This window comes from Ailuropoda melanoleuca, chromosome 10, assembly GCF_002007445.2.
Source record: "Ailuropoda melanoleuca isolate Jingjing chromosome 10, ASM200744v2, whole genome shotgun sequence".
NCBI lineage: Eukaryota > Metazoa > Chordata > Mammalia > Carnivora > Ursidae > Ailuropoda > Ailuropoda melanoleuca.
The window spans coordinates 102,492,742-102,564,322 of record NC_048227.1 but is presented as its reverse complement, the minus strand read 5'-3'; the positions used below and the strand labels follow the sequence as shown (position 1 = coordinate 102,564,322).

Sequence of the window (71,581 nt, the reverse complement as noted above, 5' to 3'; positions counted from 1 at the left end):
TAAAATGTACTGGCTTTGCCTTGCTCTCCATTCCTGCAGAGAAGAGACTATTTCTGTGTTGGTATGGGCTGTCCTGCTCCTATTTCTGCTTTCAAGATCTCTGTGCCCACGTACCCCTTGGAGACATAGGAACACCTTGCATGGGAATCCCACCATTTAAATATGAACTATTTACTTACTGAATATCTATGTAAAATATCTAGACATTTCCATGCCTGAGGATTTTATCACACTATGTATATTTTGAGAAGTTGTATTACTTTAAGCTTAGATTTTTAAAACTAGAAATGTGCTCTGGCCACTTTAGGAGAAGTCAATTCATAAAATTCTCAAGAGAACAAAAATTGAAATTTTAAAGAGTGAACTTAACTAAATTTCAAGTGGGTAGTTAATAGGAACAAATTTCATTTCTCAATTTCATTGAGAAGAGAATAATTCTCTTCATGGGAAAAGAGGTTTCTGAATGCAAATCAGAGACAGGCAGATACACAAGGGCAGGAAGTCTCTAAGGTATTCAGTACCTGGCAGGTGTGATTTACCTAGTGGACAAACCCCATGAATCATTCATCTGCTCGGTTCCAGTAAAAAACTAGGATCAATCTTGCTTAAGAAAATATCTAATAAAATCTTTAAAGAAAAAAAAAAGAAAAAGAAAATATCTAATAAATACAGGTACAATGTAAAAATCATAGCCCCCACACGCGTACATGTTTGTTAGGAGGAAACAAAAACTGGTTCATTAGCATCTCCTGCTTCTGACAAAGACGAAGTAACAGAGACCAGATTGCCTCCTGAAACAATCAAATGAAATATATCAAGCAGCAGTTTTCAAGGCACTGGACATCAGACAATGAAGGAGAGTGATCCTGAGAGATGGGAAATAGAAAAGGCGAGTCCTGTGATCACCCCAGCTCACTGCCATGAGAATCTGCAGGCCACAGTGCAGGGATGGTGAGTCCAGGTGGTGCCTGGTGGACTCCCTGGGTAAACACAGCTCTACTGACTAAACAGAGCTGAAAGTGTAAGAGACCAAGGTGTCTTGAGTTTGCAGAATAAAGTGCCAGAGAGGAGAGGAGAGAGCTGCACGGAGAGAGAATTCCTGAGATCTGTGGGAAGAACCCCTCAAGAATGCAGCAGAGTATTGATAGACTCATGCACACGGGGAAACTCTGAGATGGGAAAAAGTACTGCCTGAGAGAGTTCGAGGGAAGATTGCCAAGTACTCACCCAGGGCCAGAAAAAGTGCCTGTCCCCAAGCAAGCCTGGAAGCCTCATAATTAATGGTTATTAGATGGGCTACTCAGAGTAGTTTTTTATTGGTAGCGTGGAATAATTAGCCTAAGACTGAATGCTGCTCTGTTCCAACTAAATTCTTAAAAGCAAGATTGAAAAAGATCAAACTTTTTCCAAGTGATTTAACTGCATCCCAAAACAAAGCTTAAGAATGTTTATAGATAGACAAAGATACTCAGCACCAAAGTAAAATTCACCAAGCAGGCAAAGAAACAGGAAGCTATCTATAATGAGGAGAAAAGCCAACCAGTCCAAACCAACCAAGAACAGGTTAAATGTTAGAATTGACAGACAAGGACAAGAAACAGTTATTATAACTACATAACTGCATTCTAGATGTTCAAGACGTAAAGTAGACCTAAATCAAAATTCTAGAGATGAAAACTACAAATTATTAAATGAAAAAATACTGGATGTGATTAACAGCTGATTAGATGTTGCAAAAGAAAAAGATAAGCAACTTTGAAAACATAGCAATAGACACTATCTAAAATAAAATACAAAGAAAAAAAGAGCTTTAAAAAATTATAAAATCAGTGAACTATGGACAATTTCAAATAACCTAATATACACATATTTAGAGTTCCTAAAGAAAAGGAGAGAGGAGGACAACAGAAAAACTATTTCAAAGAGTAACAGATGAAAATTTTCCTAATTTGGTGACAAGTATAAATTCACAGATTCAAGATGCTTATCAATCCTAAGAAGGAGAAAAATTTAAAGATCATACAAAGTCACTTCATATTCAAATTGCAAAAACCACTGATACAATCGGAAGAGCAGCCAAAGGAAAAAAACACAATGGATATGCAGAAGCAAAGATGAGGATGACAGCAGATTTCTTTTTGGAAACAACGTAAACAAGAAGATAGTGGAACAATATCTTCAGAGTACTAAAAGAAAAAAAACAAAACAAAACAAGAACAAAAAACTTAATCTAAAACTCTACACCCAGTACTTTTCAAAAATGAAGGCAAAATAAAAACCAAATTCTAAACGAGTTGAAAGAATTTCTCACCAGCAGCTCCACATTATAAGAAATGTTAAAGGAAGCCCTTCAGGCTAAAGGAAAGTGAAACAAAAAGAAAATATAGATTCATACCAGTATTTTTTTTCAAGCTTGGCACTGGTGACATTTGCGGCTGGATAATTCTTTATCCAGACTTTGCTGAATGTCCCCAGTGGGGAAAATTACACCCAATTGAGAATCACTTCCAGTTGAGAACCACTGATTTACACACAAAAAAATGAGAGGCACCATAAATGCTATTACATTGGTAAATACATCATATTTTTTCTTATTATCTACATCTGTTTAAGAGATAGCTAAGTTTGGGAGGTCCCTGGCTGGCTCAGTCAGAAGAGCATGAGACTCTTGATCTTGGGGTCATGAGTTTAAACCCCATGTTGGGCATAGAGATTACTTAAAATGAAAAGAATCGTTCTAAAAGACAGCTAACTTTTTAGGCAAAAATAATTTAAATTTTAAGTTTGCAACTTTTAAAACAAAAAAAAATTTTTTTAAACATTTTAACAGCAACAACAACAAAAAAAGATTGTGGATTTTATGTTTGTGGGGTTTAAGTGAAAATGTATGTCAACAATACCATGAAAGCAGGAAGAGGAAAATAGAGTTCTGTATATACTACTATATATAATTGCTTATATGGAAGTCACATAATATCTCTTGAAGTATGCGTGTGGTAAACTCCAAAGCAACCATTAATATAGCAAAACAAAAAGTTTTAGCTAGGAAGTCAACAAAACAGATCAAATTGAAAAATAATAATCCAAAAGAAGAAAGAACATAGGAAAAAAGAACAAAAAGATGAGATAAATAGCAAGATGATAGACTTAAATCTAGCTATGAAGTAATCACATTAAATGTAAACGATCTAAAGAGCTCAGTTAAAAGAGTTTTAAAAGGTACATACTGTCAGAGTACACAGACAAAGCAACATCCAGCTAAATGCTCTTACAAGAAATACACTTTATATATTAAGAAACAGTAGGTGAAAAGAAAAGGGATGGAAAGGGGTATGACTTGCTAACACTAGTCAAAAGAAAGCTAGAGTGGATACTAACATCAAACACAGTAAATTTATGTAGAGCAAATAATATTGGCAGAGATTAAAAGGTTATTTCAATAGGATAAAGGATTAATTTATCAAGAGGATATAACAATCTTAAACGTTTCTAGACCTGACAACAGAACTTCAAAAAGCATGAAGCAAAACCCAGTAGATGTAGGAGAAATGGACAAATCTATCATTATAATCAGAGATTTAAATACCACTCTCTCAATTATTGATTAAACAAGCAGTCAAAAAGTAAAAAATATATGAGACAAGAAAACTCTAACAACAATGTTGCCCTAATTGCCATTTATTGAATAACCAACAATAGTGAAATACACATTCCTGTCAAGTGTATATCAAACATTTACCAAGACAGTCATTTTCTGGGCCATAAAATATGTCTCAACACATTTAAAATGATTCAAATCACACAAAGTATGTTCTTTGACCACAATGAAATTAAATTGGAAATCAATAACAGAAAGATCACTGAAAAATCCTCAAATATTTGGAAATTAAATAGGATTATTCCCGAATAACCCATGAATCAGTAAAGAAATTGAAAGGAAAATTAGAAACTATTTTGAACTTCATGAAAATGAAAACATCACAGACCAAATTCTGTGGAATAACACCAAAACTATACTTAGAAGGAAATGTATAACACTAAATGCCTATATTTGAAAGGACTAAAGGTCTCAAGTCAATAACTTCAGTTCTCATCCTAAGAAACTAGGAAAAACAGAGCAGACTAAACCCAAAGTAAGCCCAAGAAAAGAAATACTACAAAACAGAACAAAAATCAATGAAATAGAAAACAGTAAAAATAACAGAGATGTCCAATATGGTCATCACTAATCACATATCTGTATAACTTTCACTTTAAATTAGTTAAAATTAAGTAAAATTTAAAGTGCAGTACCTCAATTGCACTGGTCACACTTCAAAGCTCGATAGCCGCCGGTGGCCACTTGCTAGCATCCTGGACAGTGAACACACAGGACACTTCAGTCATTGCAAAAATTTCCATGGGGCAGAGACCAGCTGTCCCATATGTTTAAGGGACCTCAGTGACATCTGATCAGGTGACTCATCATCACAATGGACATGCAGGGAGAATTCCAGAGTGTCAAAGAGATTACCAGTCAGGGCCTCATTGTCCTCACCCTACGTTCACAGAAATCAGGGCAAGGGTCCTGGTTGTGAGTCTCCAGAAAATACATCATTTTGCTGAAATGTTTACATTTTCTAAATCTTGGTTCACAATGAAGTTTTTATTACAAAAATTTTCATGTTGCAACACTATTAACATATCTATATACCCATATACATATGGAAAGGCTCTGTTGTGCGGAACTGGGAGCAACAGAGCCGGCTCTTCATGAAATGTGCGATGTGACCCTGAGTGGACATAAAATAAAACAGCTAAATTACAATCTTAGGAACTGGAGAGTCTGAACTAACCACATTTTCAGAAGCCAAGTAAGTGGCTTTAACTACTGGCCAGAATCTTAGGAGGAAGCACACGGCTCTGTGAGCTAAGACACTCGACTCTCAAAAGCAGTGAGAAACCACAGTTCCAGACAGTTGAGAGGAAACACAGCCCCCAGGAACTGAGAGCCTTACCCAAGCTCATAAAAACTGTCAGAGCGTGACTGGGATCCAGATCTGTAGACTCAGTTAGCGATCTTTCTGCTCTCCCACGGTGCCCCATCAGAGACGGTGCTATGCATGAAGAGGCCAGGAGATAGGCCTTGCCTACCCGGACTTAAACACAGCACGATTCTGGGAACAGCAGCGAAGATTAGTGATTCAGAGGAAAGAGATCGGTGCTCTGGAGGGCCTCTGGATATGCTGACCATGCAGCATTGACCTGACTGTGTTTCCACCCCCAGACTTCAGTTTGACTGTGGATATTTCTGGGTTCTGCACAAAGCCAGCACAGAATTCATCGTCTGGTACAATGAGGACATCTCACAATATGGAAACACAGTTCCTCTTACCGACGAGCAGAGTTGCAGTGTAAGCAGGTAAGGGTGCTGAGCCCCGGATGGCGTCAGCAGCATTCCTGAGCTGTCTCCCGGAGCTGCGGGCCATTTCAGCGAAGGGCAAGAAGCACCTGCCGCGGCCACTGGCACTGGCTGTCAGTGAGCATTTGCCCTGTCAGCCAGATACTCAGCAGTGCTGAGGGAAGTTGTCAATTTTGTCACTGGCACACTGACATAAATCGGAGCACAGCTAGAACGTCACTGCTGGTCTTTTCCAGCCACAAGCCTCCAGAGTCGATGACAACAGCTCTGCCGTGTCAGAGTCCAAGCCAGGCCTGCCAAGTGACCCTGAGCAACCTATGAGTGAGCTGCTCACTAACCAGGGAGGGCTGGTTCACAGAGGTATGATGTCTAAGGATAAGGAAGAACATCCTGGAGTCTGCTTTCATTCACCCTTTGCCGTCTCCTTTCCTTATTTGTCAACATGGTGACTAAGAGGCAAATGACAGGACCATAGGGTTTCAAAATGTGAATTTGGGTTTTGTTTTTCTTTTTCCCCAGGCATCTGAATGTGGAAGACTAGAAGGAAAGACCTCAAGTAAAACTGGATATTTTCATGAAGCGAACTCTAACTTTACATTTACTACAACCAGTTATCAGATAAACAAAAGCTGTGTGTGGATTTATTTATTATTTGGCAAGTATATGGTCACCCCATCATCAGTCCCACAGAAAATGATCACGTACACAAAAATCCTCTGAGACAGGCTCAGGACATTTGTTTTTTCACAAGTAAAGGAGGAGGGAAGAGATACTTTCCCACAAAGAAAATGTGGACTTGGAAGGAACATCCTGGTTACTTAGAATCAACTCAAAGAGTATCACTGAAATTTCACAAAAATCCTGGTTCTTAAGTGAATTGGAGACAACTCACATAGTACAAACTTGCCAAGCCCGAGTTTTTCAATAGAAGTGGCATTATTTTAAGGGTCTGAACCCAGGGCTCTGATATAGACAGGATGGCTTGCTTAACAAAATATTAGACAGCAGCTCTTCTAGCAATTTCTGTACAAAGAGCCTGAGGAGAAGCAGTGGAAGACTAGGGTGGCTCTCCCAGGGTCTGTTTCCAACTAGCTGCAAAATCTGCTTGTCACGTACCCTCTCTGGGCCCCCATTTCTCATCTCTGAAAGAATTGGCAGTCTAGGGACATCTGGAGACATACAGCAATGTCTGGAACATTTTGTCATGACTTAGGATGGGGGTGGCTCTAAGAGCATCAAGTGGGTAAGAGACCAGGGATGCTGCTAGATTGAGAAACCCTGATTTCAACCAGATTGGACTAGGTTTTCAACAAAGTAATATCCAGGGCAAACATCCTATGGTTCTAGAGATATATTTCTTCCATTCCAGATTCCTTATTTTTAAATTGTCCCAAATTATTTATCTTCAATATAAATGATAAATTTCGCATATGACCAAAAATGTGTGCATAATAGGTGCTTTTGCAATGTTTAACAACGGCAACAACAACAGAATAAAGCTTCCCAGTCATTGGGAACATCCTCCTAATAAATCTTTAAAATGACAGTTGGCAATGATTCAAAGTCTTCCAGGATACAATCTCTATCCCAGCAGTAAAATTAATCTTTTGGGAAGTTACCTTAATAGTCGTTGGGATGATGCTTGCCAAATAAATGATTCATCAAATAATATCTTTGGTGCTGAAAGAAACAGGAAGTTTGTGAACATCCAGACTGTGGGATTGAGGGAGGGAGGCCTTCCGTCTCTGATTGTGGGTGTTGGGCCCACACACAGAAACTAAAATAAAATAAAGCCAAAAATGTTTTCCCCACCAAATGTCCTACACGTTCACCTTTTCCAATAGAGGCTTTGCTTAGAAGAATATGCATTTCTTTGCTGACCGCCACTGTTCCCCTAAAGCCCGAGTCAGATGTCCCCCTCCCAGGTGCACCCCAGGATATTTGCAGCATTAGACTTCTTGCATTTATTATAAATGTTTCATTTGTCTGTCTGACTCTCTGGACTCCATTTGCCCCGAGGAAGAAGCCTGTGCTTTGTTATTTCTCATCCTCTGCACCTAGCGACAGCAGATACACACCAGACACATCATAAATATTAGTTGACAGTGGTCACTATGGCAGACTTAGAGGATCTCACTGCTCCTCGCACAGAGAAATGTCAGATAGAATCATTGGATAGAGAGCCAAGCTCAAAAGCAAGGAAAGGATATCCCTAGAGGCCTGAGTCATAGAAGGAATTCGAAATCAAAGAGGAAGCTCTTGAGTTTCAACATGAGTTGAGCCCATGGGATGCCATAAACCCCTTGGTGCCTGGAATTTACTGCCTAAGGAGGAACACAAGTCATAGATTTAAGCTCTGTATGTGATGAACAGCTGAAACTGAGTTCCCAAAATAAAGCTAAAGATGGGACATAACTCACCCCCAGAAACACAAAAATAAGGGAAAATATTTTCAAATGAGTATCCCTTTAAATTTTGAATATGTGAATATATATACGTAGTCAAATATATAATGCAAGAATGCAAAATTACATTAAAAAGAACAAGGAGATTGAAAAGGTACCAAACAGAAATTCAGCCATTAAATAAAATTCCATACACCTGTTAAACTGCAGAATAAACATAGCAGAAGAGGAAATTAATCAGAGGAAAACATATCTGAGAACATAACAGACTTTAATACAGAGAAATAAGAAGATGGAAAAAATAAACAAAAAGTTTTTAAAAATGAAGGAAAGAATGAAAAACTCTAATTATTTATGAAAAGACTCTAGTTGAGAAATGGAAAGGAAATAATATTTGAAGGGGAAAAAAAGAAGCAACATTTGAAGGGCAAAAGGGTAGAGAATTTTCTGAAATAAGGACCCCTCCCAGACTTCTCCCCTCACATTGATAGGGCTGTTTTTCTTCAGTGAAACATGAAAATTTGATTGCTGATTGCATTATTACAATCTCAGAGACCTAAAGTCTGGGAGAGACTAGAAGAAAGTTGCTTCCATGCAAATTCTCTCTGCTCTGAGGTCTGTATTTTTCTTGATGCTTTTTCTGAGGCGGTCTGAAGACCACACCCCCAAACATGACACCATATGTTATTTTCTGTGACCACACCCCCATCACATTGTTCTGTCTCCCCAGCCAATGCTGGTTTGATTTCTTTGCAAAGAATAGCTAAAGCTTATTCTAACAAATGTTTGTGAGAGAGTAAGCAAATGGACAGACTCTGACTGCAGCCACCAGTCTAGGAAGCCCAATAACAACCTGTAGTAATCAAACTAAATGGCCAGGACCTGAGTAATAGATAATTGACAGCTTTCCTAAAGTTTGTCTCTCCTTCCAGTGTAGGAGCAGCCCAGAAAAGCCAAATATGTACCCCTGAGCCATCACCTGTATGCTCTGCTCCGAGTTAGCTGCCTCCAGCTCCCCGGTGCCCACAGCCTTCAGTAGTGCATGCCGGAAGCCATTCCCTTCCCCAAGAAGACTTCCCATCCAGCCTGCCTTTGAACCAAATCACAAGTGATGGTGGCTGACTCCCTTGCTACAGCAAGTGCTGAAAAAATAGCCTTTGCTTCTTCGCATTTGGGTGGTTTCTGTTCATTTTCAAGCTTGTTAATTTTAGCTTTTAGAACAAATTAATTCTTTAAAGAATGAATTATTTTATCCATTAATATGAAGGAAAGAGGTACATTAATTTTTTTTTTAAATCTCAATTATATATGTCACATTGTGCTCCTTCTTGCTTGCTTTCAGTAAATGAATTGGGCTTGCTGGTCCCCTAATTTATTTCCAATCCTATGAAAACTATGACCTTAGGCTCTCTGTTCTTTCTATTCCTGAATCAAAGAAACCTAAACTCTGAGACCGGATCTTGAGGGAATCTCAAATATAAACAAAACACTTCAATCAATTGCCATCGTCTCTCCTTTCAACTGGAAGTCCACAGATCTTTCCTAGCCTTCTACTTGAAGTTGTCTTTCTTAAAAAAACAAAAAAACAAAACAAAAAAACCCGAAGTTTCTGGAGGAAGTAATTATATCGGTGATATGCTTGATAATTTTTTCTCTTAATTAGTAGGGTGATAATCCAAGGAAATGAAGAGGGTGTGAGTAGCTGTTGATTTAGGAACCATACACCTTGCCCAAACCAGCTTGGCTCTACCTATGTTAAAGTGGAAGTTTGAGAGAAAAAGGGAAATATTTAGATATATTTGTGCTGTGCTGATAGGTCTATAGCATAATAAGCGTTATGAGGCTCTCTATCTGTGCATGACATTAAAGACTGGATTTATCACTAGCAAATCACAAAGTCCTTCAATTATGGCATTTACAGGATCCCCAGAGATTTGGTTCATTCCCTTCTATTTATGGATAAGGAAATTGAGACTCATTAAAGTAACTGGGTGAGTTATAGCCCATCTGAGACAAAGTACAGATTCTTTTCTTGTCCAGTACATGTTCCACTGTACCACAAAATGCTCACTGGGCTCCTTTTGGCACCAAAGCTGGGTACTGACTTTCACATCCCTAATTTGGACATCAGAAAATCATTTCTATCACTTCAAAACCCAGTGGAATTTGATTCTATTGCCCAAGCTTTATAATGAATTACTCTGATACCTGATTTAAATTTTTTCCCAAATGACCATTCAGACTATGGGCTGTTGAATTGGTATTCACGTAATAAATGAGTAGCTGAGTCATTTGGAATTTTCTAAATGATAGGCGGCAAGGTAACATGGATCCAAAATAACAATGGCTTAAATAGACATGTTACTTTCTCACGAAAAAGCCTAAAGGTGCCATCACAGGACCTACAGGATGGCTCTATGCCACGAAGCCACCCTGAACTTGTCCCCTGTGGTTTGCAGTCAAGCATCCCTCACTTGCAACTTCATGATCCACCGCGGAGGTGAGAGCATCAGAATGCTGTGGGGAGAGGAAACAAGAAAGGATAAAGAAGAAAGGGACAAAGGAGGACACGCACCAGTTGTCTTTTCTTCCTTCCTTCCTTCCTTCCTTTTTCTTTTCTTTTCTTTTCTTTTCTTTTCTTTTCTTTTCTTTTCTTTTCTTTTCTTTCTTTTCTTTTCTTTTCTTTCTTCTTTCTTCTTTCTCTGGCAGATTTATTTCATGTGTGAATTTTTATTTATTTATTATTAAAGTATGGCTGATGTACAATGTTATCTTAGGTTCAGGTATACAACATAGTGATTCAATAAGTCTATACATTACTCCATGCTCGTAACCATGAGTGTAGTCCCCATCTGTCCCAAGTTGTCTTTTACAAAAGCTTCTCAGAAGCTGGCATTTCCTAGTTGATCTCATTGGTCAGATTTAATCATGGGGCAACACTTAGCTGAAAGAGTGGCTGTAAGTATAGTCTGCATTCTGGATGGCCGTGTTCCCAGTTAAAAGTTAAAATCTCTTTTATTATCCAAAGACGGACATGGGCAATGAAGGATGAACCATAGCCTCAGCCTCATTGCCGTAGCTTCAAGGTCCTGGAAAGTGTCTATTTACACTTGTGCTTTCACCCTCATAAATATTTTCTATAAAGACCTTCTTCTCAAAATCTTTATAACTTGCATATGTTTGGCCATTTCAGATTCTGTTTTAATACCAAAAGGTGTGTGAGAGCCAGACCACTATGCTATAGTATATTAGAAGTCACATGTTTAGTATGGGCTCTCCAACTGGTGGCTTTGTGCTCAAGCTCTCTGGACTTTGGGCTTTTATTCAGTTAATCAGTCAATAAACATTTACTGAACACTTACTGTATGACCCTGGGGTTAGATACATGACCTCACATAAGGATAATGTATTTTTAAAAATCTGTCTCATTAATTTTGCAACAAAGTCATCATATTAGATCTATGAATTTGTAGAATTTTTTTATATTGGAGAATTCAGCGAATTCAAGATTTCAAAATTCACCTGAAACACCAGAGTGAAAAATACACAGAGAAGTTTTTTAAATGTTGTGAATAAAACTTGGGAAATGCTGGAGAATAAAAGTGCTTTGATAAAACCTTTTTTGCTTTCAAAATCTACCATCATGAAATAGTTAGATGAATGGTTCAGAGAAAATGAAAATGAGTATGACTAGGTTCCCACTGTTGACACCAAATTATGTAAGTTCTTGGGACATCTGGGTGGCTCAGTTGGTTAAGCAACTGCCTTCAGCTCAGGTCATGATCTCAGGGTCCTGTGATTGAGCCCCACACTGGGTTTCCTGCTCAGTGGGGAGCCTGCTTCTCCTTCTCACTCTCCCCCTGTGCTTCCCCACCCCAAATAAATAAATAAAATCTTTAAAAAAAATACAAATTACGTAAGTTCTTCAAGAAATGTCAATGGATCCTATGGCTTTTTTATTTTTCTTATTCTCAAGTCTTTTGTGGTTTCATTCTAATAAGATATGCTGCCTCTCCCAAATATTACTATGCTTTTTTACTCACAACCTAATTCTATGAGAGTAGATACTTTGATGAGCATGGAGCATACATATCAGAATGGTCCACACTCCACACAACGTTGGAAGTTCTTCCCTTAAACAAAATTCAAACTTCTCATCAGGACTGGTTTGGGTACAATAGAAGAAGGAGGGCATTTCCACGCTCTGGGGTATGAGTGGGGGTCAGGTAGAAGATGGTAAAGGAGAAAGACTGAGGACAGTAGGGCAGAGCAGGCCTGCATGGTGCTGGAGGACATTGGAGGGCATGACCCAGTAAGTCCCCTGACGTATATGTCATCTGTGTTGGTCTAGGGCCACTGGGCACCACTAGTCTCTTTCCATTCTTTAACCAGAGAGATGACTAAAGGGAGCAGTGGGGCAAGCCAAGGAGGGAAGAGCTTGGGCTCCATCACTGGAAACAGAAACAGCATAACTGTGAGGGTACAGAAGATTTCTGAGAGGCCAGTCAGGTCCTTGCGTACATGAAGTAGACCGAGAATAAATGCCATATGGATTCCATACCTCCCCCTTTGTTAGCTGTATGAGTTTGCTAGGGCCGATACAACAAAGTACCACAAATCGGGTGGCTTAAACCAACAGAAATGTACTCCCTCACAGCCCTAGGGATGAGAAGTCTGAAATCAAGTTGTCAGCAGAGCCGTGCTGTCTCTGAAGCCTGTTAGGGAAAATTCTTCTAGCCTCTTCTAGCTTTTGGTGGCAGCTAACGATCTTTGGCTGGCAACGGCAGCACCAGTCTCTGCCCCTGTCTCCACGTGGCCTTCTCCCTGTGTCTCCTCTTCTTATTAGGACATCAGTCATATTGGATTAAGGGCCCACGGGACTCCAGTATGCCTCACCTTAACTAATTATATTGTCCTCTCCAACCAGATTTCTTTGACCTCAGGCCCCAGCGTCAAAGCTTACGGCTTCACTCTGAATTAAAAGATCTGTTTCTGAGAAGTGTTGTGGGGTTTTTTTTAGTCAGTTTGGGATTAATTGACATTAGCATTATGAATGCCCTTTGACTCTGGGATGTACATCTGTGTCCAAATTCCCACATCATAAACAAACGAGAGGTTATAAATGCTGTTATCCTCAGTGCTCTGGATAAAATGGTTTTAAGCAACAATAACTTGGTCAAGGAGGAAACTTGTCACTAATCCAAAGTTTAAAAAAATAAAAGCGGAGAATTATGGAAATAAAAATCTTAAAGCCTCTTCTCATTCTTGTCACATTTAAAGGGTGTTCCTTCTATCTCAACTGGATTCACTATGTCTTTGAAGAAAGCAATCCAACCAAGTTCACTCTTTCCTGGATTTTGGAGAGGTTAAACATCCATGAAAATTTTAATTGTATTTGGATATTAATCAGGTGTTTGCCTTGGCAAACAAAGCTCTGAGAGTCCTGAGCTGCCGGATCAAAGAGCTCTGAATCCTGAAGGCCCAAACATGAAGCTGCATGTTCAGCCTGACTTGGAAGCCTCAGGCCAAGTCAACACTCAGTATTTAATTTTACATAAGAAATAAAACAATTTTTTAAAGACAAGTGTTGTCTGTGAGGAAGGAAACTGAATACCTAACTGTCTGGGTGTTTTAAAAAATGAGTTTCCCTGTGGCTCTTCAAATTAAGTCTGTGAAGTCTGTTGGGTTGCTTTTGTGATTCAGTGTCAAGTCTGTGTCTTGTATTTTAAAGCAGGGGCTCCAGATCTTTTGTGATGCCAACAGCTACTAGCGTGGGTGTGGAGGCTGAGTATGCAAAGGGAGAGAGAAGGTGCTACGGAGGAAGGGAGCCCTCCTGGCAAAGGCCTCCTGGTCTCAGGCCCATCTGACTCTGACTTCCATGCTTAAAAGAAATAAGCACAGGGAAGAAAACCAATAAAGGTAAACAAAATAAAAGATGTCATCGATGAAGGAAGCCCAAAGGGAATTCCCAGCAACCCTCCTGTAGCCAGCCTCAACAGGAAGGTAACTACAGTGGGCTGACTGAGGAGTGACCTCCTCTGGTGGCATCGGCCCCATCCCCGCTTGGAAAGTAACCACCTGGCTGTGCAGCACACTAGGCGGCCCCCACCCAAGTGGCATGCAGGGTCCTGGATATAGCACATTAGGGGAAGAAAGGAGCTATAGCACACTTCAGGGCTGTCCCTGGGGGTGGGGAGAATTGAACACCTGCTCTGTGGGAATGGGATAATCTACTCCAGAAGAGAGAAGAGGCCAAAGTCAAAGAAAGTCATCTTCAAATCTCTGAAGTTCTGTGTGGGAAAGTTTTAACTTACCTGACCCCAAAATTGAGACTAATGTCCAAGTGTGTGGAAGGTTCTCAAAGACAAATTCTGATACAATATGAGGAACATCTTTCCAGCAATCCGTAATATCCAATGATGGACCAGGCTCACCTAACATAGGAAGCGTTTGTGTGAAACTATTTGGGACAGATGTCTGTGAGGAATGTAAGCACTGCTATTCTGATGTCCTTTGAGGTCCTTTCCACCTGGATGTTCTGGGTCAAGGCAGATCTTTTGCCCCTATGCCCCTATGCCTAGCCACAGGACCCTGTGCCTAACCAGCTGGCAGTGATGCAGATGGGCAGCAGGGAATTGCAAGTTCAAGATGAGGTGGGGCACAAGGAGGAGAGAAAGAAGGGAGAAGGGGGGGAGAGGGGGAGGAAGGTCTCATGAGTGACTACAGACCCGTGTGAGCCAATATGCTGGGTAGTCCTGTGTGCTCCTCCTCATTAGCTCTCTGACATGGGTACGGTTGCCCGTTTACAAATTAGGAGCCTGCCCAGATGACACGGATGCTCTAGGGCAAGGCTGGACCACAGTCCAGGCTATGTGGACTTGCCCCTCCTGGCCCCCCCGGGGTCCTGCCATTATTTCTGTGAGCCACATAGAGAACACACAACACACATCACTGTGCAATAATCTGCCTTCAGTCATCCCTGTCTCAGGTAGACTTCAACTTACCCAAGGGGCAGCGCTGACCCAAGACCACTCCTGCTTTTTCACTGTATCAAACATCTTGTGTCAAAGCCATCTTGCATAGCACGGGACCAAAGACACCCCCCCTTGCTGATGGGTCACCTGCTTCTGCCCTGTCATCCTCCAAGGACCGGATGCCTGGGTTGTTGCTGGGTAGGAGTCTAACTGCCCATCTGAACCAGTTCCTGTCCTCCAGTGGGGAAAGCTGAGAAAGTTAGCCTAGACACAACCAGCCTTCCTCCATGCCTCCAGAAGATAGCAACCTGGGGACAATATTTAATTACATTGCAAAGGAACCTGATAAAGATTGAGAAATACTTCCCATATTAATTACAATAATCATCAGATTATGTGGATTAGATGATCATTCACCATAGAATCAGATTAGCCCCTTATCACACTTGTGAGTATGCAAGTACCAACACCCCCATTCCCCGAAACAGAAGTGATAGGTACACAAGAGACCAGATTCAAATTGTAAATTCTGAGTTAGCTCTATCGTATGCCCCCCAACCCCCTCTGTGGTTTCTCTCATCTGGTTGTTCAACTGCCTATGGCTTTGCTGAGGAGTCTAGTCTGTCACCTGCCAAGGATGGAAGTTATGGCTGCCATGCTGTGGGCTTTGCCCCTGGGCTCGTAGTCGATGGAAAATTGTTGATGACAGACAAACCGATTGCTGTAAGGGATCTGAGCTCTTACCTTCTCCTTATCTGGTTGTTCACTGTAAGTAATTCATAGTGAATTTCAACATCCTTTCTCCTTGGCAAACAGCACTCATCTTGCCTCTCACCTGGTGCCCTCTCTTGCTCATGGCATGAAGATCTGGTGTCTTGAAATGGATCATGTCAATGAGTCAAATCCAGGGTGCAGGTGTTCGTAAAATGTCCTAGTAAGAGGCAGTCAGGACCACCTCTGCGTTCCTGGGATTGGAGTCAAGCGTCAGGACAGGACCTTGGTCACTTTTTAAGAGCTCACTCTATTAGCATTTCTGGTCAGGACCTTGGTCACTTTTTAAGAGCTCACTCTATTAGCATTTCTGGTGAACGCGGGGAGGCGGAGGAAGGGAGCACCCTAGCCTCAGGGTCTGATTCATCCTTAACTGGCTAGCTGACACTGAGGAATTTCCTATACTGCTCTGAACCCCAGTATCCTTGTCTGTGAAAAAGAAGCATTCACATCCAGTGCACAGGGATGTTCTTCAGATTACAGGAGAGAAGTCACGTGAACACAGCACCTCAAAGAGGGCCAGAAGCAGAACACGTGTTCTGGAGATGGAGCTCCTTCGTCCCCCTCATCCATGCCATGCTCTCAGCCACGGGCAGTGGCACTCACTCCGTCCACCTCTGGTTTCCATTATCGGTGCCTGGGGTCAGAGAAGAGGCTGGCGGTGGAGGTCGTGATGCTAAGACCAAAGCCACAGCTGGCCACGTTTGACTCTTAAGAGGAACCACAGACCACCTCAATCTCTCCACATCAGCCACAGCAATGGTACAGACCTCTATCATGTGATGGGCATCACCTCCAAGAAGAAGGAGTCCTGGTTCTGGTCATCCTGGAGGGACAACTAGGTCCAGCAGATAGATGTCGCACAGGGTCAGACACCAGTGTTATCTAAGATGGAACTTTCCCATTAACTAGAAATGTTGGACAGTGAAGCTGGCAGCATCCAAGGTAGCGTCACTGTGTGTGTTGAAGATCTCATTGAGGGCTTCATACATTTGACGAAGCCTGGTCTAGGTGACAGCTGCTGCCTACTGGTTCTTCCCAGCTGGGGAATAACGTCCATGGTGCTCCGCACCCTTGTTCAGATGACTAAATCACACTGCAGGATTGCCGACAGCAACTTTTAAAGCAAGTACTGTGTTGCATGGAGTCCTGACATATCTTTAAGACTATTTTAAGAGACATCTCGGAGGCAAATACAATTTGAACTTAACAAGAGACTGACCAAAACACTTAAAAGAGGGACGAGATGCCCACAGGAGTCATAAAAAAGCTCTAACTTATTCCTGGGAATCTAGAGAGAGCAGGCGTTAGCTGGGCCTCTTGAGTTCCACGCCCATTGGTATTTCTGGCTTGCCAGCTTCCCCAGCACCCAGTCTGGGTTACACAAAGCAGAAAGAAAACCCAGGGAGGAAGCTCACCACCGTGTCTTTGGGCCCAGAGGTCCCTGGCCAGTCGGCCTTCTTTTCACTGCTCAGTCTCTTACAATTGTTTCATAAATAGTATCCGGGGATTTTCGTTGTGCTCAGTGAGAAAAATAAAGGAAAGTACACCTACTCCATTTTCTCTGGAAGCAAAAGTTAAATGTACATTTTTCTTCTTTAACATTGCCGTATCTTTTTGCTGGTTGGCACTATTTATTTATCTTCCCTTTATTTTATCCATGAAGTTTTATTTTATTTGAAGACTATCTCTGTATCTGGGGAGCTCCTCGGGCCCGGACCAGAATGCATCTCAGATTCACAGCCACGCTGGGCCACAGCCTCATCTCTCATAAATGCTTCCCCGCACCTGCCATGGCCACAGAACGAGCCACAGCTTTCCAGAAGTCCGATGTTTCCAGAAGTGGAGATCCCTGCTCACCGCAGCCTACCCCCGGCCTTGGATAGTCACAATACCACCAGAAATATGATCCATTTCTTGTTGGTTTGGTTTTGTGTTCTATTGCCATGAGCTCTGTGCCGGAAATACTCCCCCAAACTCTTGGTTCTACAGCATCTGAACCCACTCACTTAGCCAGTGGCAAACCAGGGCCGGCAGGGGCAGAGATCATCCCAGCCTGATGCCACCAAGCAGAGCGCCCCCTGTGAGTCAAGGAAGGTGCCACAGAGGTTGACAGGAGCCCAACAGGCACCTGCTTCTCGCTTTTCCAAGAGAATAAGAGGCTCGAAGCTGCAGCAGGGAAGAGCACCTTTAAAAGCCCCTACTTTTAGGCCCAGGCTATCCCACCCACTGACTGTTCAACAGAAAAGGAAGGAAGAAAACTGGATTAAATTTCTGGCATGTTAATTTGCAGATCTATCAACAGGCCACCTTCTCCAGGTGGCAGCTTCCCACTGTAGTAAGGATCCTTCCACACACCAGGAAAGACGGGCTGTTTGTCTTGTGTTTGGATGCACCCAGCCCCGTCCTAAAGGGGGCACCATCCTGACCACCGGCAGAAATATCTAGGACCAAAAAGAATAAAGACACTCCTGCCTGCCTTTGCACTTGACCGGTACATGTGGTGAACATTTTCTTCTTTCTCACAAATGGGTCGAGGGAAGGACACTTTAGGGTCGTGAAGCAAGAATGCCAGATTGGCATTCTTTAAAATCTTTGAAAAGCAGAATTATAAAATCCGGGGAAAAAATCAAAACAAACAGCCACAGCATGGATCCCCAGTGAACTCGCTGTTGTCTGTAGAATGAGGCCAGGGGTCAAATTTGCAAACCTCTTTGAGTCCAGACGAGAGCTCTGACCCAAGACCATGATTCACATTACACTGGGCAGCAAAGCCAAATGCGTGTGCGTTCCCTGTAGCACCTTAGAGAAAAGGTTGGCTGCGTGGGTGAGATAGGAATATATTAATTTCCTGGACACTGAGCTGACTAGGGAAAGATTAACAGGTCTGCGATACGGGAACACTCTCCGATTTCTCCCCATGTGATACAGAGGAAGGATTGTTTGTGGTGCTGGTATGAGGCCGCATGAACTCACGGAGAGTGATGTTACAACGAACACAACATCTGGCCTGTTACTTGCTCGGGGCATTTCGGGAGAGCAGCAGGACACACATCCCCTGGAGGAGGGCACGGTTGGAATGAGCCCGAGCAAGTAAAGGTCTGGATCAAAGGCTGGTCACTTGCTGAAGTCAACTCCCTCCTACCCTTTGACTCTTGGTCAAGAGCTGTGCTGAGCTGGCCACGGCGGGGCTCGGGGACACTCGTACCAACACAGGGAAAGCATCAGGACTCCTCCTGCCTCTGCTAAAAATGCCCACTGTGGATGACATTCTAGAGCACATCGGGGAATTTCACTTCTTCCAGAAACAGACGTTCTTCCTCTTAGCTCTGCTCTCTGCAGCCTTCACCCCCATCTACGTGGGCATCGTCTTCCTGGGCTTCACCCCGGATCACCGCTGCCGGAGCCCCGGGGCGGCCGAGCTGAGCCGGCGATGCGGCTGGAGCCTGGCAGAGGAGCTCAACTACACGGTGCCCGGCGCGGGGGCCGCCGGCGAGGCCTTCCCCCGCCAGTGCCGCGGCTACGAGGTGGACTGGAACCAGAGCGCCCTGGGCTGCGTGGAGCCACTGGCCGGCCTGGCCGCCAACAGGAGCCACCTGCCGCTGGGGCCCTGTCGGCACGGCTGGGTGTACGACACGCCTGGCTCGTCCATCGTGACCGAGGTAAGTGAGTGCAAGACTTGGGCGAGGAAAAAGCCGCTAGAGTAGCTTTTCTTAAGGAAGAAGCCAGGAAGGCCTGGTTCTTACGCAGTCTGGACATGCTCTTTGGGCTCAAAGGATCTTGTAAAATCCTAGTTTACAACAAAAACATGAGCCTCCTTTTTGTCTGGAGTGTGAGTGAAGCAGTTAAACTTCATCCAATTCTGACGCTCACGGTACCAGCGCCCACAAGTTTCAGTGGTACCAAACAGGCAAAAGCTTCGCAGAATTCCTGGAAATAATTCCAGGAAAAGGACAATTTTCAAGCCTCCTCTCTTTTTCTGGAAGCCCTCCATTCTGGCAGCATGACAGATGGACAGCTGAGAGCTCATGGAACTTACCTGAACGTTGCCTCACTGTGATGGGATATATTTTTCTCTTGATGGCTGTTTTTCTCTCTTTGATTTGCTCAAAATGTTTGCATAAAACCATGTGGGGCTGGTGCTTTTGCTAAGACGCTATTCCTTTATTAAAAATTCCAGTCGGCATTAGCATCTAATTATGAAGCCTCATTTTAATAAATATAGAGAAAAAAAGTGAAGACCTGCTTTTATTGGAGACAAAGCAAAACGGGAGGATGCAATTATTCTAAAAATCCAGAGGAAGCCAACTGCCTGGCTTAATTTCAAAGGACCGCCTGGGTAACGTGAAGACCTCCGTATGAACAGACATTTAGGCAGAGGGTTCTCTTCAATCGTCTAATACTTGCATGAAACCATAGATCCAGGTCAGAGATACAACACCGTACAATTTTAAGAGGCTATACAGCATGGCTTAATCTCATCCCTTCATACAGAGATGAGGAAGCTGAGGCCCAGAACAGAGAAAAATTCTGCCCAAGGCCACAGAGTGAGAGTGTTAGCAGTTCACTCTAGAAATCGGATCCCCTCACTTCCAGGCCAGCACCTGTTCTTCCTTCAACATTGCATCTTGTTCCAAATGAGAGCAAACATAACAGCAAACACACTCCTGATTGCCCTGCTGTTAAAGAGACAGCAAAGAGAAGCTGAGCAGCCCAATTTCCTCGGCACAGCATTTATATCCTATTTACACACCCATTTCTTCTGTGTATTAAAGTTAGAAAGGGAAAGTGGGGGGCACCCGGGTGGCTCAGTCGGTGAAGCATCTGCCTTCCGCTCGGGTCATGATCCCAGGGTCCTGGGATCGAGCCCCGCATGGAACCCTGCATTGGGCTCCCTGCTCAGTGGGGAGTCTGCTTCTTCCTCTGCCCCCCTTCTCTCTCTCTCAAATAAATAAAATCTTTAAAATATATATATTTAAAAAGAAAGGGAAAATGGGGCATAAATGGAGTACTTACCTGATTTCAGCTGATTTAACCAACAACAGAATTTGGCTTAATGACATAGTTCCAGAGGGAATGCTAGATAGATTGTGGGATAAATCTTTGGTTGTGTAAAGAAAATTTATATAAACAAGAGAACAGTGGGTTTATTGCCATGCCATTCAGCCACATCAGTTCAACGCGAGGATTATTCAGTGAGTTCCCCTGGGCTGAGTTGTGTCTAATAGGATTTTGTTTTCTCTCCTGACCCGGGAAACTTTTCGCCCCTCTGCAGTTTAACCTAGTGTGTGCCAATTCCTGGATGCTGGACCTGTTTCAGTCAGCTGTGAATGTAGGATTTTTTATCGGTTCTATGGGTATCGGCTACCTAGCAGACAGGTAGGTGCCATGTGAATGTGGTGGAATTTTAGCAGTCCTGCAGGTCTGGGAAGCACTTGGATTCACCTGCCCCTACTTGAATAACATCCTTTCCCCAGCACAGAGACCGCAATTTCCTGCCTTCGGGTCAGTTGTCTTGACAATTTGAGATTTCTTCTGCTGCTTTGATCAGCGCGACCGATATGAATATTTTCCAATTCCCTGGGGCCATAGAGGAATATTTCTACCTTAGGCAGCAGTTTTTCCTTGTGAGCTCTCCAGAAGCTTAGGGTCAGAAGGGAGAGTCATAGATGACTTGATCTCTTTTGTGATTCCCAATCATCATTCCCCCATCTGTGAGCCTGCAGGGTCCCTGAGCTCTCCCTCCTCTGCCTGCTTTTCTTATACCCAGAGCCAGCGTAGACTCTCTCTGCAGGTGTCCCTGCCTGGCCCTTGGCATTGCAGGAGTCCTGAACTGGGGCCCTGGGGCCAGATGTAATTATAGGTGTGGAACCCAGGATATAATCTGGTAAAAGGGAAACTGGGTGCATCTACACTGACAAAGGTAAATATCCACTTCCACAATGTCAGTGTCCCTGGAGAAAGACGAGGGAAGACCTCTCCATGCAGAATGTATAGCATACTGTGCTCTCAGATGGCCCGTGTTTTCAGGGAGCTAGTTTTCAGTGCGTCGTACGAATCCAGCAGTGCCTGTATGTCTTATTTATCCGTCACTTTGTAACCCCAGATTCGCTGTGCTGAATGTTCCTTATAACAGGCATCCTTACCAGGTTGATGGCCAATTAGAAATTTTTAGGTATCCTCAAAAGGGAAAGGAACAGAAAAATTTACTTTTTGGTTGATACTTCAGCACTCATAATACTATTTATTGGGTCTTGTCTGTGTGCCAGGCACCATGCTCGACTGTTCAGACAGGATTATTCTCTTTAAGAACCGGTCACCCATGAGCTCGTGATATGGATCAATAGAATAAATATATATAATCTAACTTATTTAATACATTTATAATTTATTACAAAATATAAATATATATTAAATTCTGAAATAAACGGCAAACACACTTTGTGGTTGTTGCCCTCCCCAACTTTATCTGTGATTCAAAGAAACCCAAACCTGTGAGCATTATATTAAATGTAAATCAAATATTTTCTTTGATTATGCTGTACTGTCAGGCTGGAGGAAAACTTGCACATGAGTTAAAGATTAATTACAATAGCTTAATCTATCCTCTTCTAGGCGCATCTGCAGTTTCACAGCCTAGGCCCCCCGCTGTGGCAGCAAGAGGGAGGGGGGCAGGGCAGTTGAGGCCACTGGGCCACAGGGCAGCTCTGTCCTTCACACCACTTCTCTGTCTGCTCAGCCTTCCTTCAAAGGTTCTTCCTTTGTGTGGGAGGCTTATGAGGTAAAGAGGAAGGTCATTGACTTTTATTTATTTTGCCCCACAAGTGGGGTCTGTGGTTTGGAGATGACTCCATAAGTCGGGAGAGCTACCAGCAAAGGGCAGTCCGGAGTCTGCCTTGCTCCAGTGTGTCTGGACTGTTGGCTCCTCACCCGCTCTCCGTTCCCTCATTCCCTGTATGGTGGAGATACTAACTGTCAGCTGCCAGGATGGAAGTGAGCAAATAGGTGACTGAGCTTCACAGCTGGTTAAATAAATGAGTTAATTATTCTCATCCCACTCAAGGAGTAGGAGACGGGTTATAATTCCCCCTGACAGCGCATTCCTGATTTATAATCCTCAGTCAATTATCCACCTTCTTGGATGACCTCATTATTTTGTTCCTATTGTTGAAATCTCCTATGCAAAGTTGATTACTCATTATTCTTCCCCAAAAAACGATATTCAAACCTCCATTTCTTTTTCTTAAATTGTCTGAAGTTTGGGTGGTTGTTGCCTCTTCTTTTCTGTTCTACTCTGGTATGCATGTTGAGAGTGGGCAATAGGACAACAGCCAGTAGGTGAAAAAGAAAAGGCAAGTTATTTTTGCATACTTAATGCCTATTTCTGGACAATACTCAGATTTTATACAAGGGTACTAGAATCTCATGGAAACTCATTTTATGCTACAAATTAAACCAACATTAAATAAAATAGATTGTCTTCTATGACGCTTTTGGAAAATATGAACCAAACAGTTAATTAGGGTATCTTTTAGAAGAAAACCAGAAGGATATTATGAAAAGGTTGTAAATAAGGATACGGAGGTTTACACTATGTCAACTTTCTGAAGGTCATTTTGCAAATGGACAGGAGGAAGGAAGGATGGCATGTATTACAGAATTTGAAAATAAGCCTTTTATAATAGGTCTAATTTATATCATCATTCAAACCTCCTAAAGAATTTTTTGTAGTATCACCTGACACGAAAAAGTAATCTCTCACCAATTCCAGATTTGTTACTCCACTGATCAGTAATTATAATTCTGTTATTTAGTGGCATGCCTGTAAAAGTTTAATGACTGGCTTTTTGAGGGATAAAGCCCTGATGTATAACATTTGCTGATTTCCATGGTGTACATACTCCCACCATGGTCATTTCAAGCTACCAGGGTGAAGTCACTGAACACAGAGTTGGCTAGAAATATGCATCATTTTATAGTATTTCCACTGTACAGATACAACAGACAGAGGTAAATAATCTCATGAGCATAGATAATGGTCAAACAAGTAAAATAATTAGGAAGCAATGTTTTGCATATTTATTACACTTGTTTTTAATATAAATTACTTAAGTGTATGATTTAATTTTTAATAATGACTATTTTTAACAATTAGCTCACAAATTTTCTGAAAGCCTAATAATCAACTCTCAAGAGCCAGCACCCACTGTCTGTATTTCATGATGGAACTAGATCAGAGAAGAATCAAAGTCTCAGTGGGTCATTATCAAACTTACCCAACTATGTGAAATCTTCCCAAGTAAGCTCTCCACCACCAACTAAGTGCCAGGCACTGTATTGGGCATCCAGATGTGCTGCATGTCATGTAGGATCCTAACAGCCTTTTGAAAATGATTTTCTTATCCCCAATTTACAGATGAGGAAACTTAGTGAAATGAAAACAGTGCTTCCCAATGTTAATGTGCATATAAACCACCCGGATCTTGTTAGAACTTTGATTCTGATCCAGCTGGTCTAGAGTGAGCTCAAGCCTGCATTTCTAACCACTCCCAGGTGATGCTGATAAGCTTGGGCCACAATGAGTAGCAAGTAGCTAACAGATTTATGAAGCCAACAGTACTGGAGTTCACCCCCCTCTCCTGTTTCATCTTTTTGTTTTTCATTTAACCACTTACATGGTTCTGTTGCAGGGAGAAGTCTCAAACCACTATCCCAGATCTCCAAAACTTCTTCCAGCCATGCCATATTTTTATAATAACATTATGTCCTTATTTGGAACATCTACCCCACTAAAGTTTTTTTTCGCATCATAGATTTGATTTTCTGAAGGTTTCCATTCTCTGAGTTGCAATGGTAAATATACTGTCTTACCAGCCACAGGATTTTATCCATCTACAGGAACATGACTAGTATGGTATGCCCAAGTCAACTTTGGAAGCTAGAGAGCTATCCCCTGAGCAAATGTTTATAAGCTTCTCAAGGGTAAAGGAAGGGGTTTGGTGGGAGAACATGGGAAGAAAGGCTAAAATACTTTGTTGAGATGTGACTTTGGAAGACTTTGAATAAAAGGCCCAGGAGGTAGGGATGCTTGGGTGACTCAGTCGTTTAAGCATCCAGCTCTTGTTTCAACTCAGGTCATGATCTCAGGGTCGTGAGTTTGAGCCCCACGTTGGGCTCTGTGTTCATTGCAGAGTCTGCTTGTCCCTCTCCCTTTGCTCCTTTTCCCTTCTTGCTCTTTCTCTCTCTCAAAAAAAAGGCCAAGGGGGCCGATATTTACAGTGGGGAAGCATTAACTGAGAATTAAGAAATGAACGGCCAAAACAAGATCTTAAGAAGTTTATCAGTTTGCATTAATTACTCGTGAGACTGCTTGGTCTCTAAATTTCAGATTTAAAACATTCATATCCCAAATAATTGTTACTGATGTTGTGGGTTATTTTCACATGGCCAGTTAATATAGAAATGATCGTTAGAACATAGCTGCCTACAAGCAGAGCGGCTAGCAGAAAATGTTCAGCCACCATGGCATGTGCAAAGCAAATGACATAAAACACTTGTGACTCTTCAGTTTGAAGTAGATAAGCAAAGACTAAATAAAAAACTGCTTTTATGAAGAATCTTTAAAATATCCATTAATGGCCAACTAGGGTGTCTCTTAGACCATAACGAGGGGGACATGATGACAATGTGAACAAGTTGTCCCTAGTCAACTTTCGGGGGGCCTGCCTTACAAACAGAAGGCAGGATATGGGGAAGGCCAAGTGTCTAGCTCTTTACATGTAATATCTCACTTAATCCTCTTGTCATCTGGGTCAGATAGGTCTTTACCAGATGAGGAAATTGACAAAGGTTGAGTAACTGGCCAACATCATAGTAGGTGGTAAAGCCAAGATTCAACCAGGTCTCTTAAGTTTTCCCCTCCTCGGTGTCCTGGGACACTGTCCAGGTCCTTCAGCTGATGAAACACCAGTCCCTCAGACCAAAGGTGTGGAAGCTATTCTGCTGGGGTACTCCATGACAAAGACCCCCTCCCTCCGCAGCTGACACCAGAGACCATTTCCACGGAGACATGCAAATACCACAAAGTCCTAAAGCAGTGTTGAAAACGCATGGGGGAGTACATGAAACACTGAATTTTCTTTTTCCTGAAGCAAAAGTTTCTCTTGGGTGGGCAGTTGGTTGAGACTGTGGGTGCAAAAGCCCCCGCCCCTATGATGATGGAAGACCCAGACGGGCCCCTAGGGCATTCAGCCCTGGGTGGCCTGGAAGAATCACCCCCTGGCTGAGTACCCTCCACAGTGTGGGACTGAGAAGGTTCTCTAGCTCTGGGGTGAATGGGCTCATTGTGTGTAGAATTTTCACAGAGTGCCCTGGGGAAAAGTGCTGAAGCAAACTGACCTGAAGTCAGGGAGCCTTGTGAGTTTGCATAATTCAGAGCTAACCTCCACTGAAGTTTTCCATAGCTTCCAAGCCATTTTCTACAACCTTCATGAATCTAATCTAATTCTCTGTTCTCTCTTTGTTTCTCTCCTTGCAGGTTTGGCCGTAAGCTCTGCCTCTTGGTTACAATCCTCATAAATGCTGCGTCTGGAGTTCTCATGGCTGTTTCCCCGAACTATACATGGGTGTTGATTTTCCGCTTGATCCAGGGGCTGGTCAGCAAGGCAGGCTGGTTAATAGGCTACATCCTGAGTAAGAACTGCTCGTGGTTGTGCCTGAGAGCAAAGCCACTTTGCTGCCCAAATCCTCCAGAGGTGGGAGGGGGCTGTGCCAAAAATGGACCCAGCTTTAAGAAAATGCTGAGAGATTTTTTCTTTTCTGTGTCACAAGGATTTTTAAAATCTTTTCAGTCAACTCATTCTGCATTCTTCCTCTAAAGAAAACAATGAAGGCAGAAATAAGGGTCAACATCATGCCGTCCAGATTCTAATTTAACTTTTTAGGAAAAAGTTTTCTGTACCCTGGGGTGTTACACACAGAGAAAGTCTAGCCTACCAGGCCCTACACATAAAGGAAATTCAGTGGTGAGAGATACGTCAGATTTATAAATGACTTTACTGCATTGCATAGGATTCTAGGAAACCAGTGTTATCCTCAATGTATATACACGGAAAGGGAGCATATGAGCACTGTGGGGAGTCTAAGTTCCAAGGAGTATCATCCCATCCCACTCAAGAGCAGCCAGTTCAGCGGAAGCTCCAGGGAGTATAGGAGAATATTTGAATGCTAATAACATAGCATCTTTAAAAGCATATTAAGAAAAATTAGCATCCTGATTAGATCTTGGAAATGAACTCCGTCTTTCCTTTCCCTTGACCACGTTCAGATAGCATCCATATGAAAGGAAATGGATACTTTGTTGTGTTTTTTTTGTTTTTTGTTTGTTTTTTTTTTTTTTAATTTTATTTATTTGTTTGACAGAGATAGAGACAGCCAGTGAGGGAGGGAACACAAGCAGGGGGAGTGGGAGAGGAAGAAGCAGGCTCATAGCAGAGGAGCCTGACATGGCTCGATCCCATAACGCCGGGATCACGCCCTGAGCCGAAGGCAGACGCTTAACCGCTGTGCCACCCAGGCGCCCCAAGGAAATGGATACTTTGAAATTAAAACCATCACCATCATAAAACCCCCATTACCCATGAGAACTAGAATACGTGTGTTTAAAATCGTACCTGGTAAATTTAATTGAGGGAACGCTGTGAGCTGCAGAAGAAGGATGCTGGATGCTATTATGTGTGCTATCCTGGTAGGCACCTAGTCTATATGTGAGCAGCAAGGGAATTAATTAACGTACAGTTATTCAATCAGTAATTTGGTCTTTAGAACACATGATATGTAGAAATACGTATAATTTAATTGCATAAATTTAAATTTCAGCCTTCTGCCCATTAATTTCTTCTCCAGTCCCTCTGAATGTCCTTTAGTACACCTTGTTGCTTGACTTCTTTCTGCTCCACAACCCCCAGACCCTATCCATGACCCCAAACACTTCAAAATATTTCTATTTATTGAGCACTTACAGACTTTTGCTTAACTTTGTTTTAAACGCTTTTTGATCATTTGCAGTAATATATAGAAATATTTTTCAGGTGTATTTCTATATGGTTTATAAATAGTTGAAGTCTTTAACATGATTACTAAACTTTGAAAGCCAAAGGTCTGTGGCTCGTGGAATATCTGGAACTTAAATTCTAGTATGTTTGTGATGTAGAAATGACTATGCCCTAAACCCATGTGCTGCATCTTCACACATCTGTCCAGATGCAGTCATGGAATGGGAGACAGCTGATCAGTCTACCGCATGCAGTGGTATGGTTTTGGAAAATAAAAAGCCCTGATTTTTGGTGTTGCCTGATTTCTAAGTTGTAAATACTCCCACCATGACTGACTTTAAGAAAGCAACAGGTTTAATAACCAGCTTGCAAAATTCCTGAAAATTTAAAATTCAGTTCTTGCAAGCCAGTACTAGCTGACCAGTCAGTATGGAAACCCCTGCCAGGTTTCCAAGCCCTTTTACATACATTATCAGGATTGCCAAGAGAATATTTAACTCATATAAGAGAACGAGTTGTATCAAAATATTCATTTACATAAAAACCACCTATGGCCTCAAGTCAATGTTTGATCCATGTATTCAGGTCTTAAATTACCATTGCCTTACTATTCTAGATCAAAATTTTGCAAATAAAAACAACTGGATTACTTTAAAAAAAAAAAAGTAAAGGAATTAAAAAAAATAAAAACAACTTCGGATTGCTTCAAAAATTTTTTGTATGTATCTGAAATCCAGTTGTATTTGCCCTTGAAATTTTTCTCTAAATCAAACATTTTGGGGCGCCTGGGTGGCACAGCGGTTAAGCGTCTGCCTTCGGCTCAGGGCGTCATCCCGGCGTTGTGGGCTCGAGCCCCACATCAGGCTCTTCTGCTATGAGCCTGCTTCTTCCTCTCCCACTCCCCCTACTTGTGTTCTCTCTCTCGCTGGCTGTCTCTATCTCTGTCGAAAAAATAAAATAAAATCTTTAAAAAAAATAAATAAATAAATAAATAAATCAAACATTTTGCTCACACTGGCAGGCCTCTCACCCCACCCAATGTGGAATTATAAGATCTTATATTAATTAATGTGACAGCAATAATTATAACAAAATAGGCCCCAAAGAATGTTTAAAATTTTTAGAAAATTGTTTAAAAAAATTCTAGAATTTCACCTCTTTTTTGAGGTTGGCGTGCTATAGTTTCCCCGAAGTTGGACAGTCAACTCATTGTCGTAGCGACTGGCATTGACCATTTGGGTTCTCTCCACAGTTACCGAATTTGTCGGGTTGAGCTACCGGAGAACAGTGGGCATTGTCTACCAAGTGGCCTTCACCGTCGGGCTCCTGGTGCTGGCTGGCGTGGCCTACGCGCTTCCTCACTGGAGATTGCTGCAGCTCGCTGTCACTCTGCCCAACGTCTGCTTCTTGCTCTATTACTGGTAAGTCCATTCAGAACGAAAAAGGACGTAACTTGAACTCTTCCATTTTTCTGAAAAGGCTGCCTCCCCTAATGTGCACCATCCTTCCGAATTCCAAGGTGTCCTTCACTCTTTCATGAAAACCCAGGCCCATGTTTCAGGGATTAAAGAAAATAAAAACCCACAAGCTTCAACCTGTTTTCCTTTCTAGAAATCAAATGTCCTTTTACTTTGGGCTTAAAAGTTTTAGATTTGCATCTTTTCACATTATTTGTGTGGTATTTATTTTATTTTATTAAAGATTTATTTATTCATTTTTGAGACAGCGCGCACGTGGGGTGGGGGAGGGGCAGAGGGAGAGAAAGAGAGAGAGAATCTCAAGCAGACTCCTTGCTAGGCTCAGAGCCCGATGTGGGGCTGGATCTCACAACCCTGAAGTCACCACCTGAGCTGAAATCAAGAGTCAGACACTCAACTGACTGAGCCGCCCAGGTGTCCCAATTTATGTTTAAATTAACTTCTAGTGACTGTGGTGCCCTTAGCAGAGAGTGACAAGATTAGTATTCTTATTCTATCCCTGCTCAGAGGAGATTTTAGTGCAGGAGAAGATGGAGTGTGACACCATGTCACCACTTCCTCATATCCCTGCCCAAGGCAGACATCTCCAATCAATCCCAGCAGTCCTAATCCCAGATCAGGCCAATATGGCACCCCAGACAGACCATGCCAATCAGAGTCTCCAGGGCATGTGAAATACGTTTGTCACCCCTGCTGAGGGAACCATGGAAACAGTGGAAACAGCAGAAACTATCAAAAATCTCTAATGTGAGGTTACCTGAAATAAAGTAAGAGGGATGCTGGGTTATAAAGCAAATCCCTCTCCCCTGCAGCAAACCACTTTCTGGATGTTTCTACCTAATCTTCCCATAGTTGTCTTGTCTAAGAATTAAGCATCTCAATCCTTCCCAGGAAACCTGTCTCTCCTCCAAAAGCCAGTCAAACTCTGAGAGCAACCCTTACCTTCCTCCCGTATTCATTCTTCCTCCTTTATGTCTCTGAAGCCACTGCTGCAATAGACTCTTCCTGGTCTCTTCGACATCTGCTCTTCCTTCCTCCAGTCCATGTCTCATGCTACAATTCTAAAATCCAGTTCCATCGTGTTCCTCTCCTGCCTCAAAGTCTTTCAACAGTTTTATTTCCCTGATGCTTTAGCACAACAGAAAAGACATACCTATTATCCAAGTTCTGGCCACCTCTGGAGCCCTCCTCCTTGCCATTTTTACTCAATAGAATCAAATTTAATTTACTTACAAATCTACAACCTCCATGATGCGACCGCATCATTAAAAGATCACTGGCGATGCTGAGCAGAAAACAGGTGTTTGGGGGGAAGAGTGGGGACTAAGAGATTAGGTAAGGGACTACTGCCAGCATCCTTGCAAGAGAGGACAGGGCCTGAACTAAGACAAGCGAAGGAAACTGTAAACACATTTCATCATGAAGCAATGACAAAGCTTGGTGGAGACTGAGTGTGAAGGTTTAGAGAGAAGAGGTACCTCGTGGGTAGAGCAGAGGCTTGTGTGTCTATACGTGCGGGGGGCACCTTCCAGAGATAAGGAACACAGGAGGAGGAGTGGGTTTGGAAGGCGGGATGAAGAGGCGAGCTTGGGACATGCCCAGCAGGAGATCCGGAAAGGACATGAACGGGTGCATAGCCAGGCGCGGTTGAACTTAAGGATCAGGAATTCAAGTAAAATTCCTGTCTTTGTTGTAGTGATGAGACGAAGGCAATCACTCAGAGAAAATGAGCAGAGCCAGGAGAGGACGGGAATGGGGTAGATCATGAAAAAATACCAAATCTTGAAAGCCAAGCTGAGGATGAAAGGCCAGGACAGAAGAAGGGGGGGTGCCATGATGAGAAGGGAGGAGCTATGGGGGCAGAGGGGATGTGGCAGTCACCAGAGGAGGGACTCTGTGCAGGCTGGCCTTGATCAGCCTGTCCAGGTGAGGCCTCTGTCCCCTGCCTGGTGGCACTGCACACACGTCTCTATAACCCTCACTTCTTACTGCTTATCGGGATCAGCTGTTCACTTGACATTGAGGGACTTGTCTGTCTGTCCCTGTAGGCTGTCAGCTGTTTGAGGGCAGGTAACATCAGGGGCCCTCTGGCTCGGCGTCCTGTCCAGGGCCAGAGCCCCATAGCAACGCCCCCCGGGGATGATTATTCAGCCTCTGCTTGAACAGTGTTATAGCTAACTCCTACTCCACCGTGAAGGGAGCCGCTTTACTATGGAATTCAAAGCTCGTGTTCCAGAGACTTCTCATCGAGCCAGAATTTACATTCCCAGCAAGTGTACCCAGAGCTCCCAATTCTGCACTTAGAGCTTCAAAAGATTAATTTCTATTCTACCGGGCAGTTCTTGAACTACCTGGATATGCCTCTGAGAGTCCTTTCAGACTTTACACCTATAGGCTAGCCATTTATGGTTCCTGTCTTCTCTGAACTGGTTTCCAAGTCCTTTACCTTCTTGGTGCTTCAGCTCATGGCTGAACTGACTCTGCTTCCTGAGGTGTGGGCGACCGGGCTGAACCTGTGCAACAAATGTGATCTAGAAAAATCGCCCTATGGTGTCACAGCAGAAAGGATGCTGTGCTCTGTGAGCTGTGGGTTTTGCAGCTGAGCTCACCACATTTCCGTTCCTAATGTCAGGTCTTAACTGAGGAATTGTCCTTGTTTCCTCTCTTCATTGCACTCCCACAAACTTCCATCCCAAGTTCCTTTAAGCCCCACCTCTCAGAGCAACCTTCTCCCGCAGAGTGATGCCCCCACATGACTCTGAAGAGGGACCTGCAAGTTTCCTGTACAAGGCTGAACAGAAGTCAGTGGGTGAAGGAGGAAAAACCCACATATCCCCCACAAAATTTTACAACATTTTTTTCTTGTGATAGAACTTATAAGATTTATTCTCTTAGCAACTTTCCAATATATGATATAGTATTATTTTTTTAAGATTTTATTTATTTATTTGAGAGAGAGAGAGAGAGAGAGCACAAGCAGGGGGAGCGGCAGAGGGAGAGGGAGAAGCAGGCTTCCCACTGAGCAGGGAGGCCCATGTGGAGCTCGATCGCAGGACCCCATCCGGTAGGCTGCTTTCTCATTTTGTTGCTTTCCTTTGCTGGGCAGGCCCTTGCACAATTTTATCTCCTTTGTAGACCCAACCGAACGTCACTGTGTAAGATCCCTCGCAGAAATTTGATTACAATCACTGGGGATGGGGGCTCAGGAAGACCCCCCCATCCCGTACTGAACAGCACTGATAACACTTGTGCTCTACCCTAGGTGCATACCAGAGTCTCCGAGGTGGCTGTTCTCCCAGAACAAAAGTGCTAAAGCCGTGAGGGTCATTAAGTACATCGCAAAGAAAAATGGAAAATCTCTGCCAGCCTCCCTTCAGGTGAGCAAGCAGCTGACCTGTCAGATCAGGGAACAGCGACAGGAGGATCTGGGAAAGCCGTGCGTTCTCAATGGGGAGTCGCAGAAGGGGCTGACCATATGCAACAGGATATTTCTATTGTACTAGGATTCATGGTCCCTGCTAAAAAGTTCTAAATCGATCAAAAACATAAAACTAAAAGGAAACCAAAAATCATTTAAAGGCAAATGAGGAGCTTCCATCATGTGCAAGCCAAGGCTGCGGGGGGGGCATTGGTACCCAGATACCAAACGTCTTCCTTTCCGGGGTGTCTATCGGCACGCTCGGGGAGGGGGCTTTTCCCCAGCGGGAAGAGTCTTCAGACACAAGTCATTTCTTAGAATTTGAAACATTTTGGGTAGAAGATTGTCCAAAAACGTTCTGAGCAATCGCTTGCCTTCTGAAATAAAACACATTACAGGGTGCCCGTTTTCTCCGAATTTCGTGGGTTGCCTTTGGTAGACCTCATCACTTTTAGCTGAAGCCGTTTCATCTGACAGGGGATGGAAAAGGGAAAAACAAGCTGATTAGAAAACTCTCTCAAAATAAGAGTAATTGTCTCTGTGCCAGGACCTAAGATAGGTGACCTGCAGGTATTTACGATTTACATGACTTTAGAGGGAACATTTGGGACTCAGAGGCATTTTCTTTTCACTTCCTCTCCGGTTTCTGGGTAGTTAGGGTAGATCCCCTTTTCCAGGATGACCAGCATAGCCCTGCTTCTTAAGTTTCAGATCCTTGCAGAAATTGGTCGGGGACTAGAGCACGCGTGAGCCACTGCCAGGCCACAGTGCAGAGTTCATTCACATGAGAGCACTGAGTCTGCTGGAGGGTCTTCCCCCCCGCTCCTCAAGCTTGCAGACAAGCTCCCATGTTGCTGTGGGAAGGAGTGATTTTCGCAACGGTTCTGCATCCTGAACCCTGGAGACTGAATCTCAACTCCGCCACCTACTGTTTTCTTCTAGCGCAGGGCTTCTGGCACGTGAATTAATACCTGTGCCCAGGATGCCCCGGGGGACCTGGCCGAAATGCAGATTCCGATTCAGTGTGTCTAAACAGAGGCCCCAGGTCTTTCGTTCTAACAAGCTCCACACAATACTGAGCTGCTCCAAGTGCCAAGGTCACGGAGCAGAGCCTCCTGAGTGATGGGCCGCACCTGATCAGAGAGGGAGCAGGGTCCCTGGGCTGGGCCTCCCTCTGCCCCCCACCCCCGTGCTTGACCTGCACACGAGTGACCTAACTCCNACCCGGGGGACCTGGCCGAAATGCAGATTCCGATTCAGTGTGTCTAAACAGAGGCCCCAGGTCTTTCGTTCTAACAAGCTCCACACAATACTGAGCTGCTCCAAGTGCCAAGGTCACGGAGCAGAGCCTCCTGAGTGATGGGCCGCACCTGATCAGAGAGGGAGCAGGGTCCCTGGGCTTGACCTCCCTCTGCCCCCCACCCCCGTGCTTGACTGCACACGAGTGACCTAACTCCCCCTAGCCCAGCTTCCCCTTCAGTGGAAGGGGCTGAAAAAGATGGAAACGAACTTGCAGGATAGCCAAGATTCAATGAGCTAGTAAGTGTGAAAGGTTCATTAGAAGCCCTCAGCAGGTGTCAGGTACCGTCATGATTCCGTCTTACCCGGGGACACCGTCTTTCACCACACAAAGCCGTTCCTCCTGTTTCGATTCCTAGAGCCTCAGACCTGATGAGGAAGTTGACGAGAAGCTGACTCCTTCATTTCTGGACTTGGTCAGAACCCCCCAGATAAGGAAACACACTTTGATCCTGATGTACAACTGGTAAGGGAAGTTTTTCACTTTAAAATCCCTCCACTTCTTTTCATCCACGTTAGGGGAGGGACCAAGAGAGGGCTGTCACACAGCCTGGATCTAGTGTAAGTAGAGGTAAGTATGGACACTGGACAGCAAGGGGGCTCATTTATAGCCGCGTTTTCTGATATTATTTTTTCAGGCAAGTCTTTGAAATCAGCTTAGAGTCTCAAAGCAGAGATAAGTATGTTCTCAACCTTGGCATTGCCTTAGAATGTCCTGCGAGATTATAAAATGCCAACGCCAGAACCCCCACCCTGGCCCCAGAAAATACTGATTGAATTGGTCGAGGGAAGGGTGTAGGCACCAATATTTTAACATTCTCCAGGTGAGTCTGATATATAGCCCAAACCGAGAACTACTGGTTCTATTCCTATGATGAGTATAGGTGTCTCCTTATTGCACAGGGTTATTAAAGAAGGGTCTTTTCCCTTCCTTGTCTATTGGAGAAAGAAAGAAACTTATGAAGGATGATAAACCACAAACACTAATCCACTGGCTCCACAGTCCAGTGGCTGATGCGTGATCATTTCCGCTGTTTGCAGGCTGCTCCTAGAGCCGCGAGCTGTTCACTCTGCACCAAGCCTTCCTTAGTGCAGCTCGCTTTCCTTTCAGTGTGCCCCGGGACTCACGCCAGCCACATGAAGATTTGGGATCACGGACAGAAGCAAGACTCCTCAGGAACTCATTTAGCAACCTTGAAAATACTACCTGTAAAATACAGCAGGGAAAATTGGCCTCATACCCTTCTTTCCTTTTCTGAATAGTTGTGACTCTTGCCAAGCGTCCTCGTATTTGCCATTACAGATAACGAACACTTCTGGTCAACAAAACAAAACCAAAAAACGTCGTCGAAATGCTGTCTGTATTGTGTCAGAAGAGAAATCAAGCAAGACGGAGGCTGTACCCTTTTGGGGATTTGGAACCTGTTTGGGTCTCTGGTTTCCTAAAATTTGAATTAAGTAGTCAATCCCCTTGATTCCAATTCCATTATTAGACCACAAAGAGAGAAATAATTGACAACCACTAATAACCTGATACAGTTTTACCAAATAAATCATCCTAGAAAGACATTTCTTCCTGCTTTTCAATTTGGCCAGGGAACGCTATCTTAATTTCTTCTCCTTTCCCAGTTCTGGGGTCACAGTCAGCCGCCACAGGGGGTCAGATCATGTAAAGTAGCAGAATGAAGGGAAGAGCAATAAGAAGATGACAAAGATAGGTGACCCACAATCAACCCTTCTTTTTCCAGAAGCCTCTCCTTTTTGATGACTTGCTTCTGGTGCTTGGCTTGACCTAAGCTTCTCCTCTTTGCTCAGGTTCACTGGCTCTGTTCTGTATCAAGGCCTCATCATGCACATGGGTCTTGCAGGGCGCAATATCTACTTGGATTTCTTCTACTCTGCCCTGGTGGAATTCCCAGCTGCCCTCATCATCATCCTCACCATTGACCGTATAGGTCGTCGGTATCCATGGGCTGTATCAAATATGGTGGCAGGGGCAGCCTGCCTTGCCTCGGTTTTCATCCCTGATGGTAAGTGTCGAGCCATGCTGGGGTCTTATCTTCCAAGGCCCCCAGAAGACGGATGTCTGGGATCCCCCAGAGGGGATACCCTCTGATAGTAAGATGATGTAATTTAGCAACCAAGTCAATTTGGAAAGAATGAACACAGTATCTGGGACCTTCCTGAGCAAACTCATAAGGCCACCCTGTCTTTAAGAACAATTGTACCCAATGGTTGTCTGCTGTAATATAATCACAATTTTCTCTAATGTACTGTAACAAGAGACTACGAGGACACGTGCCACAGGCCATCGAGCTGGCCCAGAACAGAGAGCATGGGCTTTGGGATAGAGCAGGCCCAGGCTTGAAGTCTTATTCCAGCATTTCCCAGATACTATTTAGGCAACTCCCTTCAGCTCCCGGCTTCATCCTGCAGAACCAGTAAGAAAGTTGAGGTAAATGCAGCCAACACACAACTGTTCAGTTCCTTTCTTTCCTTTTCAAATGCTTTCTCAACGAGGAGGAGCAAAACCTGTACAACAAAATCCTATTGGCAACATGGAGCTGTCTTTGAACCCTGTAGTTCTTAGCAGTTATTTAAAATATGCCCATATTTTGCTGTTTCTTTTGAGCGGCCTGTATAAACTAGAGTTGGTCCAGCTTTGTAAACTGGTACAACCCTGTTGTCATTAATGACTGAGGTCTAAAGAGAATGTTAGAAGCGTGGCCAAGGTTAAAAGGAACAGACATGGGAAATTTTGCTGAAAAGTTTTGAGTGTAGAGAAGACTGTTGCACTCTCATCCCATTCCGGAATGTGGACTCTCCCCTTGCACACCTCTGGAGCACTGTTTGCAGGCCAGGGATTGTGTGCCATGTGTGTAAGTGTGTGTTTTTGCCCCTCAGATCTCCAGTGGCTAAGAGTTACAGTCGCGTGCTTGGGTCGAATGGGGATTACGATGGCCTATGAAATGGTTTGCTTGGTCAATGCAGAGCTGTACCCCACGTTCATCAGGTGAGCATGTTCTCCTCAACATGAAGAGGGTAGGTGGGACCTTTGCTTACTGGCTAGAACTACCACAAGTGCCAGCAGAGGGCACCTTCCTTTTCAAAACACAGGGCAAGAAAAAACAAACCACAGGGCAAGAGAGGATAAGAACATTTAAAGGCAGTAGCCAGGCCACATCTCACAGTTACAGGCTGGGGTGAAATACAGTCACCGTGTAGGGAGAACAGAAGATATTGATTGCAAGAGCAGGATTACCAAATGGCCACGGGTGAAAGGGATCAAAAAAAGCATGAACAAGGGGTGCCTGGGTGGCTCAGTCAGTTAGGTGTCTGTCTTTGGCTCAGGTCATGAACCCCTGGTCCTGGGTTCGAGCCCCATGTCAGGCTCTTTGCTCAGCAGGGTGTCTGCTTCTCCCTCTCCCTCTGTCCCTCCTCCCCGCCAGCTCATTCTGTCTCTCTCTCTCTCTCTAACTCACTCTCTCTCAAATAAATAAATGAATTTTTTAAAAAATAAAAGAAAGGAAACAGTATGAACAGGGCCATAGAACAGTGCAGGGAAGCCAGAAGACCAAAGTAAAAAGTGAAAATTGCCCCCCAATTAAAAATCTTTAAAAAAGCTAATATAAAACAAATGCAACAGAATACGAGTGGAATTATGAATCATACACCGCGTGTGTGTTGAAAACAACGTGAACACCATTTTTTCAGTTCACAGACATTTTAGCGATTCGGGGAAGGATGTATTTGAGGGTGGGGTGGGGGAGAAGTACTGCACAGTGAGAAGCTGGAAGTTAAATCAGTTCCCTGCATTTCAGGAATCTTGGTGTCCTTGTCTGCTCCTCCATGTGTGACATCGGTGGCATCATCACGCCGTTCTTGGTCTACCGGCTCACCGACATCTGGCATGAGCTCCCGCTGGTGGTTTTTGGTGAGAAATCCTCAGACCTGTCTTTGAATGAAAACCTATCTTTCTAGGGACCTCCATTGTTCTATCTCAAAGCAGGTATCATGCCTACTGGTACCTACAGAACGCAGCTTGTAATTGGTACTACCCTCGGGGTGAGTAATACTCGCATAGGTAATACTAGTATTAGTTACTAAGACTCAAGTATGGGAGCCACTAGGACTCCTGGCCTCCAGGGTACAAAGCTCAAGAAGGGGTGAGGTGGAAAGCCATTTGCTTGGAGAACATCCCTAACTCTCTCCCCACCGACTGCCACCCCTCCTTGGGTCTCTTTGTCACAGAGCTCACTCTTTCTGCCTCCCTTATGGCCAAATGTGGAAAAATACAAAACTTTTCACTTCATCACTTCAAAGAAAGGCGGTTAAAATGTTGCAAAGAAGCGATTTCAAAACCCAGGGGAAACAAATACCACAATAAAGAAAATGCGTTGGCGTCACGGCACACCTGTGTTGGTGTCACGCCTGCGTCGGGCACCCCTTCCCCCAAATCCCTTGGGCAATTACATTCAAGGAGGATTGGCACGGCCCTTCCCTCCAACCCTGAAAGAAGGTACCAGTGTGGAGCCCTCCCCCTCCCCCCACTGTCCAGCCTGCAGCATGGAAGGTGACAGGGACAAATCTATCAGCAATTAACACACAGAGGCCAATGCTGAACATGATGTCTACAGACTGTGAAAGGGGTCCAGGAATTGTGGACACTCCCATTCATGCGTGCCCATTCCTTTCCCCACAGCTGTGGACGATGGGGCAGACCCTCCCTCCCACACAGAGGGGTGCAGAGGGGTGTCCAGATTCACGTGCACCCAGCATTCGCCTTCTCGTGTTAGCCGGAAGACCTCAATGCACCCAGCTCAGTCTTCTTTTAGACCCACAGGGAGCCGCTTTTAATTTGACAAAAATATAACAGTTTTTCCCATGGGCCTACGACCCTCACTTACTTTGAGGGGACGGAGGACAGAGACTCCGCACCCCGGGGGCCCCCTAGACGGCTGTTCTCCTAATGCTGTGCATTGTCACCCACAAGGACCTCTGATCATTCCTCTTCTCAGGGGATCTGTGAGGGGAAATTTTCCACTGCGGTAGATGTGCCAGCAAATGTTCCACACTGCTGATAAAACTCACCCTCCAAACAGACCCTGTGAACTTCTCTAGGCTGCAACTTAGTCACAGCGAGATGGCCAACGGTGATAGAACACGAGCTCTTTCTCCTGGCACAAGCGGGATTTGGCAACAGGGTAGCTAGTACCACTTCAGGGACCCTGGTCGTCTTCCTCTCCCAGCACGGGGTGAGAGACCCGTGCAGAGCCTTCTTTCCACCGTGGGGAAGGACCACAACCACCTTTGGACTCCTTCCCTACAAGGAGGAAGGTGGAGACGCCTCAACGGTGGCCACTCCCTTAGGTAGGCAGTGAGCGATCGGTGGGTCAGCGAGATATTTCTGGGTGGAGAACAGAGACTTCCTGTTTCTCTAAGGACCATTTAACAATGCAATGCCCAGCTCAGACCTAGACGAGCCTGTGTGGACCCTCCCCCGGGATTCACCTTCCCCTGGGAAAGATAAAGGCCTTCAATTGCATTTCACCGTTTCAAGTCAACTCAAAGACAGCTCCCACTTGTATTGGTGTTCGTAGTTCCATCTGCTTTTCTCACCAATCTGAGTAGCTAGCAGGAAACAAACGAGTATTTTTCCATTTTTATTCCTTTCCCTTTCTGGTGTACTAGTTGTGGTCTTGAAATAGCCAGAAGAGATTATCTAGAGCCTGAAAATGGACAAATGAACATTGAAAGAGCACTGGAAAAAGACTGATAAGAAATACCCTGGTTAATGAGGCCTATCTTTGCAAATATAAAAGCTAAAGAGATGATCGTTTGATTAATCGAGTATATTCTTTTCCTAATTCACTCACTGCAGAGAATCCAAACCAGCAGAACGTGGGTATTATGGCATGAGTTACAGCCGAGTGACTCTGCAGGTTTGGAGAGACTCTGAAGGTGGCTACTTTGTTCCTAACTCTGTGGCAGGCTCCGCCACATAACAAGCAGGAACGCATTTCAGTCTCAGAACAAGCGTGTGAGGTGGGACTAGCACCCCACTTCATGGCCGAGAGTCTGGTGCCGAACTTTCCAGGGCCCTGAGACCAGTGAGTGGGGGCTCAGAACCAGATCCCAGGCACCCGGAGCTACAGCCAGAGTCCTGAACCGCTGGGCTCTGAGGCCTCAATGCCTGCCATTTTGAAAAGACGTAAAACCAGAGGCCAGGGTGCGTTTCTTTTGGAACTCCAAAGCCAGTGACGACCCCACCTTTAGTTCCTGCATTCTATTACAGCAAAACATAAAACGTAACCTTAAAATCCCAAAACATTAATGGGCATATAAAGACACATAAACACTCTACTGTTTACTATGACCCCTCAGCATGTGCAAACAATTACAGCTGCAGACAAAGGAAAAAGGAACAAAAGGAATTTATGGAACTTGGAATTAGAGCTAAAGGTATAGGCCCGGTTATGCTTTGTAAACATTCTGATGCAGGGATCTAGGGTTCACTACTTCTGTCGCTAGTCATGTTCCAAGTTTCTGACTCATTCTCATTACCAAGTGCCTTATATTGGCAAGGTTATGCTCTTCCTTTCCTTAGAGTTGATTTTTTTTTTTCAGAGTTATTTTCTAACTCCAATGTATCTTAATATGATGGCAATGTTCTCTAGCCTAGAATAACCTTGACTCAAAATGTTAAGTATTTCATCTCCCTATAAGGAATTGTAATCCAATGGAGTTTGGAATCAGCAAAATATTTATAGGACAGTCAGAGATAGCAAAGAAATCTGTATAGAAGATCACACACACACAATTTTTTTTAAGAAGTAAGGGGAGCTCTGATTATAAAGCCTCCTTGGTTTCCTTCTTAATGTGATTTGCATCTGTTTGGCTTCCAGCTGTGGTTGGCCTGGTGGCTGGGGGACTGGTGTTGCTGCTCCCGGAGACCAAAGGGAAGGCTTTGCCTGAGACTATTGACGAAGTTGAAAACATGCAGAGGTAGGGAACTGAAATGCCTCCGTAGGCGTCTGGGCCAACTCTGTAGCCGGTTGGAAAAAGCATGAGGTTGAATTTATTCCTCATACCATCCATTGAGATCGAGTCACAAGAAATTAAAGACTGGAAAATACAAAGAAACAGTAAAATAATGAACATACCATAGAAAAATAGCCTTACACTTTCATAGTGGGGAAGGTCTCTCTGTAAGGATGGCAAAAAAATCCAGGACCCATTTTTAAAAAGATCAGTACGTTTGCCTTTATAAAAATAAAGAACTCTGCATTGAAAAACTAACATAAGGTAAAAAATAATAATAATAACAAACGTGGAGAAAATATTTACTCCGCTACAAGGGGCTAATTTTCCTAATATACAAGGAGCTCTAACAATCCCTAAGACAAACCGCACCAAAGAAAAAATGGGTTAAGGACTTGAACACATATTCAGTGAAAGGAAAATAAAAACAGCTCTAAAAGCTATGAGAAAACGCTCACTTCCTACGTTGAGAGAAGCACAAATGAGCACTATACTACTCACAACATAGATTGTTGAAGATGACAACACTTAGTAACATTGCGTTGGGGAAGAATGTAGGGAAACAGCGTCCTACATCGCCAGTGGGAGTACACATCTGAAATCTCTATGATGGCAATATGACAAGAGTATCAAAAACATCTATTTTTTTTAAAGATTTTTATTTTTTTATTTGTGAGAGAGAGAAAGAGCATAAGCAGGGGAAGGGGCAGAGGGAGAGGGAGAAGCAGACTCCCCACTGAGCAGGGAGCCCCATGCAGGGCTGGATCCCAGGACCTGGGATCATGACCTGAACCGAAGGCAGACACCTAACCGACTGAGCCACCCAGGCGCTCCTGTATATTTCTTTTTACCAGAATTCCACATGTCCAGGAATTTACATGTACAAAATGACACATGTACAGGATTACCATTTAAGACAATTTGTTATGTAACAAGAGATTGGAAACAACCTAAATGCCCATTGATTGGAAGACCAGTTATAAAAATAATGGTATGTCATTCAATAAAATACTATACAGCCATTCAAAAGAACGAGGCAGCTTTATACACACTGATAAGGAAAATCCTCTAAGATACATTGCTAATTTAAAAAAGGGGGACGACTGGGTGGCTCAGTCCATTAAGCATCGGACTCTTGATCTCAGTTCAGGGTGTTGATCTTGGGGTCATGAGTTCAAGCCCCACATTGGGCTCCATGCTGGGTATGGAGCCTGCTTTATAACTTTATAAATAAATAAATAAATAAATTTAAAAAAGGAAAATACAGAAAGTATATATTCTACCATTTCTATAAAAGGAATGAAAAAAATATATGTGTTAAATGTAAATATATATACATGTAAATGTGTGTGTGTGTGTGTGTGTGTGTGTGTGTGTATTTATCTTTACCTGTATCTCTGGAAGAATATGCAAGAACCAGAACACGGGCTGTCTGGATTCAGTGGCTGTGGAACACAAGTGGGAGGGATTTCCAGGGCATCCCTTTTTCTACTTTCCGAATTTTGGACTATGTGAACCTATTCAAAAATTAAACTTAAGAAAGTCTAATGAAGAGAAACGTAGGACACACTGCCCGCACGTTTCTTTATGCGGTATGCTTAGATGCTTTTATTCGTTTTATTTATACTTCAGTCACGGCCCACTGGCACCATGAGCCAAGCTGGATTCATCCGTTCTGCACAATGCTCCCATTTAACACGCTCAGCAGCCGAGCAAATGAGGCTGCGGAAGACTGGCCGTGGTCTGAGGCTTTTCCTAGAGCTTGGAGCTCAGCATTACAAGAGGCCCTGGAGCTCAGCCACGGGTCACACACTGGCGACCCACAGGACATCAGGGCCTCAAGTGCTTTGCTTGCCCCACAGGGTATTTTTAAAGTGAGAAATTCCACGTAAACTGCATTTCCAGGACCTGTTAAAGAAAAAAAAAAAAATGCAGAGGAGTTGGTAACCCGGCGCAGGCGTTTCCTCTTGCGCGTGGTTTGTAGGAGCTGAGAGGGGGCTGGGGGTTTTGATGGGCATGCCTGCTGGAACAGGCCACAGTGCCACATTCCCCACGGTCTCGCGCCTACAGCACATTTATTTTTTTCTGCCTGGTGTGTGCAGACATTTGAGCTTGACATCCTTGATCTAGACAACTGTTCCCCCCATACCCCTAATCAGGGAAGCATCCCATGCACAAGAGCCTCCCCTTGAAGACATACTGTACCCCACTTACTGCCATACCCCTAGGACTCAGCACAGTACCTGGCACGCCCAGACCAGGTGCTCCCCGTGGAGCTGTGGACTAACTGCTGAGTTCCTTCTACAGCATCTCTAACCGTGTGCTCTCCAGGCTTGTGCGGCCAGCTCCAGGCCCGGGAGGACAGGAATGTGCGGAGCATGGGCTGTAGTCTGATAGGCCAGGCCTTGACGTCTCGCATCATGCGCCCTTAACTCTTCTAAGCCTTGGTTTCTTTTTTTTTTTAAGATTTTATTTATTTATTTGACAGAGAAAGAGGCAGCCAGTGAGAGAGGGAACACAAGCAAGGGGAGTGGGAGAGGAAGAAGCAGGCTCATAGCGGAGGAGCCTGACGTGGGGCTCGATCCCCAAACGGCGGGATCACGTCCTGAGCTGAAGGCAGACGCTTAACGACTGAGCCACCCAGGCGCCCCCTAAGCCTTGGTTTCTTCATCTGTAAATGGGGACAACGGTTTCTACTCATTGGATTTTTGTAATGAGATAAATGCATGTAAAGTGCCTGGTACTTCGGAAATGTCCAATAGCCACCATATTATTCATTGACGTTCTCATGGCTGCTTTGGAAAATAGGTAATTATGTACCTAGGCAATTGAGTGGAAATCAAATTTTGAAATATATTCTGAATGGTTTTGAGACAGGGAAGCGCAGCTCCGTGATAGACACTCACACGTCTGCTGGTAAGAGGTTGGTTCGGCAGGTGCAGGAGACGGCGTAAAGATGAGCCCCATTGTTGGTTTATAAGTCTTCTCTCGGTGTGATCTACAAACACTTCTTGATTTGCACTTTTCTGTTTTCTGTGTTCCATAACCCAGCTCACCTTTCAAAGCTGGAAGACAGATCTGTGTGAGGCTCGGGGACTGCAGAGGAGAGCGGGGAGGTGAACCCAGGGCTGGGCTGGTGAAGGGCGCCCCTGCAGGCAAAGATGAACAGGGGCGGCCCGCAGGACACTGAGGAGTCTGCCAGGAGAGCTGACCCGGGCCCTGGGCCCTGGGCCCCGACACTGAAGGAGAGGCGCAAAAGCAGGGTGGGACAGACTCCCTCCACTGCTACCCCAAGTCCTCCAGCTCCCAAGCCCCCGCAGCCTGGCCTAGTTCCACAGACAGCCTGGGGATTTCCTAATGTCCACCTTATTTCACCCTCTGCCTCTGTCCTTGTCTGTAAGATCGGGGAACAGTAGCTGACATTGACTCAGAGCTTTCAGCTAGTGCTTCCGAGGCCCCGCTCACGTGCCGCCTCATTTAATGCTGCGACACCCCTATGCAACAGGTACTGTTATTATTAACCCCACGGACAACTGAAAAAAAAGAAAAGGAAGGCAACAAAGATTAAAGTTCCGCCAGGAGGCCAGTAAGTGACAAAGCCAGTCCTGGCAGCAAGGGGCCAGGAGGCGGGGTTCCCAGGGGGTGGGGGGGGTGAGTGCAGGGACCGGCCTGAACCGTGCTGGGGTTCTTACCAGTCAGTCGGCGTGGCTGCTGCTGCTCCTGCTGCCGCTACTCCTGTTGTTGCTGCGGTTACTGTCGTTGCTGCTGTTGCTGCTGTTGCTGTTGCTGCTGCTGTGGTTCCTGTTGTTACTGCTGGTGGTGGTGGTGTTACTATTACTGCTGCTGTTGTTGCTATTGTTGTTGCTGCTGCTGTTGTCGCTGTTTTTACTATTGTTGCTGCTGTTGTTACTATGGTTACTATTGTTGCTGCTGTTGTTATTGCTGCTGTTGTTGCTGTGGTTACTACTGTTGCTGTGGTTACTGCTGTTGTTGCTATGGTTACTATTGCTGCTGTTGTTATTGCTGCTGTAGTTGTTATGGTTACTATTGTTGCTGCTGGTGTTCCTGCTGTAACTGTTGTTGCTGTTGTCGTTGTTGGGGTTACTACTGTTGCTGCTGTCATTGTTCTTGCTGTTGCTACTGTTGTTGCTATTGTTCCTGCTGCTGCTGCTGCTCTTGTTCCTTTTGTTGCTGTTGCTGTTATTACTGTTCCTGTTGTTGTTGTTACTGTGGTTGCTGCTGCTGTTCCTGCTGTTACTGTTGTTGCTGTTGTTGTTGCTGTGGTTACTGTTGCTGCTGCTGCTCCTGTTGTTGCTATGGTTACTGTTGTTGCTTCTGCTGCTCTTGTCATGGTTACTATCGTTGCTGTTGTTATTGTTGCTGTTGTTGTTGCTGCTGTTACTGTTGCTGCTGCTTCTGCTGCTGCTCCTGTTGTTGGTGTGGTTACTGTGGTTGCTGCTGTTACTATAGCTGTTGTTGCTGCCATTGTTGCTGTCGTTGCTGTTGCTGATGCCATTACTGTTGCTGCTGCTGTGGTTCCTGTTGTTGCCACTATCATTGCTGTTGTTGCTGTTGTTACTATAACTGTTGCTGTTGTTGTTACTGTTGGTGCTGCTCCTGTTGTTGCTGTGGTTACTGTCGTTGCTGTTGTTGTTGCTGCTGTTGTTGCTGTGGTTATTATTGTTACTGCCATGGTTCCTGTTATTACTATTACTGCTGCCACTGTTTCTGTTGTTGCTGTTGATACTATTACTGCTGCTTTTGTTGTTGCTGTTGTTACTATTATTGCTGCTGTTGTTGCTATTGTTGTTACTGTTGCTGCTGCTCCTGTTGTTGCTGTGGTTACTATTATTGCTGTTGCTATTGCTGTTGTTGCTGTTGTTGCCATTGTTACTATTGCTGCTGCTGTTGTGGCTATTTTACTATTGTTGCTGCTGTTGTTACTGTGGTTAACATTGCTGTTGGTGTTTTTGTTATTGTTGTGGTGGTGGTTGCTATTGTTGCTGTTGCTACTATTGCTGCTGCTGTTGTCGCTATTGTTACTATTGTTGCTGCTGTTGCTATGGTTACTGTTGTTGTTGCAGTTACTATTGTTGCTCTTGTTGCTGTTGTTGCTGTTGTTACTATTGCTGCTGTTGTCGCTGTTGTTACCTTTCTTGCTGCTGTTGTTGCTGTGGTTACTGTTGTTGCCATTGCTGCTGCTGTTGTCACTGTTGTTACTATTGTTGCTGCTGCTGTTCCTGTTGCTGGTGTTGTTCCTATTGTTGCTGGTGCTCCTATTGTTATTTTTGTTTCTGTTGTTGCTGCTGCTGCTTTTGCTGTTACTCTTGTTGACATAGAGACTCTGGGAGTACTGCCGACTTCCTTGGGCCCCTACATCTGGAGCCCGAGAGAACCCACGCACTGCCAGGGGTTTAGGGTGGGCTTCTGCTATACTCCCTGTCTCAGACTGGCCCAGAAGCTGAGGCAGGATTAAGCACCCCCAGGCAGGGGAAATTTTGTGAGGAACTGGGGAACACGTGGGCAGCCCCACTCCAGATTTCAATATTATTAGACAGAGCATGTTGAAGGGCATGTCTTGAAACAGCAGGGTGAAGAAAGCAGCATTTCTATAATGAGTATGAATACTTTCTGGTATTCATAAAGATAAGATAATTGACAAAATTTGCAATTGGATTTTTCACTTGCCCAAATTGAAAAGAATGTAAGCATTGGTAAGAATAATTTCTAAAATTGTATTTGCAAGAATGATGACAATGGTGTCTAGATTTTGCAATCATCATTTTTAACCAATATGAGATTGAATGTAGTCATTACCCACATCCTCTATTAAATAGAAAAGTGACCACCTTAAATAAGGAACACAGGCCAGTCCCATTCCCAGAAGAGGATTTTTGGAACCATTCCATCACGTAAGTTATTCACCAAGCTCTGTCAATTTTCTTTTTTAGGATTCACCACTCAGAATACACTGCAAGACTGTGCCTGGACAAAGCTTACATCCATTTGTTGTTCCATTTATTTCTTACCCACTTTATTTTGGTTTTCAACCTCCTCACAACTTCTTATCCCCTCTCCATGTTTTTTATTACTGCAGACCAAGAAAAAATAAAGAAAAGATGATTTACCTCCAAGTCAAGAAACTAGACATTCCCTTAAACTAAGAAGAGAGACTGCTCTTGCCATGGCCTTGCTGTGATGATGCAAGTCCAGACCACAGATTTCTCCATCCATCCATCAACCTCATTCCCCTTTGAACCCTACTAACCTAGATCTATAGCCAAATAGAGTTTGTTGTCCTACTGTATTAAAATCTTCCCATGGGACCAGATCCTACCAAACCCCACCAGCTCACTCCATTCTCAGCATTCCTAGGACAATGCTATTGGTGTGCTGGGAATTGTTTTCATCTTTGTATTTCTTTATTTTATTCTTTTCTCCACAATGATATCAAACCAAAACACATAGGGGAATTGTGGGCCAGAGAAATGAAATAAAAAAGATCTGAAAAACAATTAAGTGGGAGCAGAGAGCCTGTTTTCTTAAAGATATAATACAGTTAATATCAAGTTGTCTGGAATGTATGTCAGGAACTTTAAATTGGCCTTTCAGTGTCATGCGTGAAAAAATTTTAAAATACATTCATTATTATCTGGGTTAGACTTTTAAGGAGCCTAAAATAAAACAATCAGAAATACAACCTGAGTAATCACTAAATCTGCTCTATTTAGACTGGATGAGTACAAACGTGTGCTTTCTATGAAAAATCTTGAGGAGAATTTGATAAAGAACAGCATTGAAGTTGGCTTAGTAAACCAACATGGTAATGTTTCACTCTGATAAAAATTGCTCTAAATTTGAGCTTTAAAAAATTATAGTAATATTTTACCAAGGTAATATAGTAAATAAAGACTTTTAGAAGCTAAATACGTCAAGGCCTATAATGAAAAACAAAAATTCCTTACCCCATTCCACTTCTATCAATGACTCTGGAATAATTTTCAACTATTTTAGCTGGATTTTTTTCCCCTTATGATTTATCTTTTTGTATCTAAATGACTTGCTTTAAATTGATACCTCTTGACTTTTTAGTCTTAAATATTACATTGCTTATTGACTTTTTGATATAAAATATCAAGGTTTAGCTCTGTTCAACTCTCTCCTCATCCCAACACACAACTCTCTTCTCTTCAAATTCTGTGTTATCACATTTTTATTCAAATAGCTGACATTCACATTGTTATGGCTGTGTAACTATTTTTAAAGGTTGAGCCACATAGTGTACTATGATCACGCTCCTACTCTTTCACAGCATTTTGTTTCTCTTAAGCCTTGGTTTTTATTGCTTGTTTTCTATATATTCACCATTAATTTTCCCCAACTCTCTGATAAAACAAGAAGTCTCACAGTGCATTCAAACACAGCTCCATCTTCCAGGGAGCCCTCCCACCTGGAGCCTGCAGCCCTCCTGGTCCAGTGCAGCCTGGCTGACATTAAGCTGACATTAAGCTGTTGCCCCGGGCTCGCCTTTCCTACCTTCCTGAGCATTCCCAGTGCCTCTTTCTTGGGTGGGATTCCCTGTCTCCTGGGTCAGAAGTCTTCCTCATTCTTGATTTTCTCCCTCATTTTTAAGAAGCACATCTCCCGCTATTGTCCTGAGAAAGAGCACGTACTTATTCTTCTAAATTCTCTCCTGTAACATCAGGAGTTACAACTACACATTCTTGCCCGTTGCCACCTGCTTCTTATAAGGCTCTACCAATGGGTAGCACTGGCCAGATAGGAAGACAGGAGCAAGAGAGAAGCCTTTTCCCCCATATCATGAAGGTGTCTAGGGCAGCTGCAGTAACAGCTGCTGGCAACCTGAACCAAAGGAATGCAGGTTCCAGGTCAGCGCTCGATGGCCCCGGCGCAGTAGCAGCAGCGACAGCAACAACAATGCCTCATTGACTTCACGGCAAGAACAGGATCTCAGGCCCCAGCCAGAAGCAATTGCTGTTTCCTGGTCTTACATAAACACCCTTTTCTCTCTCTAGCATGCCTTTCTCTCTTTTGCTCAACGGTTTTGTAAACAAGTGCATGTATTAAATTGTCTCTCTCTGAAATACCTACAGTGGTTTCTGTTTTGCTGATTCAACATGAATACTATTCTACTTGGGACAACACCCAGGAATAGATGCCCAAATGGGAAAATCTGCAATTTGTTAAATGTTATGATTGGGATTGAACATATTGTTGGCATTATTGCCAGGGAAAAGTGAGATACTAACAGTATCTATCTATGACATTCGGTCACAAAACAGTTACTTAAATTTAAGCTGTGACTACCTGAAATGAAGTACCTATCTAAAGCAAGACTTTGGGAGGCCAAGGGACTATTGAATTTGATCACCACAGTGGAGACTACAGCCACAGAATCTTTGGGGTAGAGTTGATTGCTTCTGACTCTACTGGAGAAATTACAAAAAGAAAATAAAAACTTTAGGGTTTCAAATGTCAAGTTGAGGCATTGCCAGAAACATTGAGAGCTCCTTAACGATGGCCCTAAAAGACCTTCTTGAGTGTTGTGGAGGCAAGGCTGATACCACTGAAACGCAGACTCAAAATTTGAACCTATAAGTTAAGAATTACATCATAGATTAATCTCACAGCCCAGCCATGCCTTGAAATGTAAATTACAGAATGGGTGGGAAGGAGTGGACTCCTGAGAAATGGAGTGGAGACTCCAAGTGGACTCAAATGAATCTGAAAATCTTAAACCCCCAAATCCCCTGAACCTCCTCAGCCAAAAGAAGCAGCCCCTCTCTTCCTTTTTGTAAAACAAAACCAAAAACACTTCCCCTTGTTTGAAGAGTTTTAGTGACCTCATCTTACACAGTTACCTTAAGAGGGGATGATAGGACACCTTAAGACCCCCCACCGTGTTGTACCCAGATATGCCTTGAGTAGATTCCAGGATGTCTCAAGGAAAGAAGTAAGAAATTTGGGGAAGAGATCCCTTACACATGAAAAGAATTTCAAGATTTTGTAACATAACTGCAGAAATCTGGGGAGTAATTTAGGAATGAATTATAATAATACTCAGCCCGGGAGGACGAAACAATGTTGAATCAGGTCCAATTTGTTGAGATGAGTGCTCTAATCCAAGATTCCAGATTTAACATGTTCCAGTAGTTTGCAGAGCAGAAACATTAGAAAAGATATAAGGGAGTATTTCCATAATTTGAAATAAGGAGGACTTTTTAGGCAAGAATAAAATCTAAGACACATAAAGGGAAAGATTGATTGATGTGACTACACAAAATAAGACTAAACTAAATCATACTAGCTGTGTAACTCACACATTCACACATGCACACACAGGCACACACATGTATACACACACACACACACACATACATACCCCAAAAGCAAATTCAGTAAATGAGTGACAGATTTGGGAAAACATTTGCGATATATATAAAATTTCCAAAGGGTTACTATCCAAAAGAAATAAAGAGCTACTAAAAATCAATAAGAAAAAGACAGCAAAAGAGAAAAAATAATGGTCTAAGAACACAAATAGTTATTTACAGAAGTAACATAAAAATAGTTAATTAAGTTATAAAGAAAAAATGTGCAGCCTCGTTGTTAACCAGTGAAATACAAATAACAATAAAATATTCTGCACTTGGATTAATCAATAAAATCAGTAAAAATTAATAAAGTCAATATCAGGTATGGATGTGAGTGTGAAGAAACTTTTACATTGCTGGCAAGAGTATTGATTGATACATTCTTTAGGAAAACAATTTGGCAGTGTCCATAAATATCAGAAATGTATGTCTTTGAGAAACACAAATGTGCTCACAGAAGCATCTCAGTGATACTTGTTTCATCATTTCGTGATGGCAGTGAAAATTGGAAATAACCAGAGTCTTTAAATATGAGGAATGCTTAAATAAACTATGGTATATCTACTCATCAGTTAAGAACAGGAATACAACTTATAGCTACTCCATAGAAAGACCCCCACAACCAAGGACTTTGGGAATAATAGTGTAGGAATAATGGATGTACACCTAACTAATGACCTAGGAGGAGGAAGTCAGTGCATAAGGAGAGATTTTAGATTTTCCTGTAATTCTTGCATTTTTATGTTTTCTTATTCATGTTCATGGCGTATGTTCATGCCATTTTTTAAAATAAATGATTAAGTCTGGAAAACACGTTGACACTTTCTTAAAAAGCTAAATACGCAACTACCATATGACTCAGCAATCGCACTCCTGGGCATTTATCTCAGAGGTAGGAAAATATATGTCTATGCAAAATCTTATACACAAGTGTTCACGGCAGCTTTATGTATAATAGCCAAAATCTGGAAATAACCCAAACGTTCCTCAATGAGTGAATGGTTAAACAAACTATCGTATATCTGTACCAAGGAATACTACGCAGCAAGGAAAAGGAACAAATTAATGAAACACAACTTGAGTGGACCTCAAGGGTACTACACAGTGATAAAAACCAATCTCACAAGGTCATTCATGAAAGGAAAAATGTCTATAGAGATGGAAAATAGATTCGTGGTTGATTACAGTATTACATAAATCTACACGTTATTAAATGTCAGAGAACTATACTCACATATTATACCAACATCAGTTTCCTGGTTTTGATAGTAAGCTATAATTATGTAAGATGTAACCATTGGGAGAAACTAGGTGAAGGGGACCCAGGACCGCTTTGTGCTATCTTGCAACTTTTTGTGAATCTATAGCTATTTCAAAATAAAGTTTTAAAAAATAGATCATGCAAATTACAGTATTTTAAAAAATTTAACACCATGGGGACTCAGAAAAGACCATTTCTTTATACCAATGTTTCTTAAAGTTATTGATCAAAGTGCTTTTGAAATCTGAAGAAAATTATGATTCCTCTATCCAGAAAAACACATACCCAAAATCAGCATACACTTTCTGAGGTTTTACTAGTCCCTCATTCAGTTCAGAACTCTTGTTATAGGGGCACCTAGGTGGATCAGGTGGTTAAGCGTCTGCCTTCAGCTCAGGTCATGATCTCCAGGTCCTGAGATCGAGCCCCACGTTGGGCTCCCATGCCCGGTGGGGAGTCTGCTTCTCCCTCTCCCCTTGCTTGTGGTCTCTTTGTCTCTCTCTCTCTCTCTCTAACGAATAAATAGAATCTTTTAAAAAATGAACTTTTGTTATAGACACAAGTTTCAGCACACTACAGTCTGTAGGCCAAATCTAGCCTGCTTCTTGTTTTTTAAATAAAGTTTTATTGACATACAACCAAGCCCATTCATTTCTATCCTGTCTATGGCTGCTTCATAGCCACTGCAACAGAGTGAAGAGTTGCTATATTCTCTGGCCCGCAAATCTAAAAATATTTACTACTTGGCCCTTCATGGAGAAAGTTTGCCAACCTCTGGGTAGAAATCCACATCTGGAAACCAGAAGGAATACTGGAATAAAAAATAATAAGAGCACAGAGAAGGCAATACTACTAACACTCCAGACTCTGTGTGTCTTGTTGTGTGTGCCTGGAAACCCCATTTTCTGCAGGCAGGCAATCAGGCAAGTAGTCAGATGGAGAGGTAGTGATTTGGAAGGAAGAACAGAGCACCTTAGTGTGTGAGCTGTGCTCAGCGCTCTTGGGGACATGGCCTCTTGTGCAGATTCCTCCCTACAGCCCTGAGGTGGGCTGGGCTGCCACCTTCTAGGACCAGGGGCTTCAGGGTGTGCTCCGGGTATGGTGACACCAGCAGGCCCCAACACGCAAGAAAAGAAAGGGGTTGGCCATGCAGACTCTGAGAGGTAACTTGCAAAGGGAGGGCTGGTGGACCCCTCTATCCATATCATTCAACACACGCTCGGTAGACTTTTCATTACCTCATTGTGATTTTGATTTGTATTTCCCTCATGCTGAATGATATTGAGCATTTTTTCATGTGTCTGTTGGCCATTTGTATGTCTTTGGAGAAATGTCTATTCATGTCTTCTCCCCATTTCTTGATTAGATTATTTGTTCTTTGGGTGCTGAGTTTGATAAGTTCTTTACAGCTTTTGGATACCAGCCCTTTATCTGATATGTCATTTGCAATTATTGGCTCTCATTCTGTCGGTTGTCTTTTGGTTTTGTTGACTGTTTCCTTTCTCTTCCGTCTCATTTTCAACCCCAGCTAGTATTTTTATCTTGATGAAGTCGCAATAGTTCATTTTTGTCTTTGTTTCCCATGTATTTGGAGACATGTCTAGCAAGAACTTGCTGTGGTAAAGGTCACAGAGGTTGCTGCCTGTGTTCTTCTCTAGGATTTTGATGGATTCCTGTCTCACATTTAGGTCTTTCATCCATTTTGAGTCTATTTTTGTGTATGGTGCAAGGAAATAGTCCACTTTCATTCTTCTGCATGTGGCTATCCAATTTTCCCAACACCATTTGTTGAAGAGACTGTCATTTTTCCATTAGATGTTTTTCCTGCTTTGTCAAAGATTAGTTGACCATACAGTTGAGGGTCCATTTCCGTGTTCTCTATTCTGTTCCATTGATCTATGTGTCTGTTTTGGTGCCAGTACCATACTGTCTTGATTACAGTTTTGTAATAGAGCTTGAAGTCCGGAATTGTGATGCCACCAGCTTTGGTTTTCTTTTCAACATTCCTTTGGCTATTTGGGGCCTTTTCTGGTCTCATACAAATTTTAGGATTATTTGTTTGAGCTGTGTGAAAAAAGTTGATGGTATTTTGATAGAGATTGAATTGAATGTATAGATTGCTCTAGGTAGCATAGACATTTTGACAATATCTGTTCTTCCAATCCATGAGCATGGAACATTTTTCTGTTTCTCTGTATCTTCATCAATTTCTTTCACGAGCATTCTGTATTTTCTGAGTACAGATCCTTTGCCTCTTTGGTTAGGTTTATTCCTAGGTATCTTATTGTTTTGGGTGCAAAAATGTAAATGGGAACTACTCCTTAATTTCTCTTTCTTCTCACTGTTGGTGTATAGAAATGCAAATGATTTCTGTGCGTTGATTTTCTATCCTGCCACTTTGCTGAATTTCTGTATGAGTTCTAACAATTTTGGGGTGGAGTCTTTTGGATTTTCCACATAAAGTATCATGTCATCTGCAGAGTGAGAGTTTGACTTCTCTGCTGATTCAGATGCCTTTTCTTTCTTTTTGTTGTCTGATTGCTGAGGCTAGGACTTCTAGTACTATGTTGAACCCCAGCGGTGATAGTGGACATCCCTGCCATGTTCCTGACCTCAGGGGAAAAGCTCTCAATTTTTCCCCATTCAGGATGATATTTGCTGTGGGTTTTTTGTATATGGCTTTTATGATATTGAGGTATGTTCCCTCTATCCTTACCCTGTGAAGAGTTTTAATCAAGAAAGGATGCTGTGCTTTGTCAAATGCTTTTTCTGCATATATTGAGAGGATCATATGGTTCTTGTTCTTTCTTTTATTTACGTAGTGTATCACATTGATTGATTTACAGATGTTGAATCACTGTTGCACCCCAGGAATAAACCCCACTTGGTTGTGGTTAATAATCCTTTTAATGTACTTTTGGATCCTATTGGCTTGTATTTTGGTGAGGATTTTTGCATCCATATTCATCAGGGATATTTGTTTGCAATTCTCTGTTTTGGTCATGTCTTTGTTTTAGGGATCAAGGTAATGCTGGCCTCATGGAAAAAGTATGGAAGTTTTCCTTCCATTTCTATTTTTTGAAACAGTTTCAGAAGAGTAGGTATTAATTCTTCTTCAAATGTTCGGTAGAATTCCCCCGGGAACTAATCCGGCTCTGGACTCTTGTTTGTTGGGAGATTTTTGATTACTGCTTCAATTTCTTTGCTTGTTATGGGTCTGTTCAGATTTTCTGTGTCTTTCTGGTTCAGTTTTGGTAGTTGGTACATCTCTAGGAATGCATCCTGCCACGACACCACCCGCGGAGCCGCAGCGTTGATTCGGGAGAAGGACGAGGCACAGACAGGTTAGCTTACGAAAGAGAGCGTGAGTGCAGGGGATGACAGCCAGGCGCGCCACTGCCAAGAGTGTGATCACCCCGAACAGCTGCAACTTGCGTACTTATTGGCAATAAACAATCAAGGACAATCATCCGTATTACATCCTAGTGAATAGTAGTATACCACGGGGAAGGTCACGGGATTAGATGATGTAACGTTCAGCAAGTGAGGCCTATTCTTAAACATGTTTCTATGGACCCCATGGGCTATTGTCAAGAGCAATCAAGTTTCGGTTGGGGCAGCGTTCTGCCCTGAGAGAGCTGGGCGTTCCCAACTGCTGGGCAAGCCGGGCGTTCCTGGCCGCTGTGCTCTGACATTTATGCTAAAGCCCGCAAGGTCACAAACATGTTTTCCTATTATATCCTTAGCATAAGCTCTTGGCCAGGGGCTGCTGCAGCATCCATTTCTTCCAGATTGCCTAATTTGTTGGCATATAGTTGCTTATAATACATTCTTACAATTGTTTATATTTCTTCGGTGTTGGTTGTGATCTCTCCTCTTTCATTCATGATTTTATTTGGGTCCTTTCTCTTTTCTTTTTGAGAAGTCTGGCCAGAGGTTTATCAATCTTATTAATTCTTTGAAAGGACCAGCTCTGTTGCTCTGTTCTACTGCTCTTTTGGTTTCTATTTCATTGATTTCTGCTCTAATCTTTGTTAATTCTCTTCTCCTGCTGGGTTTAGGCTTTATTTGCTGTTCTTTCTCCAGCTCCTTTAGGGTAAGGCTAGGTTGTGTATTTGAGACCTTTCTTGTTTCTTAAGAAAGTCTCATATTGCTATATACTTCCCTCTTAGAATCATCTTTGCTACATCCCAAAGGTTTTGAACCATTGTGTTTCATTTTCATTTGTTTCCATGAATTTTTAAAATTCTTCTTTAATTTCCTGGTTAACCCATTCATTCTTTAGTAGGATGCTCTTTAACTTCCATGAATTTGAATTATTTCCAAATTTCCTCTTGTGATTGATTCCAGTTTCAAAGTATTGTGGTCCAAAAATATTCAGGGAATGAGTCCAGTCTTTTGGTACTGGTCGAGATCTGATTTGTGACCCAGTATGTGATCTATTCCGGAGAATGTTCCATGTGCACTTGAGAAGAATGTGTATTCTGTTGCTTTAGGATGGAATGCTCTGAATATATCTTTTAAGTCCACCTGGTCCAGTGTGTCATTCAAAGTCCTTGTTTCCTTGTTGATCTTCTGCTTAGATGATCTGTCCATTGCATTGAGGGGGTGTTAAAGTCCCCTACTATAATCGTATTATTATTGATGTGTTTCTTTAATTTTGTTATTAATTGGCTTATATAATTGGCTGCTCCCATGTTAGGAGCATAAACATTTACAATTGTTAGATCTTCTTGTTGGATAGACCCTTTTATTATGATATAGTGTCCTTCCTCATCTCTTATTACAGTTTTTGGTTTAAAATCTAATTTGTATGATATAAGGATAGCCACCTCAGCTTGCTTTTGATGTCCACTAGCATGACACATGGCTTTCCACTCCCTCACTTTAAATCTGGAGGTATCTTTGGATCTAAAATGAGTCTCTTGCAGACAGTATTATCAATGGGTCTTTTTTTTCTTTATCCAGTCTGATACCCTGTGTTTTTGGATTGGAGCATTTAACCCATTTACATTCAGAGTAACTACTGAAATATGAATTTAGTGCCATTGTATTATCTGCGTAGCCACTCTTTCTGTATATTGTCTCTGTTCCTTTCTGGTCTATGTTACTTTGGGCTCTCTCTTTGCTTAAAGGATCCCTTTTAATATTTCTTGTCACGCTGGTTTGGTAATCACAAATTCTTTTAGCTTCTGTTTGTCCTGGAAGCTCTTTATCACTCTTCTATTTTGAATGACATCCTAGCTGGATAAAGTATTCTTGGCTGCATATTTTTCTCATTTAGCACCCTAAATATATCATGACAGTCTTTTCTGGCCTGCCAGGTCTCTGTGGATATGTCTGCTGCCAGTCTAATGTTTCTACCCTTGTAGGTTATGGACCTCTTGTCACAAGCAGCTTTCAGGATTTTCTCTTTGTCTCTGAGATTTGCAAGTTTCACTATTATATGTTGGGGTGTTGACATATTTTTATTGATTTTGAGGGTGAGTTCTCTGTGCTTCCTGGACTTGAATGCCTGTTTCCCTCCCCAGATTAGGGAAGTTCTGCACTATAATTTCCTCCAATGTACCTTCTGCCCCCCCTCTCTTTCCTCTTCTCCTGGGATCCCAATTATTCTAGTATTATTTCACTTTATGGTATCGTGTATCTTTTGCATTCTCCCCTCATGATCCAGTAGTTGTTTATCTCTCTTTTTCTTAGCTTCTTTATTCTCCTTCTTTTTGTCTTCCCTATCACTAACTCTCTCTTCCGTCCCATTTATCCTAGCAGTTAGAGCATCCGTTTTTTATTGTATCTCATTAATAGCCTTTTAGATTTCATCTTGATTAGATTTTAGTTCTTTTATTTCTCCAGAAAGGGATTCCCTAGTGTCCTCTATGCTTTTTTCAACCCCAGCTAGTACCTTTATAATTGTTCTTTTGAACTCTAGTTCCAACATCTTACTTATATCCATGCTGATTAGGTCCCTGGCAGTCAGTACTGCCTCTTGCTCTCTTTTTTGAAGTGAGTTTTTCTGTCTTGTCTTTCTGTCCAGAGAAGAATAGATGAACAAGAGAACAAAATACTAAAATGGCAACAAGGACCCCAGAGAAATATACACTAAACAAATCAGAAGAGACCCAAAGCTGAAAATAAAAAATAAGAAAATTTTTTAAAAAGGAGAGAATATAATCAGACAGGTGAACAGAATGGAGCAATACACTCGATCTTGTGTATGTTTTGGTCTGTTTGTTGGAAAACTAGATCCCAAAATTTTAAAGAAAGAAAAACTTATATATATATACAAAAATAAAATTAAATACAGTGAGAGGGTAGAATGTAACTGTAAAAATGAAAATTAGAAGAGAAAAAGAGAAAAAAAGGGATATAAACAAACAGGTGAACAGAACAGAGCAATACACTCTATCCTGAGTGTATTTTGGTCAGTTTGTTGGAAGAAACTACATCTCAAAATTGCAAAGAAAAAAAAACATATATATATATAAACAAAAATTAAATACATTGAAAAGAGAACATAACTGTAAAGATGAAAATTTAAAAAGGCTTTATCAACACAAAACAAGAAGAAGAAGGAGGAGGAGGAGAAAGGGCGAATATGACCAGACCTGTGAAGGGAACAGAGGCATACATTAGATTCTGGGTGTATTTTGGTCTCTTTGTTAGAAGAAACTGTGTCCCAAAAGTATAAAGAAAGAAAAACTTATATATATACAAAAATAAAATTAAATACAATGAAAGTATAGAATGTAACTGTAAAAATGAAAATTTTGTTTTTAAAATTTTTATTTTAATTTAGTTAACATATAGTGCATTATTAGTTTCAGGGGTAGAATTTAGTGATTCATCAGTTGCATACAAAATCCAGTGCTCATTACATCACATGCCCTCCTTAATGCCCATCACCCAGTTACCCCAACCTCCCACAACCTCCCCTCCAGCAAACCTCAGTTTATTTCCTAGTTTTCTAAGAAGAGTTGATAAAATAAGAAATTGGTTAAATTGGTTGAAAAAGGAAAGAGAAAAAAAAATTAAATTCAAAGACAAAAGAATCATGGGGGGAAAAACCCATGAATTCTATATACTATTTTCCCCTAGTGCTGGAGTTCCGCACGCAGTTCGTGGGATCAGTGAACTTGATCTTAGCTGGATGTTCTTGCTGATCTTCTGGGGGAGGGGCCTGTTGATTGATTCTCGAATGTCTTTGCCCTGGGCAGAACTGAACCGCCCTTGCCAGCGGCCAGGCTAAGCAGTCTGCTCGGGTTTGCTATCTGTGGTTTTTGTTCCCTGAAGGCTTTCGGGGGCGCATTAGAGGATGAGAATGAAAAAGGCCACCGCTAATCTCAGGCCCGGGAGCCGAGAGCTCCACCCCCAGTCGTCACTCCTGTCTTCCTGGGCTCCGGGGCACTCCGTGCTCGACTGGCCTGTGACCGCCCGCTTCTCTGTCTGGTACAGGACCCCGTTCGGAGACTCCAAATCCTGCCCATTCCTGCAGCGCTCCCTCGCTGCAACTCCCGGAGGAGGAAGGGGGTCTCCCCACATCTGCCGCTTGTTGGGCCCCTGTTCAGGGAGCGGTCATCGGATCGTGCTGGGGTTCACAGTTTATGGCACCCCCGAGCTGAGAGCCCCCTCCTCGGCTCACTCTGCGGCTGGCTTCCCCACTCCAGTACCTGGGAGCTCTGCCGCACTCAGGCAGCCCTGGTCCTCCTGTGACCCCGAGCAACCCGAGACCACACTGTCCCAGTGAGGGTTCCACCCCCTGCGTAGCCACCAGCGCGCAGTCCCTCACCGGAGCCGACTTCTAAAAGTTCCGATTTTGTGCTCGGCAGCCCTATCCCTTGCTGGGAGCCGGCTGACGGAGGCTCCCTGCCCCCGCCGTCTGTCTTCCCACGAATCCATCACCTTGCATTCACTTCCTCACACATCCTCCCTTGCCGAAAGTGGTCGCTTTTCTATTCGTAGAGTTGCAGCTATTCTTTTTTTTAACGTTTTTTTATTATATTATGTTAGTCACCATACAGTACATCCCTGGTTTCTGATGTAAAGTTCGATGATTCATTAGTTGCGTATAACACCCAGTGCAGCTATTCTTCTTCCATCTCCGGTTGAGTTCCCAGGTGTTCAGAATGACTTGACAGCTATCTAGCTGAATTCCCGGACCAGACAAAACTAAGGTCCCCTGCTCCTCCGCCATCCTGGGCTCAGACTCCTGGCCGGTGGATCTAGCAGTTCAGGTTGGCTGTAGTTTTTCTTTGCCCTGTTTTGAGACCTGCTGCAGACTGGATTTGCAACCCCATCTCTGGCCAGACCGTTCTTTGAATCTTTTGCTCCTAATGGGGTGGCGATGTCGTGGCATCAAGAGTCTGATATTGGTTAAGGTTCCACCCACTCATTCTTCCTGATTAAACTCAATGCCCTAAACTATCTCAGTATTACCCTACTGCTTCCAGCCTTCTGTGTGGGGCCTGGAAAACTGCAGGGCTCTGAGCAGGTGTGGACCTGAGCTGTGTTCTCACCAGAGGCAGACAAACAGGAAAATGTACCCACTGCCTGGAGTTGAAATTTGGCAATTTGAGGGCCATTCTCCTCCAGCAATTGACAGTTAAGAAGGCAGAAGTTGTAGTTTGAATAAAGAAATTCACTCAGCATCCCTGGGGGTTAATGTCAATAAATCTTACTGATCAAGACCACCTTAAAGTAAGACACGCAGAACTCCCTTAAAGATTTTGGGGTTGTCACCAAAAGCCAGAAAGATCTCTAAGAGAAGATCATCAACTAAAAGAATTTGCATATAATATTAATTATTCCTCAATAGGAAAAAGGGATTATACATCCATTCAGGAACCTCAGTATAAATGTATTTATATCCTTCGTTTGAGAAGAAAGGAAATATTAGTACACACTTACTTAAACTAAATTAGCCCTGGGGGCAGGGTCCATTCAAGTCTTTCTGTAAACTATCATCCTGTCTGACTGTATTTCCTTCTGAAATTACTTCAATTGTCTGTCTGTTTTCAGTCTGTCTCTCCCAACTAGAATGTAAGTTCTGTAAGAGCAAGAGATCTTGCCTCTCTTTCTCTCTAACTGAATCCCCAGGACCTAAAGCTGTAAGGGCATGTAATAGAGGTCAATTAATGCCCGCTAAATGAGTTAATGGTGGGTGATTGGGTTAATGGATCTACCCGCAGATAGAGGCATAGCATCTTTGGTTTTGGCTTTTCTTCAAGACAAAATAAAAGTATACGGGGTGGGAGGGAGAGGGGTCTGGCTGTGTAGCCCAACAATGATGATTAATCCTGTAATAATTCAACAATATCCAGACAAGAGTATTTTTCACTGTCTCCATTAGCTACCACCATTCATTAGTCGCAAATGGGTCATTAATTCATTCACTGTATTTCCTTGGTATTGATTTTTTGGTCATTATCAAGTACAACATTTTCCTTTAACTTACCATTAATTAGTGTCTGTGCATCTTTCTATCCCATGGCTCTCACGGAGGCACTGGCAGAAAATATGCCACTTTAACTAAATTAACCAGGATTCCTACACCAAATGTTAGAATTACCCAGGCTTTTCCCTTGGATGGGGTGGTCCAATATTGCACAACTGTTCTTTAGAACAAAGCCAGCATGGAACAAGATTTCAAGGGCCACTTGTATGTTTTATACGAGCCTTTGGGGTGGGATAGTCTCGTTTGTCCTAGAAATCTTTATCTCAAGAGAGAGGCCTTTGGTTTGGGCCCTGGAATTGGACACAGTGGGTTATGTCTCCAACTTTGAACAGTCCCAGTCACGTCAGGAGCAGCTGGACAATAGGAACCACACTGAAAAAGGAAAAATATTCCAGAACTTCCTAATTCCAAATAACAGTGGGTCATGTTTTATTTCCCAAGTCCCAGACAGTATTTCTCTGTGTCCTTAGTTTGGGTCGTGGGTATTTCACCTTATTCTGCCCCCTCCCCAACCAGGCACCGATGGTTAGAGAGTTTTTATCTTTCCATTAACCCTTTGGCTAATTGTAATCAGGAATCCCCTGATTCCCTCAAATTAAAAAAGAGAACACGTCTAGTTTTAAGCGCATACATCTAAATAGGGTCTTCCATTCAGTCATCAAGGCACGTGTTGCCATTTCCTCCTCGGCGGTGTTGCTGCGAGGTCCCTGCACGGCGGGCTGCCCCAGGTCTCCCTGGGCCTCGGCCCCTTCCTGTCTGACCGGCACCCATCCTCGCCCTCCCCGAGCCCGTCGGCAACAGCAGGAGGAAGTGGGGAGTGCCTGTGCCTGCAAAATGTTCTCACTTGGTGACGGTTCCAGCCTGGATGGACGGTGGCATTTGAGGGTGTGACTATAATTACTGTTGAGCATGTGACAGATAAGTTAGGCAGGAACTGTCTCATAGTTTCCAATTTTTCAGTTTCAATTAAGAAGGTGTGTCATTCTGAAATACGATTTTTAAAGATCTTTCAGGGAGATAAACCATTCTGTGACCATTTCCGCCCAGGGCACAACTTGGTGGCATGTTGCAGTCGGGCCCAGGGCAGCAGCTCCTCGCTGGTGTGAGTCGCGATGAGGGCAGCCTCCCTGGGCTCCGCGGGCCCTCTGCCAGTCCCCGCCCGTGCACTGGTCATCCTCTCCTGCGTGCGCCAAGCAGGCCAACATTTCCCATCCCTGACCTTCCAGTCTCCAGCTTGGATTGAGCCCGGCAAGATTCGACCTTGCTTTCCAGGCCCCATAATTCTGCATGGCCAACATAGTTTAATGTAAGAATACCATATGGTTTCACTCAGATGTGGAATTTAAGAAACAAAACAGATGAATGTATGGGAGAGGGGGAAAAAAAAGAAAAAAGAACAAAACTATAAGAGACTTATAGGAACTATGAGTTCATCAAACTGAAGGTTGATGGAGAGGGTGGGTGGGGGACGGGCTAGATGGGGGATGGGGATTAAGGAGGGCACTTGGTGTGATGGGCACTGGGTGTTGTATGTAAATGATGAATCTCTAAATTCTATTCCTGAAACCAATATTGCACTGTATGTGAACTAACTAGAATTTAAATAAAAATTTGAAAGGGGGGCGCCTGGGTGGCTCAGTCGTTAGGCGTCTGCCTTCAGCTCAGGGTGTGATCCCAGCGTTCTGGGATCGAGCCCCACATCAGGCTCCTCCACTATGAGCCTGCTTCTTCCTCTCCCACTCCCCCTGCTTGTGTTCCCTCTCTGGCTAGCTGTCTCTCTATCAAATAAATAAATAAAATCTTTAAAAAAAATTTGAAAGGAAAAAAGAAGAAATTTAAAAAATGATCAGACCATAGACATTATAAACTTGAAGCACGCGTCACTTTCTCTCTCCATCTGCTTCTCATTATGACTGTCGACCTTGGTGTTAATGGAAACTTGAGGAGAGAACTCACATTAGTTGTGTTGAACAATTAACAGAACATCTTGTAAACTTGATTAGAAACTCATGTGCACTTTTTCCTTGGCACAATTCCTATTATTTGTGCCTTCTGAGTATTATTATGGACTTCTGACTCTTTTTATAGGCTCAGCTTGTTTTATTTGACCATAATTACTGTTATTAGGATGGTACAATTGTCCCTGTGTGGTCTCTGTGGACCCTCCATGTTTAGAAATCTCTTTTAAACACCACCTTAGTCATCTCCGAGAGTCTTTGGCAAAAACAATTCCTTCCTTTTCTTAAATTTTGAATTTTTCTTGTTCTTCAGCCTAGCATAGCAACTCTTCTTGGAATCATGATTTTTTAATTAAATGAAATCAAATTCTTTATTTAAGCAAATTAGGCATGAGGGACTGAAATCCGGCCCCCTGGAGTGCACACGTGACGGCCCCGCGGCTCCTGGAGCAGCAGAGTGGTACCAGAGGGCACCTAAGCCACAGCGTGAGATGACTAATCATTTCAAGACACTTGACTGAAAGTACAGATTAGAACGGACACTGAAATCAGGCCACAGAAGCCTTGCCTTCTACACGTGAATGAGCAGGTGTTTAAAGAAGAGCCATCCTACGTGGTATTGATGCCATCAGCCTCTGGGATACCAGAGCCAATAAAGACAGAACACGCTGGAGCTCGGAGCTGGACGGCGAATTGCAGAGCGTCTGTGAGCACCAGCGTGTGGGGTCAAAGGAGATGACGTCAGGGCTTGGGAAAGAAGTCACAGAGGTGCTGACTGACAACCAGGCCAGGCTCAGGGTGAACATTTGAGTCGCCATCCGAGGGCTCCCGAGGCATGGATGCAAACTGAAAGGGCTTCTGGGAATTAGGGCACCTGCGTGACCAAGCGAGGTCCTCTGAATAGTCCCGACCCTCCCTCCAGGACTAGTAGGAAACCCAACTGCAGTCTGATGGGAAGGATGGAGGACAGAGCCATGCCTTACCAACTCATCTTCTCAGCTGCTCTCTGGCTCTTCACAGACCCCATTATCACCCTCCTGGACCAGCAAAGATGCCATCTGATGTCACCAGCCAGGGCCTGTGGGGCGGGGCAGGGGGGAGCCACCAGAACACGCGGTCAATTTCTTTTGGACCACGTGGCTATTGTGATTCCTTTTGCTTGTAGGCATAGGACAAAAAAACCTCAGTGAAGGGCTTTGTCACTGCAGTGAGAGGATAGATGTTCCAGACCTCAGCCGTCATTGTCACACGTGAGCTGTGCCAGCTGTGGGACACCTGGCCATCTTCCATATCCTCGCTTCTTTCTCGGCAGGTGAAGGACGTGGTGGGTGGGGCATGGGAACTGCCTGACCTGTAAGAGCCCACGGGCCAAATGTGCACCTTATTCCCACATCTTCTTCCTAGCTCCCTTTGTCCCCCTATTTTTAATCTAGAAAGCAGCTTTGAGCTCTATGGAAATCTGGGCAGCTGATTTGCATTCTTCTTGTTTCCTTGTCCCCATCCTAACCCTGTCTTCATTCCCAAAAGGTCCTGGTGGGGCCTATTTGCTGCACAAAAGGCTATCTGGTCCCTGGGATCAGTGATGTCTATAAGCGGACAGCAACACTGCAGACAGACAGATCTCCCTCCACTCCACCTTCCTAAGGGGCAGAAGGTAAGAACACTTTCTCTCGCATTTGAGGGCTTAGTACCTAGTGGAGAGGGGAGTTATTTCATTAAAACAGAGCAAAATTTTTCACTACTATGTTTGGAAAATGTACCTATTGAGAGATTTCAAATACAGTCATGCATGTTTGGGGTGACTTTACATGTACTGTAACGTGATGTGAAATGCAATATATTTGTAGTGTGTGTGTGTGTGTGTGTGTGTGTGTGTGAGTGTAGATAAAGAGAACAAAATGAATTCATAAGATGAGACAAATAGGATTTGGTTCAGCAAGAAGAGTCTGTTCGTGCACAAAACGCCTGGAGGGGCACAGATAGATTCTGTCCAGTTTCGACATTTCTGACAAACGCCAGAAAGAGAAGGTGCTAAGGTGAGGTTTGCATCTTAAACCACTTGCATTGCTCAATTCATTACTGTGAAGTTGTTAAGCAAAAAACCAGATCCATGTGATCACAAATGGAAAAAATGTTGAAAAAGCTTGTTGCCAACCTAGGGGGATGGCAAGCCTCCGTGAGCTCTCAGGCCACAAACCCCAGACGAGCAAGAAATGGAGCCTTGTTGTTCTCTGACGTGGGTTTTTTTTGTTTTTTTTTTTTTGTTTTTGTTTGTTTGTTTTGTTTTGTTTTTAATCTCCAGCCCTCATTCTGGCAGGTCGTGGAAAACTCAATCCTGCCAACTCAAGGTAAGCCTGGTCACTCCCGGTTTGCGCTTTCCTGTCCCTGGCTGCCCAGAGGGCGGCACTGGGGTCTCTGGAGGCCACCCTCGTGCCATGGCCTACAGCACAGGTCCCCTCTACTCCCAGACCCTCAGATTTGTTTTGAAGGCTCAGGCATCCCACCAACCAGAGCAGGGACAGTGTTTCTCCTCTGATATCGAATGTCACCACTTCCTCAGTAATGAAACCCCAGTTTTATGTAAGGTCCATGCACCCCCCCCCATTTCCTGTTCTCTCTAGATGTGCTGGCCCGTGAGACATGGAGCCATGCACCACATCTAGAAAGTGTCCTGCTCCTTGTGCCCACTCTCCTGTGATGCGGGTGTATGTGGTGGGGGTGACTGCGACCAGTGAGTTCCAGCAGCCACCTGGGGAGGGGAGTCCTGCCCAGCACAGCAGTGAGCCCGTGGCATCGGGCCTCGCCCTATGCCACCCCACCAGCTCGGGGGAGCATCCTCCAACTTCGTGAACGTGAGAAATAAATAAACTTTGATCTTGTCCAAGCCCCTGATATGGAGATTCTGGTAACTCACAAACTTAAACCAGACTTTGCCCCCTTGGAAGCCAGTGCAGAGTAAGGGGGCTGGAGCCCAGAACATGTTCTCAAAGACCAGCACCTACCTCTTCAGCTTTTCCCTCGGTGGTCTTCTTGGCCCAGAGCATTTTTGTCTCTTCCGTTGATGGGTGGAAGATGCCTTTTCTCGTATCTCGACCCTCCGCCATCCCTAGCAGACAACCTAGGTGCCAAGACCTGTGCCCTTTGCTTTCTGGCTTTACTGGGACAGCTCAGTGTGGGACAACAGCGGCTGTTCGTGTAGCGGCCAGAGTTGGGGGGCAGAAGGGGAGTGGGGGGAAATGTACATTCTTAGTGCTTCAGTACTCAGCCTGCCCGATATTCCCAGTATTCCCTGTATTCCCTGCAGCTCCGGGGTTAAGAGGAAGGATGGAGACTCAGTCTGCTGTCAGCAGTACCCCTAGTGCAAGGCTGGGGGTGGGGGGGGTGACCAGCTGATTCTCCCTCTACAGGATTCTGTCGTATGGTGGTTTTGAAGTGATTTTCTTTGTGTGTGTGTGTTTCTTGGTGTTTTTTAAGTTTAAAAAATCAAGAGGCAGGAGTCAGGAAAAGTGCAGTTTGAGAACCATGGAGAACGGCCCCAGCCGATCTTGGGTCTCTGAATCTAAATTCAAGGCCCAGTTCCTTGCTTTATTAACACAAGCCACTTACCATCTCTGAATTTAGCTTTCTCAATTTTGAAATGCAGGTGATAATATCAGCTTTAAAATGTTGTGCCTTGGGGCTCCCGGGTGGCTCCGTTGGTTAAGCATCCGACTCTCGGTTTCAGCTCAGGTCATGATCTCATGGGTCTTGGGATCAAGCTCTGTGTCAGGCCCCTCGCTCAGTGGGGAGTCTGCTTGAGATTCTTGCCCCCTCTCCCTCTGCCCCCACTCCAAATAAATCTTAAAAAAATAAAAATAAAATAAATAAAACGTTGTTGCCATGACTGAATGAGCTCCTGTCTATGAATGTGTCTCATAAATGACCTTTTGAAAAGTGCCCTTGTTTACAAAACCTAAGCCCACGTGTCTCTGATTTGCTCGTCTCAGAGCATCAGACACTCAACCTTCACCTCCACGGAAGAGGCAGAGGTGGAACAGACAATAGCACGTGTTGCCCTTCACAGCCAGGTTGGGGGGGTAAGCTGGTTGGATGGCTCAGTTTCTTCTCCAGCTGGAGATGGTTGACTCCCATGTAAGCTACAGATGCTGGGACCCATGTCATGGAGCCTGGCATGACGTCCCCGAGCACTGCTCTGCAGCTTTCCACAGCCTTCTCGCGGCGTCCTCAGAGCCCACCTGGAGGTGGGCCCCAGGAGAACACAGGCTCAGACGGTTAAGGAGTTTGCTCCAGTCCATAAAATCAGCAGATGGTGGAGGAGATGTGGGAACCACTTCCGGGTCATAGGAGAGTCTGGGCTCTTCCCATGACTTCAGGCCGCCTCTCTAAGGCCACACTGTGTCCTAGGCACAAGGCCGAAAGTGAATGCTTCCTGCCCTGCCATCACACCTGCCCCTCTTGGGCACTGTCCGGATCTCCAGTCCCCACTTGCTTTGACATGGTGAGCGGGCCCGTCCCCATCACTTGCTGACCAATGTGGGGTTTCACTTCTTCCATCTCACTGCTTGGCCCTCAAGACCCGCAGGACGACATCTCTAAAGGTTGCATGCTCCGCACTGAAGGAAATGTTCGGGACAGGACTGGGGAGGTGATTTTTCAGACTCTCACGTCCCTGCATCTGATTATAAGCTCGGCTGCCCGCTCCTCCACGCCTACCAGCACGACCCGCGTGGCCTCACAGGGCACCCCTAGGAGCTCCTGCGTCGGGCGACGGGAAGCATAGCCGGCCTGCAGCTGCCTGTGGGCTGCTCTGGGAGCCCGGCATGACTGAGGCATACAGCAGGTGCTCAGCACGTGTTTGCTGAACGAATAGGACCCCACAGCCTTGCCCCCAGAGAAGGGGCCCAGGGGCCTCACTGCCAGGTCCTCACAGGACTTCCTTAGATTTCCTGACAGCTGCGTCACGCCTCCCCAGCCCTCCAAGCATTTAGCCGTCATCTCTCTCTGTGACCGACTTGCTCCACCGTCACGCTACCTGCAAACCCCCCTCCACCTTCTCTCTGTCTAGTTTGTGGCTCCATTGTGGCCACACAGAAGAGGCAAGAAGAGAAGGACAGCCCGCGTGTCCCCGTGACATGCCAGGCAAAGTTTAATACACGTTCTGCAGTTGGGCTCCGCTCACAGCCTGGTCGCCAGGCCCGAGCCTCCTCCCTCGGGAGAGCTGGGAACATGCACGCCGGACGGAGGAGGCCGCTTCTCAGTCTCTACACACACGCCTCTTTGCTTAAAGCCCCCTCAGAAGTTTCACCACAAGATTCTGAGAGAGATCAGAGAGGGCATTTTTAATACACATTTAAAAAACTATGTAAAGCCCGCAATTTACGTATTTGCTACCAGTGAAGGGTGTATCTGTTACGGTCAGAAGGATAAGGTATCAGGGAAGGACCTTGCTGTGGAAAAACGGAAATGGAGCACTGGTCCCCTCCATGTTTCCAGATGGGTTTTAAAATACAATCCAGAAAACAAGGCCTTTCCTTTTTTGTTTTTTGTTTTTTGGGTTTGTTTTGTCAAGAACAAAGCTTCGGTCTCCAGGTAACCCATGTCCATTCTCAAAGGAAGACCAGATGCTGCTCAGGCCCAAACGCCATGGTCTGGTGGCCCTGAGACCGTCACTGAGCTTAGCCCTCAGGCCAGAAGTGATTATAGCACCAGCACCCCCCTGTCTTTCACCAGGCCTCCCCTTCGCATTAGAAACTTTGTTTCCCAGGGTGCTCTGGAGGCTGGTTATTATGTGGTCTTTGGTTTATTCCACAGGTAAAGACATTTTAAAATAAAGGGTTTGGTGTACTCTATGAACAAAATCACTTCTTCAACCGGAACTTGAACCAGTTACTACGTAACTCACAGGAAACTGAACTCTTTTTGATATATTTACTACAATATTTTGCAGTTGGCATAGGAATTTACCTTCCAGAATCACCAAGAACGAAAACCAAGAGTGAAATCGAATATGATACTCCTGGAGCGTAGGCAGCAGAAACCGCTTCCTAAAAAGTTTACAGTACTCTGGCCTTCAGAGCAGGATCACACATTCAACGTGATTCGGGTGTAGTTTGCGGGAAATGCCGCCATGTTTGAAAACCAAGTGCCCTTCAAGAAGGCTACATGCTGAAATACTTGTGCCAAGATAGATACTTTAAATACAGAGTCTTTATGTTCAGAGAGTGAATAAGACAACACTTCCTCTAGGAAACCGGTGACGGAAGCCTCTTTGACAGCAATATTTAAATTCTATTGGATCTTCCAAATACTTTAGATAATTAAGTAACTGGTAACGACCAACAGCTCTCACTAGGAAAGGTAAGTAGATAAAAGATAGCCAGGGCTTTGGGAGATTTCAAAGAAAGGAAGTAAAACAAAGCACAGTTGCTGTTCTTCAGGATGTTGGTTTAGGGACAGGCGAGTGTGAGGAAGAGCACAGAGAAATCAGGGTTTCTGTGTATTTCTTCAGATGAAAATCCATCTTCCTCTCTTGCTACTCAGTCTCAGTGAAGCGTCTCTCTCAGGTGCCAGCACGTTCTGATGCTCGGATCTGAAGGTAAATCGTGTTTTCTTTGGGTTTTGCCATCCTGTAGAAGCCAAAAATAAAAAAGAAAGTTAAAATAAACAATGTTTTGATTAAGAAACTTGCAGGGCGCCTGGGTGGCTCAGTCGGTCAAGTGTCCGACTCTTGGTTTCAGCTCAGGTCATGATCACAAGGTCATGGGATCAAGCCCCATGTCGGGCTCATGCTCAGCTTGGAGCCTGCTGAAGACCCTTTCTCCCTCTGCCCCTCCCTCCTGCTTTCTCTGTCTCTCTCTTTCAAATAAATGAATCTTTAAAAAAAAGAAAAAGAAGAAACTATTACAAAAAGAAAGAAGAAAGAAAGAAAGAAAGAGAGAGAGAAGAAAGAGAAAGAAAAAGAAAGAAAGAAAGAAGAAGAAAGAAAGAAAGAAAGAAAGAAAGAAAGAAAGAAAGAAAGAAAGAGAAAGAGGAAAGGAAAACAAAACTATTGCAAAGTTCTCCATGGGATAAATCTCAAAAGAAAAGGCGAAAACGAGATTAGCAAGCAACAGAGAGAAAGCGCCCGCAGAGGGAGATCTCAAGAGATGAGCAGGTGCCTATGGACAAATTGTCCTGAAACAGCTTAAAATCTGGCAATCAAATTAGCTGTCTGTCAGCAACTAGAAAATGTGTTTACAGTTAAAATAGAGCGTTTGTCCCTTATCAGTACTGAGACACCCAGGATTTCTCAAAGTGAGGTTTATTTAGCACTTGAATGCCCTTTGTTGGTGGAGTTTATTAAAAGCACAGATTCCTGGGTCCCATCCTTCATTTACTAAGTCAAAAACCCTAGAAGGCCCAGGAATCTGCATTTCAGTAAGCTGCTTTTTGGTGATTCTTCCGCACACTAAGTTTTGAGACACACTGAGGAGTTCACACAACATGCAAGAAGAATGGAGAAAATGTCAGATTTATTGAACACCTACTATGTGCCGGGCAATTGATGAGTCACTGTCACCTACTTTGACTCATTGCATTTCCCCAGCGACCTCCAGACTGAGTACTAGTGCGGCAGTTTCTCAGGCAAGGAAGTTAACTTTCTGTAAGTTTCAACAACGTCCCCAAAGCCACGTGGCCAAGTGGATGACTGGATTTGAGCCCACGTCTCTCTGACCATTTTCTGTCCTCATCACAGGGACCCATGTGTCTTTCCCATGGAATCCACAGTGAGCCTGAAGGGGGACCTGAGTGGCCCCCTCCTCAAGCACTGTTTATTCCTTTCCTTTTTTATTGATTTAAGAGAAGAATCTGAGGGGTGCCTGGGTGGCTCAGTCGGTTAAGCGTCTGACTCTTGATTTTAGCTCAGGTCATGATCTCAGGGTTGTGGCATCCAGCCCCCGTTGGGCTCTGTGTCCCGTGGGGAGTCTGCTTGAGATTCTCTCCCTCTCCCTCTGCCTCTTGCCCCCCAACTCACTCTCACTCTCTGTCTCTAAAAAAAATAAAAAATAAAAAAAGAGTAGAATTTGAGACTGCATTAAATCACTTGTCCCCATCACAGGAGTGAAAGTTTTAAATTGTTCTTCTTTGTAAAGAGAGTCACTAAAAAACCTGAACCAACATTTGCTAAAAGGACAGAAGATTGATTTAAAAATCATCCCCAACGCAGAGCCATTAGCTCCAAGGATGAGCTAGGGGCTCAGTTCTCGCTCAGTCAGCATCTCAGACACATGTTCTCCGTACCATGGTTTAGAACAGATAACTGCCCACCAAAAACATACAATTGTGCTCTCCAATCTTTCTTTACCCAAAGCCAGTGGCTGTTTGTGTTTCTCTCTCCAGCAACCCTGGGAGTAATAAAGAAGGAAGAAAAAAGATGCACACATACCTGCAAAGCTCTCCTAACCCTTTAGGACAGAGGGAGGCAATGCGGGCACCAGAGGGCAGACCTCCCCCCTACCCCCCCCCGCCTCNCCGCCTCGTGGGCCCCGAGGCCCGCAGCACCACGGTCTCACCTCCCGAGGTTCTCTGCATCCTCGATGGTCTCTGGCAAGGTGACCCCTTTGGTGTCAGGACAGCAGCGTCACTCCTCCGGCAGCCAGGCCCAACACCGCTTCAAAGCAAACAGAGTTCACATGG

General features: G+C 43.8%; 3 protein-coding genes across 3 annotated transcripts in view; 1 reads left to right on the top strand and 2 right to left on the bottom strand.

Moving 5' to 3' along the window:
- The window catches only part of SLC22A3 (solute carrier family 22 member 3), a 131,758-nt gene extending 126,290 nt beyond the window's left edge, over positions 1-5,468 (bottom strand). The window contains exon 1 of the mRNA XM_034670796.1: positions 5,375-5,468. Coding sequence (XP_034526687.1) covers positions 5,375-5,468 — 94 coding nt within the window. The remainder of the gene's footprint in view (positions 1-5,374) is intronic.
- Positions 5,469-18,587: 13,119 nt separating this feature from the next.
- On the top strand, positions 18,588-47,613 carry LOC100476246 (solute carrier family 22 member 2). Its single transcript, XM_002925335.4, has 11 exons — positions 18,588-19,213; positions 20,827-20,930; positions 26,089-26,243; positions 28,857-29,025; positions 32,345-32,459; positions 34,159-34,265; positions 35,615-35,829; positions 36,704-36,812; positions 37,621-37,733; positions 40,705-40,804; positions 46,938-47,613. Exons 1-11 carry the CDS (start codon positions 18,803-18,805, stop codon positions 47,002-47,004), a joined length of 1,665 nt encoding a protein of 554 aa, XP_002925381.1. The 5' UTR covers positions 18,588-18,802; the 3' UTR covers positions 47,005-47,613.
- Positions 47,614-68,230: 20,617 nt separating this feature from the next.
- Positions 68,231-71,581, bottom strand: part of SLC22A1 (solute carrier family 22 member 1) — a 24,128-nt gene continuing 20,777 nt past the window's right edge. Inside the window, 3 exon segments of the mRNA XM_002925336.4 lie at positions 68,231-69,531; positions 71,458-71,517; positions 71,519-71,555. Of these exon segments, the coding sequence (XP_002925382.2) occupies positions 69,465-69,531; positions 71,458-71,517; positions 71,519-71,555 (164 nt within the window). The 3' untranslated portion in view covers positions 68,231-69,464.

What these genes read in the sequence shown, in the direction of transcription:
- LOC100476246 (XM_002925335.4), top strand. Translation starts at nt 18,803, where the DNA reads ATGCCCACTGTGGATGACATTCTAGAGCACATCGGGGAATTTCACTTC. An exon ending in CTGTACCCCACGTTCATCAG is followed by an intron (nt 36,813 to 37,620) that starts GTGAGCATGTTC and finishes CCTGCATTTCAG; the next exon opens with GAATCTTGGTGTCCTTGTCT. An exon ending in GCTCCCGCTGGTGGTTTTTG is followed by an intron (nt 37,734 to 40,704) that starts GTGAGAAATCCT and finishes TTTGGCTTCCAG; the next exon opens with CTGTGGTTGGCCTGGTGGCT.